A 72,089-nucleotide genomic window follows, 5' to 3' on the forward strand; every position below is an offset into this window, starting at 1 on the left:
AGCATTATGGGGAGGTTTCTCTTGTTGGTTGTTGGTTCTAATGCTTCCTTGGTTCATTGGAGTGAGTTATGTATTCAGTATTTGTTCCTATGTACTAGGCAAATGCAGTGGCTAGTTACCTATACATTTCGGTGAGATGGACCATTTATCATATGGACACTCTTTCATTCCTATTTTTGGAGGCAAACCTTCCATATTTGATTGATCAACTCTTCAGACTTTGGTGTTTTTGCCATTTGTATCTTTGAGTTCAGTTATTTGCCTTTGTTTGCCATCCGATTCGAGTAGTGTTATTTGAGGGCACTCATGCATATTACAATCTTCTCTACTTGATCATCTTCTAATTCAATGGAGGTTCTTCAGATCAACAATTATTCTTGACAGTGTTTGCAACTTCATGCTTCTTGGTGTCCTTCACTAGCCTTCATCTCTTTTTGGAGTTAGTTTTTTCCCATGAGGTTTTCTCTATTTCTCCGCTTTATAGAGATCTTTTGTACTTGGGTACCTCATCAGGCCTAGTTGTCAGGACCCATTGTTACTTTCATGCATTTTTTAGTCCTTAGTTGTTTTTAGCTACTCCCTAAGTTCATCTTAAGGGGGGGGGGGGTGTTAAAGTTATCATGTATTAGCTAATAATTATTTATTTAGTTATTGCTCTATTATCCTCTACACTTGGCTAAACTTAGGCATTTAATAATATTGTAGGCATTTAATAATTATTTTAATTATTTAATAATTATTCAAACACATTATCTTTTTAGGGTTACACACCTTTAGGGTTGCTAATCTCCTTTTATAAGGATTGTATTGTACTTTTTTATTGATTCTCTCTCTGAATGATAATCCTTTTCTTCAGAGCCATTATTGTTTTTTTGCCTCCATTCTTCTCTTGTGACAGGTATTTTGCTTGTAGGTGTTCTTGGGATCTCCGAAATTGTATTTCTCAACTTCTTCAGATATGATAATATAACAATAATACTATAGTAAATAGTTTTTTTGCTTTCATGAAGAGTTTATTAGAAATATAAAAATATACTAATAATTTGGTACTAAAAGTTTTTTTTGCTTTTGTAAAGAATTTAATGGAAATATAAAAATATAATAACAAGAATATATTAAAACATAATAATATAATCATATCTTAATAATAATTTAATTATGTTGATAGACCTAAATCTACAACTACAGCACACCACGTTGTCATTGGTGAAAGAAAGACAAAAAGATAAGGCTATCGTTTTCTTCTTTATCCAATAAATAATCACTATAGACTACAATTTAAATGAGAAAAGCAAAAAGGATAAGACTATAATAGATTGTTGTTAGCTCTTGCCACAGGCAATTGGCAATGACTATTCTTCAACTAGCTCTTAATAAAAAATAAATTAACAAATGAGATTTTTCTCTACTAAAAAAAATATTAATCTTTATTAAAGTATAGATGATTTTTTTTTATTAAGAATATTGAGAAAATTAATTATCCTCAATTTAATTGGCTCTTTGAATATTTTTTAAAGATTGCATAATCGTTTTATGCTTTCTTCCCTTAAATTGAATAATTTCCCATTTTAATCAAGAAAATTGATTTTTTCAAAAGAATGCTAAAATAATGAGTTTTAATTGTTTGAAAAATATTAATGATTTTTTTACACTTTTTTTTATCGATAATATTGGAATTTATTAATATATAAAGGAAATAACATCTACAGAAAAGAAACAACTATTGTCCAAAACCACCAAACCACCACCCCTCCATACCACTACCTCAGACAAAACCACCCACCCAGGTATGAATTATCAGACCAAACCAAAACATATAATCGATACAGAGCTTGAAATAAACAAGACATAGTCTGATAAACAGAAACGAGAATCATCTTCCCAGCAAAGACAAACAACCATAAACATATTACATAGAACTACCCAAAAAGATTTCCAGGGTAGCATTCTTGCTCGCCATTTCCGCCTTCATGCATCTAGTCCTCAGGCGTAGCCTTTGGCTGCTCACATCCTCGTCCCTTACATCCTCTCGAGCTTGCCTAATCACCTCTTTCAATTCCATAATCTAAGCAAATATTTTTAAGGCCTCCCATCCTCTCCTTGCCATCTCTCTGAACCTGATCTTCACCGCTTCCTACCGCCTGAGAAAAGGAATGTACCTGCCCCTTAGTTCTTGATGGAATTCTAAAATTCCTTCAGAGACTTCGAACCCTCGACCTGGTATAGCCCACTCTGGCAATGATTCCAAATTGTCGAGGTATTATGCTGGTACAATTGCCTACATCTCCCTTTGAACTTCTACACATGAGGAGTCCAACTCAAGCGCCAACGCCATGATAAGAAAGCATATATCCACCCTTGTACGATATCGATGTCCAATCACCTCCAATTCTTCACCCTGAACCAACTGCACACTCCTCAACAAGGGGTCCATGGAACGAAACATGTTCTTCACTCTTCTCTCTGAAGTCCGCCCCAAAAATAAGGTCAGTAGTTTGGTTGTTTTCAACGTAAAATTGGCCTCCATTGCACTACCAGACTACCAACCTTTCTTTTTCGACGGAAACCCCGCTCGCGGACCAAAAAACTTCCAACATACGCAAAAAATGTAACACACTTTCCCATTACCTCCATTAATGCATTCTCCTCAGGCTCCACTGCCACTGTAGAAAATATCAGCATTAATTGCCAATATCGTCCAAGCTAGCCTAAGCGCTTGGGTAGAGAACTAAGCATCCTCCTCACACACTTCGCATTTACTAACAAGTACCGACCCGTACAGGCCGATTAAGCATGCCACTGAACTATGGCATCATCTCCTCCCCACCACCTCGTCACACATTTATCCAATGCACATGCCATAGTGGATAACACATCCACCACCGCATTCCCCCCTTCTAATGTGAGTAATTCAAAAATCTTGGAAAATATTTAGTTTTGAGCAAATAATTGATATAAATTTATTTAATCTCCAACTCGGGGATACTCCTTTCACAATTGCATCCACCACCACTTTAGAGTCTCCTTCTAAATGCACTCTTGGAATATTCATGTTATTGGCCAATTTCACTGCTAATAAAGCGGCCTGTACCTTCGCTTCATTATTAGTCCCATCTTGCAGCCTCTGCTCTCATTTGAAAAGGACCTTCCCCTCCTCATCACAAGCAACACAGCCCGCACCTGAGATGCCCAGGTTACCTCTTGACGCTCCATCAAAGTTGATCTTGATCCAACCTTGCTCTAGCCTGGCCCACACCTCCTCAATTCGCCTAACCACCGTACTCAAAGGATGAACCCTTGAGAACCCATGAACGGGTCAAATTTTTTACACATTTTTTAATATTTAAATACTTTTTAAAAATAAATATTTCATAGTAAATTATATTTGATGATTTTTAAGATATCATTTTTTATTAGGTAAAATATATTTTTAGATATCATTAATATTTTGAACAATTTAATTTTTAACTTTTTATGGAGAAAATAATTTTTTGGATTATTTTATGCGTAAAATATGATTTAACCGATCATGAATTATACAAAAAAGAAAATGTTATTGATTATTTATTTTAAGAGCTATTTTACCTATGAATTTTTATTTATTATTAATTGGTGTGACTAGTAAGACAAAAAGGTTTTGGAATAAATGTGTTTTAAAGCAGTTCAACTTAAATATCTTAATGTATTTTAAATGTTAAAAACATACAAATGTTGGAATTAATTTAAGTTTTATTAATATGAAAATTCAAAAGTACTTTTATTTAAATATTAAGTAAATCAATTATATCACAATGATAAACAAATATGACCTAGGTCACACAATACTTCCTTCTTTCTTTTCTTCAATAGAGTTACCACTAACCTTAATATTCTTATATTGGATACATGTAGTTTGTTCTACAACAATATTCAATTTTTTTTTTCAAATGCTCTTTAGTATCACCATAACCATAACCATAACATAACAATTTTTTATGTTTCTCTTGGCTCTTGCATTTTAAAAACCAAGAAATAGAGACACTAACAACGCATGCAAACTTTGGGACATTTATGTTGTAAACTTTGTCCACATCTTTACGAATATATAGCATGTGTAATTATTTAGTATCCTATACTATTATAACAGAATAGTCACTTACATTTAGCAAGAACTTCGCTGCACTGCAACCTTGTTTAAATGAGCAAATGACAGCGCTAGATAAAGATTACTTTCTTTGCTTTAGTTTTATATTTAAAATTTGATATCTATTAACGTATTTTACATAGAGTTTAAAATAGTTATGTTAGTATTGATTGCAATATAATAATATTTTTTTAAAAGTAGAATAATGAACAAATATGGATATTGTAAATTAAATTAATATATCTTCTTTGCACATATAAAATTATACACTCTACTACATTAACTTTTATATAATTAAACTTTTTGCTGGTTCTTCAATAGATTGCTCCTTCTGGATTTGATGCAAAAAAATACACTCAATCTAATCTAGCTCTTTTTGAATTTGATACAAAAAATACATTCAATCTAATTGAGAAGCAACAATAGGATTCATTTCACGAACAAGAAATCTACTCCACAAGCAACAACAAGATTCATTTTACGAACAAAAAATCTACTAACATTAATTATATATAATTTTCTATCGACATAACCCTTACACCTCACCTTGTTGGAATACACGTGCTAGTTCTTATAAAAAAGAAATGTTAAAAAAAGTTGTTAAGAGCATGATAAGTGGTTTAGGTACATGGGACTGCACCACAATGTGGATTCCCTCTTAAGAAAAATAGCAAACAATTGTAATTACAATAAAATACAATACATCATTATAAAAAGAATACAGACCCACTTAGTTTCCAAAACCACAGAAAAATATATGATTTTCCCCCTGGATTTGCTTCTATATTTTTAGCAGTGGTCCAGATTTAGCTACATTTTTAAAAAGATAAAAGAAAACGGCAATCCATTTACTGCGCTTCTTACTTTCATACCGTGTCCCGACAACACGTGGTACTACACGGAAACAAATGGATCATAATAATCTCATCCGTTAAAATTGCCACGTTAAAATTGGACATTCAATCTCAGCCGTCGAATTTTACATGCAACATCCAGGAGTGCTCAACAATAAATAAGTCAATAAAGTCCGCGCAAGTCAGACGCCCATCGGCGGTGCCAAATGCTCGACTAAATTATCCAGCAGATTGGATGGAAATTTAAAAAAAATAAAAAAATAATTTAAAATAATTACAGAGACCTGGTCTACGCCGTCAGTAGACTGAAATTATTGTCTGAAAATGTAAATAGGAGGAGATTGACTGAGGCGAGATTTTATAGGTTGGTAGCGTGTAGATCCCCCATTCAGAGTTCGAGTCTCGGCCATGGCGGCCGTCTATTCGACCCCGGGAAACCCTCCCACTGTGTCTACTGTTGTTTGCCAAAATTAGTTTGGGGTTAAAACTGTGGCATGTTTTGGCACGAGTACTGTAAGATCACGAATTGTACGTGCAAATAAGGGCAAGTGCCCTCTGGAAGGGAAGTGTAGGGTCTGTGCAGGGTTGTTTGTGCTCGGCGCTGCTGGATTTGTAGATCTGAGGGTTTTAAAGAGAAGAGGAGTTTGGAAGTTTAGTTTTTATCTTTTCTGTTATCTTTTCTTTTTTGGGGTTTGTTACGATGAGAGATAAGCGCCCGTTGGATAACGACGGAAATGATGAAGCCCGACCAGAGGAGAAGCGCCAGAAAGTACCTCAGCTTGCAAGGTAGGTTTTTGCGTGTCTGTTTTTGAAAAACGAATTATTTAACCTGTGCTAGGTTATTGTCGTACTGAATCACGTTGAAACGTTTCTAGTTTTAGTTTTCTAATTAATGTTTGTATTCGCTTGCCCTTTATAACGGCTTCGCTAAATTAATTGCCTTTTCTGATTTAAGTGGAGTTTTTTAGATGTTATTTGTTTGTCTGATGCATTAATGGTTGGTTAAAGTCTTTCCTGCATCACTGTGAGATAGCAGGCCAATGTTTATATAACTTGCGCTAGGTCTTTGTTGTGCTTGATCAGCTTTGCGACGTTCCTTGTTTTATATTTTTAATCATTGTTTTATTCACTAGCCCTAGGTAATTACCTTTTCTGCTTAATAAAGCTTTTTAGCTCTTATATTGATGCATTATGGCTGCTTCTTTCTTTTTTGAGCCATTGTTAGGTGGGTTGCTAATGGTTTTTCTAAGATGTAAACCATAGTTTTATTACTCCTGGCTGGCAATAACAAGTCCTTCGCTCTCATTTTTTTGAGGGAGATTTAAATTGAGCTTCGGTAGAGATTGTATCTCCCATTTAGAACTGAGAGTAATTTTAGACTATGGAAAACCACCCCGGGATTGTACCCAGTTCCAACCTTTTAGACTGGATGACTCTAGTTAGCGACCGGCTTACTTGAATCTGAGGTAGTTAGCCTTTCCATGTACCGGGTTGGGTAGGGACCAAGAGCACCACATTACTATGGTCGGCATGCTGGGGTGCTCTACCATTAGAGCTACTGGTTCCTTGGTGGGTTAGGGTGTGGCTTTTTTATGTCCAAAATGTGATTGCATTGTAGGCATCATTGGCCTTGTGAACCATGGTATGCTGCATGTAGCTGCTGCGTTAGCTTTTTTATTTTATGGATTATTATTCTGCGTTTGTCTTTCTGTCTTTGTAAAAGTTACAACTATGTTTCTATACATACACTTACTTTATGAACTAGTTATACTAATATCAGGACATTTTCTTAGATGTGTTTCTAGGCATTTTCGCAACTGTTCCCATGGGTTGAGCTATTTTGTTGTTGCAAGTTAAGAAATGCATAAAGTTTATTCTGGTTGGGCTTATAAACTTTATCTCTGCTTCATCAGCATTACTATTTTCTTGTTTTGCCACAGAATTTTTTATGTTTCTGTCTCATTGCTCTAACATGCCACATTTTGTTTCTGACGTGGACACTGTTTTTACAGTGTTATAGTGGAAGCTCTAAAGGTGGACAGTTTGCAAAAACTCTGCTCATCCTTGGAACCGATCCTTCGGAGGGTGGTAAGTAGTCTTCTGTTTGCATGTATGAGAAAAGCATGCAAAATTAGTTTTGTTACAAATTGTTCATTCATCAAGGGTTACTGTTAAATTTGTGAAGACTGAAATGTTCGGTGGTTTGTCTTTGATATGATGATATGTCATAACCCGTTCCTTTGATCGTATTATTCAATAATGATAATAAATTTCTAAAATTTATCTCTCTTAAATTTATTCTTCAGAATGTGGCCATTATGAATGTATTCATCTAATATTAATTAATTGATTAAAGTTCCAAGGAAGCAATAATCGTTTGGGGAATTAATCGACAAAACAAAAGTATAAGATTTTTTTCAAAAAATCGGGAAAAAATCGGATTTACAAAAAAACATAAAAAATTGCAGAAAAACAATCAAAAACTACTTTTTTTTTAATATTTTAGGGCATTTCCATAACATAGAGATATTGTAGGCAAATAAAATAGACACTTGAACACATGAATTGCAGGAAATAGATTTTCGTTGTTTATATTAAAATCACTGATAACTTTGCACAAAATATACTACATTGTAAATATTATCTAAATGGTGATAGATGTCAAAATGTCAATTACAATATAGTTTGTGACTTTGAACAAAGTCAACTTGTAAACTAAGTACAAAATATCAAATGTAGGCAATGACATGCTAGAGGGCAGGAGGCCCTGATGATGAAGCTCCCGAGTGAGAGCTTGTCCTATTTCGTTCAATCCATTGAGGACCAAAGTTGGCTTGCCACATGATATCAAATTCTTTAGTCTCAAGTGGACGATAAACAACAACATCATCATCATCATAAACATCAACATCATCATCATCATCATCATCATTAGCAGCAATCAACTCACACTCTGGATATATCTCATTGAGGTCAATTGGCAAGCCATCCTCAATAGTTCCTGATTTTGCCCATGTAGAAATTAGTGTCTCCCTTACAAGTGAAAAACACAATGAATAGTGAATGCAATTTCAAAAACTGCAACTATATATTAATATTCTCACCTTGAGCTTTCCTTATCTTCAAGTGGAGGTTGTGATGAACAAATACCAAGTCATTCATCTGTTGTTGTGATAGGTGGTTGCATTTCTTGGAATGTACGTGTTCAAAAACACTCCAATTACACTCACAAGCTGATGAGCTACATGGTTGGCTCAAAATGCGCACTGCCATCCACCTTAAATTTGGTATTTCGTCTCCAAAAGAAGTCCACAATGCAGCTGAAAAACACATTATATGGAGATGATATTGTAAGACTAAGAATATCTTATAATCTTGTGAGCCTTTTTGAGCATGTTGGCAAAATAAAGAGATTGTCAAAAGTTTATAGAGTCTACCTGGTTGAATGGTTTTTCTGCTTTGTATAGCAGCCCTAGAAGAGAGAAAACCCTTAGAATGCTTGTACGCTTCCAACTCCATCGTAGCCGCATCAAATTTTTCTAAGTCATGAAACATTTTTTCCATGCACTTGAAGAAGCCTTGTTTGATCTCAACATCAATTTCCATGAAGTCAGTCTTATAGAATAACAAGGGATTGAACAAGTATCCCGCAACGTGGAGAGGAGTGTGCATCAGTCTAGCCCATCTCCTATCAATTATGTCCCACAATGGTGTATACCTATCCCTGTTATTTTCTAGCTTACTCCTTATCACCTCCTTGGCTCTATCCATGGCCTCATACACATATCCCATGGGGTTTTTTTCCCCATCCACTAGTCTCAAGACTTTTACTAAAGGCTCTGAAAATTCTACAATCTGTTCAATAGATTCCCAAAAGGTGGTAGAATACATATACTTTGCCACTGCTATGCCATTTGTTTGAGTTGTGAAGCTAGACTCCATCCACTCAGTTGAAACAAACATTCGCCTCAAATTACCTTTTTGTTCACATAATGTTTGTAATGCAAGGAAATATGTTGCAAATCTTGTTACCCCTGGTCGAACTAGCTCCTTGCCTCCTGTGAAAGAGCACATAATAGCTAAAATCCTCGTGTTATTATTAACAAATTTGGTGACCTTGTGAGCTTTCTGAAATGCCGCCTTAACCCATTCAATTTTTGCAATGTCCTCTAGGGTTAGATCAAGGCAATGTGCTGCACATGGTGTAAAAAACATGGAAGGGTATTTATCTGTCAGAAGTCTCCCTGCAGATACACAAGCAACAACATTGTCTGTGATAAAAATAACCACATTTTGTGGCCCTACATCCGCAACCACCACGTCATACATCTCAAACAATGCATTTGTGGATTTCATCATATTAGATGCATCCACATATTTTAGAAAAATAGTGCCAATCTCACAAGAGACAAGGAAGTTAATAATGAGAGTTCGGTTCCTTCTATTTGTCCAACTATCTGACATGATATTGCAACCAGTTTTAGCCCAGTGTAACCGATGTTGTTTAACAACATCTTGAACATCCTCTACTGCATCTTTCAACATACCAACCCTCAATGACTCATAAGATGGGGCTTGAAACCTAGGTCCTACAGCTGCAATAGCATCTACCATGGGTTGCCAATACGAGTTTCTGGAATAGCATCTACCATGTCATACATCTCAAACAATGCATTTGTGGATTTCATCATATTAGATGCATCCACAGATTTCAGAAAAACAGTGCCAATCTCACAAGAGACAAGGAAGTTAATGAGAGTTCGGTTCGTTCTATCTGTCCAACCATCTGACATGATACTGCAACCAATTCTAGCCCACTATAACCGATGTTGTTTAACAACATTTTGAACATCCTCTACTGCATCTTTCAGCATACCAACCCTCAATGACTCATAAGATGGGGCTTGAAACCCAGGTCCTACAATTGCAATAGCATCTACCATGGGTTGCCAATATGGGTTTCTGGAAGCATGGAATGCCATGTGAGAGGAGTACCAAAAATTACCCATTGCCTTCTTTGCTTGTTCAGTGACAGTTTTCCTCCATCTCGTACTCTCCAAAGTGGTTTGTGATCTTGGTGTAGTATGAGGTTGGAAGAAAGTATTAATGTTTCCTCCACTTGTGTTTGGTCCACGTGCTATAGAATTAGGTGTTGACCCACATTCCTTGAAACTCCCATCTTCGCCATCTTCCTCATGCCAACAGTTGCTCTTGGGATCTGCAGAACTAAAACCTATTTCAGCCCCAATTCTTGCCTTTTTGGCCTTACTCTCACAAATCCCGTCAAGAGATTGCTTTGCCTGATACGAGACATTTGCAGGGCATTTTTTGCATATCTCGGTGTTATTTCCTCGTTCTTTTGACAAATGCCATTTGAAATGATAAATCCCACCATTGATGTCCTCTAGACACCAATTGCACTTGACCTTCGTGCTACCTGGAACTGCTGTGCAGTGTGTCCACGCAAAGTCTTTTTGACGTGGCATTGTGATTGATAATCAAATCTGCAAAAAATTACTTTCAGTCTTTAACTTTTGAGGGATCTAGGGTTGGTTTTGTGTACAATAATTGCATTTGAATTTCATTGACATGGGAAATTGGAAGTGTTAATCTAATTGAATATCAAGTTTACAACAACTGAAGATATGGTAGAAACCTAGCAAAATAGAAATTTCAAAAGTATTTGTAGAACTGTTAAATGTATTATGAATCCTGATTGTTCCTATCAAATGTAACTGTCAAATGTATTATGAATCCTAAACTGATTTAAGACATAATAATGCATACACAAATTACAGTAAATATCAAATAAATCAGATAATAAACAAAATAATTATACACGAAATAAATCTGTAATAAATCAGATAATAAACGAAATAATTATACACAAAATAAATCTCTAATAAATCTGATAATAAACAAAAATGATTTATTTCTGGACAATACTGATAAACACAGAAAATTATTACTGTATTATTATCTGTGCAATTGATTATCTGTGATTTTGTATATCTGTGTATAATACATAATAATATACACAAAATAAATCAGATAATAAACAGAAATAATAAAATGCAAAATAAAGTATCACAGAATTATTTCTGATTATCTGATTTAATTTCAAAATAGTAATAAGCAACATACAAAATACAAATTACACAGAAAATTACAAGATAGTATCATAAAAATAACAATTGTCTTATTATTATTTTTATTTTGTATTATACACAGAAAATAATAATCTGATAATACAACCTACAAAATTATCTGTGCATAAAAATAATAATCTGTGTATTATAGTTTCATAAAACAGATTATACAAATAATATAATACACAGATTATATAAAACAGATTATACACAGAAAATACGGAAATAAATTAAAGAAATAAAGAAAATAGCACAGAAATAACACCGAACATTACACAAAGAAAATACACAGAAAAAAACCTGGCTTCTTTGCTGGCAATGGCAATGACAATGGCTTTTTCCTTCTTCTGCAACCCGTCGAGCTCTACTTCTTGTCGTCCACTCTTGCTTTTCCTCCTGTCGTCCAGACACTCTGCCTCTGATCCAAGCTCACGCCGCAAACTTATAAGCAAAAATTCACCTTTTTTCAGTTTTCACACTGTTTAGGGTTTTCGCGGGGGTTTTTTTGGCTGCGCTGGCGATTTTTTTCGGGATTAATCACACCCGGCTATTCCGTTTTTTTCCCGATTAAACCCAAAAAAATCGGTGATCCGTTGACCAAAAAAATCGTGATTTTTTGGGGGTTTTGATCGGCAAGGCGGGTTCCGATCAACGATTAACCGGAATAACCGCATTTTTTTGCAGATCATTGCTTCTATGGATTAAATAACACAATGTTAAGTAAATGATAAAGCAATAGAAATAATTAAGTAAGCAATATAATATTAATTGATTAATTAATCAATATAATATCAATATGTTTATCTTCCATCTTGTATTTATCCAATATTAATTAATTAAGCAATGTATTTATCTAAAATTAATTGAATTAATCATTAATAATATTTTATAAGACAATGTATTATTAATAGCTAACAAGGCTATTACTTAAAGAACATGATAATGACTTAAGGCTGTGATCCTTAGTCAAAAAGGCACCGTTTGAAAATTAGTAGTCAGATCCTTCCCACTCAAGCATCGCACATATTAAAGGGTCTAGCAAATCATTATGACCCAGTACGGAGAATATAAAAAGAATTCGGGGCACAGAATAGTGTCTAAATTACGATTGAGAATTGGGGTCTGCCTGTCAAGGTTTATAACTGGGTCAAAGGGAACAGTCTGGTACGTTGGCTGATCCATGCAATAATGTTGTCTAGTTTAAGCAATATAAACAGCAATATATGTCAGAAATATCTGAATGTAATGCTAACTAATTTATAAATAGTCTTCTAAATCAGAAAAAAATAATTATGATAATCAGAAACAATTAAGTTTCACAGTTTAAATCAATATAATTATAATATAATATTGTTGAATATTATAATGCTGTTAACATCACGTTATCAATATAATACGTTATTCTACTAATAATGTAATATAACATGATGACAGTGTAATAATGCCTTACTATAACTAACTGTTCTTATGACTATTAAGTAAATTATATGATGGAGTCTGTAATACCTTTCAATCTCACCATCCAATTATGGAGAGAGAGTACAAGGAAGCAAGAGCACTAGGCTTCAGCAGGTATGCCAACCCCAAGTGTGGGCCATGAAGCCAAGTTGACGAGGTCCTTGGTGCTCTTGGGCTTGTTGGAGAGGGATAGACTCGAGGCACCTTATGTGATTCCCCTTGAGCTCCAAAGGAGGATAGGTGTAGAGAAAGGAAGGTTATTGAATCCTTCATATACACTTTGCAATATATTAAGAATGACGAATATATGTTCTATGATGACACGATGGAAATTTTGTCTAACTTGTTGTGCAGGTTCTAGACCAAGCTTTAGTTGACATTAGTGTCCTTTTATTGTTCTCATTATGTACTAAAATTGTGATTCTAGGACAGAATATAAGAGGGTCACATTAGGGGACATTACATGATACTGGAGTGTTCACAGAGGAGTAGCTGTGACCTGAATTAGGCCAATGTGGAAAAGTGCATTCCTTAATTCAGTTTTCAAAGGTTAGATGGATATTGATACTATTATATCACCAAAAACCAGCATAGTAGTGTTGCACTTTAAGAAAAATGCCAGATCTAGTATAAATTGATGTAATTGGAGTGCAAAACTACCTTTGAAAGAGATGAAAATACTCATGCTTGGGCTATTATAACTTTTTTGATCTATCCTTTCCAACAATTAATATATAACTCAAATAACTCAAATAGTGTCATATTGGTCAGGAAAACACACAGTTAGGAAATACCTGAACAGCTTAGCCTGTTCTCTCTGCAATGACATCCATTAGTTGCAAATAGTTAGCCTTGATAACATCATCATAGCTGCAAAGAACCATACCAAAAGTCATTGGCAGTTAACAGGTGTTCTTAATTCATCAATTCCAAACTCGGACATTGCTTCTATCATGTGTACAGAAAATATCATTATCTTCATATTATTCACAAGACTTAGTATCATACTGTACTTCAATATATTTAGCTGAAATATACATTTGTTAAATTCCATAAATTAGATCCCTCCAACTCGGTTAGTCCAGGATGTTGCTTGAGAAGGTGGACTTTTGGCTATTGGGACTGATGTTGTAGTTGATTCTGGAAAAGTGGCTGTTTGTATTGAAATTGAATTTAATCATTTGGCTGAAAGAGACCGTGTTTCAGCCCATAAAGATGTGATTTCTTTGTTACCATACTCTTTAGTATTTCACAGTGCTTGAAAATGATTTTCCAGGTAATTTTAACTCAAATTCAGCCATTTTGGACAAGAATGATGCTATAGCTGAGCTTATACTGGAACTAATGGGACGATAGTACTGCTGAAGGCATGTCAGCTTAGGATAGTGCCGGTAGTTGCCCCTAGAAAATATTTGGCTAACAGGTATTAGAGTGGGGTATGTCTTGTTTAATGTGTCATCCAAGAGTATGTGGGAGATCTCTTTGAGGTCAAGAGCAGTGTCTATGCTTTGCTTGGATATGATGGACCTTGATTGATATCTGCACTTTGTTAGGGAATAATTTTAACCCTTAATGATTCTTTAAATTCTACAATATCTAGCTAATTATTGATCTATGCAAATTCTGAAGGTCAGAGGAGCTGGAATTACTATTTTTTAATTGCTTGCCATTATTCTTGCCAATTTACCTTTTTATAGCTGAATCTGGTTGCAGTCATTGTTAAAGTGTAGGCTCTCCTATGTAAATCTCTGGCTGTTAGCATATTATTGCTACAAGTTTAAGCAGAGTGAACTGTTGCAGAGAATCAGCATACTTGTTTCTGCAAGAATTAATGTTGTCTGAAATCTTTTTAATGCCAGTTCCAGACCTCCATTTTTTGGCTGCAGGGTTTCTTCTCTAATATTTCTAGATTTCTAATTTGGTCTCCTAAATTCTGTGTTCTTAATTCTGACTTACTTGATTGTGTAAGCTATCTTGTTCATACCCATTTTCAAATCTCATGCGTAGTATTTAGATGTTATTTATCCACTCTATTAATGTTCTTGCTTAGGCTCAAGAAGCATTATATTGGCATAATGGAGTTCCCACCTAAGTTCAAAAAGTATGCAGCTACAATTTCCTCTTTCAAGTTTTTTAAATAGAAGACATGCCAAAATTGTATAATGCCATTTTGTTGTTTCCTTAATTGATAATACTTAATCAAATTATCGTTTCTATGCAAATTATTGTTTCTTGGTTACTTTTTTCTACATCATTAGTAATGCACATTTGATTTTCCTTTATCAGCATCTGGATTCTGTACAGATCATAAAAATATCCAACAAGACTTAGAAGAGCACAATCTTGAATAAAATTGAGAAATCTCAACCACCAAAGGGAACCCAAAGAAACGAATGCTGAGAGGGAGGGTGAGTCAGCATATATTAAAACTTAACCAAATTAACCACTCAATTATCGTTCATTCCATTTACCGCATGTGCAGAAATAAAGAACTGAAAACACAAAAACAATCACTCATGAACACCAAGATTTTATGTGGAAAATCCAATGAGGGAAAAACCATGGTAAGAACTATTTGACTATATGAAAAATAGGTTACAATGTTTAGGCTTAAGGCCAAGGAGCTCACTGCCCCTGAGGAGGACTTGCAAGACTGAGGTGCACAACCTTAGGGCAAGATACAAAGACTTGCGACACTGAAGATCACTTCTTCAGGGCAAGATGCAATACATATGAAAGAGAAACATCAATAGGATTGAACTGTAGGGGACCGCATCCACTGATATGCTGATTACAGTTCTCTGTTAAAACAAATCTGAAACTGCCTTCATTACTGCACTATCGTACTTGTGAACCTTTTCATCACTTTACAAACACATTGCACAATACACACACCTCATACATACATCTAAAAAATGTTTTTATTTCTTTTATGCCATTCGCAACATCAATTAGGTCTGCCTAATTGGATGTAACGTGTAGAATCAAAATAATTGGCCCAAAAATAATCTTCAATGCATTGCAAAAGGCAAAATTAAATGTGAGGCATCACACCATGTTGGCACACCTTCTTTTCCATCCCAAATCAATGCCTATAGGCCTGCATGCTATTGCACGGACCAAAACATTATAAGTCGTCTCCAAATGATAAAGCAGTTAAGGCATACCAACACAACTTACTCAAAATACAATGTAAATGTGATGTCCCCATCCAAATGATAAGTCTATAGCACTGAACAACTAAAATAAGCTCCTTGTATTAACTTTAAAGATAACTTACAATTCATTAAGCAGAAATGAATACTTGTAGACATCAAGATATCTACCGATATAAAGACCATTCAAACATATAGTGGCATTTCTTAATTATATAACAGTCGTATCGATTATATACAAAGGCAGAACATATAGATTATTATCGACATTAAAGAATGACGACTTGAACAAAACAAATGGAAGGACACCTAAAAGTGGGTGGAGTATTCATAGGAGTAAATTATGTAGTGCGAAGTTTAGAGGAGATCCGTATTATCGAAGAGACCCAGTTTGATATTTTATAAGATATCAATATTTAGCAAGTCGATCGGCTATAGGTGAAAGCCATATTTCTGAAGACAAGTATTGTATTATTTGATGCAAATATAAGTATTGGGAATAGACATTGACAAATCGATATTAACTACTTGAGGAGCCGAACATATTGAGTGTTTGATATAATTAATCGGATGATGAGATAAATGTGTCACTTTGGTGAGACCGATACACATAGTAAGAATGGGAAATACGATTTCTTCACGCCACCATGAATATTAGAATTAATTCCGCTAATTAACGACCCCTTGAAGAAAGATGTATGTGGCGGCAATGCCAGAATCACGGATATTGCAACTATTAATACATTCACCTTAATATCAGCGATTACTTTAAATATCTTAATGATAAACAACGATTAGAGACTATTAGGCAACGGATATGAAAAGGAGACTAATCGGCACCTTTGGAATAATAAATCAATTGGTAAGAAATGATACGTTGGGAAGGAAACGTGTTTTATCGACATGAAAGGATGTAACTTCTCCCTCTTGAAAGGTATATTAGGGGGATATATAGAGGAATATGGAGGGAGTCGGAAAAAGGGGGATCTTCAGAAAATGGCAGTATTAATCATCTTCAATTATCGATCATGGAGGGGGATTAGTAGTCCGCAAGACATCCAGATCAGATCAGACTGTTATTAAGTTCCAGACAGTAATATCTTGGGACTTGGTGGTATGTACGGGAATGTGCTTAATATATACAGCCTGATAATATTTGTTATACAGGATTTAATAGTAATATTTAAAAGTAATACTAATATAGGTTATATCTCATACTTTACTTCACATACAGGGAGAGACCAGATCTGATGCATGTCAGATCTGTCTACCACTACAGGTACTTGGTAGAATAATGATTAGTGTTTTAGTAAATGGCAGTGCTAGTATTTTATATGTGTTAGGAAATATAATTTGATATATATATATATATGTATATATATATATATACATATGTCTAGATATATACATGCAAAGGTTGATCAGTCAAATGATATTTTATAAATAATTACTCTGCAGCAAAACATATAGTGTGATATAATCTGAATATATATAATATATATATATATATATAGTAATTTGAATGAACAAAATAAATATGAAACTACGAGTCAGATTGAATTATCAATTCAAAATCAGGAAAAGATTATGTTATCACTGATTTGATTCATGTTAAGAATGATTTGACTCTGACTCAAGTTAGTTTTAAAGTCAAAATATATAGAAATAGATAAATCATGGTAAAAACAGGCCTAAACCTAGTGGGGACATTACTGTAAACCATCAAAAACACTTGTGGATGCTCAACATAGCATCACCTAAAATCAACAAATATGAATCAACAAACCGAATCACCAAATACCTAAATGAACAGGAATGCAACACATTCCTGTTCATTGTCATTTTGTCACTGTACAGACTTGAACTCAGATCGACATAATTCCAACTGTAGACCAAATGGGAATTTGACAACTGGAGTATATCATGCATACACATCCCCACCACCATCATATTCCAGCTACATGAACTGATGAAACATATGCAACATAATGCAGACCGAAAGCTGAACGAACTCTAACAGACTGTTCACCGGAACAGTCATACATCACTAAAACCAACCGTGGACCACTAGGATCATCTCCAAAGCTTTGGTAAAGCTACATTACAACTTAATATATAATTTGAAGTGATTGCAATCAGCCACCAACCATCCGCATGACCACTAAACAATTTCCTTTTTACTGCACTACTTCAAATCACATCCGGACTAGGTATATCAACAAGTTACATATCTGGATCAAGAAGTTTGACATCAATGACAGCAAGAACTTATATTTGCAACAAACATATTGAACTAGAAACTAAAAGAATAATCTGAAAACAATCACCCTATTCATCCCAACCAACATTAAAGAAAATTCAACACAACTTCAAAGTAGAGGAAAAATTTAAGCATGGGCTGAAACTAGTCTCCTCTTCTGCGAGAGGAGCCTCAGTTGTTCATTTAGAGCCATCATCACTAGAACCTGAGCTTCCAACGTCAACCTTGTAATCTTCCTCCCTCCGCCCTTTGCTGTGGACCCATAATTGACTTTGGTCTTCTTACTTTATGATTGAGAAATATTAAGAATTTGAAAGGAGGCAAGCTGAACTTCCCCATTATGGCTTCTGCAAAACCTTACAATCGTGCATGTCATCTTGCATGCCACATCCTATACTGAAGAAGTAAGAGCTCCGTAGGGAGCCAAACTCTTTGAAAAGGATTGACTCTTGTCAATCCACTGACCATTACCCTCGTGATCCACCAGAGAAGAAGAGAGACACTTCAAATTTTTTCCCATAATTTCTCCACACAAAGTTGTCACTTGGTCTGCCAAATTTCTGCCTCGATTTCTGAAGCTGGGAACAACCATGGCTCATTGCATACTTTGAAGGGCACCCTGTCACCTTTTTCCCCAACAGGTTGCAATGAAAGTGAAAAGGTAGTCTTTCAAAATTAAGAAATTGAGTCCAAAAGCCTTGAGAGAAAAAGGTTTTTGGATTGAAGGTTGACTTGCATAAGCTCACCATTACAGAATCCCTCCCTAATCTGCTCACAGAAACATTGGAATCCTCATCAATTTTGATACAGGTGCCCACCTTTTTGACTTGTCACCGAATAAGAGCACAGTTCATCATCCACAATGGAAGATTATCTAGTCTGTTCGATATTGTCACTCCAGAAATAAGAAATCTGAATGGTAAAAATGGGGTATAGGGGCCCAAGAATACTCCATACCTTTTGATAAACCAGGGGCTCAATTTGATTTCGATAGTTTTAATTTTTTCCATTAAAGTATGGCCAAGAACACCCTCCAACACCAAAATAATCGTTAACTAAAAAACCTATTTTCCCTTTATATCAATTATTTGCCTTGTGTACCCCTTTTGGCCCCCAACAATGATATTGTAAATGGCACACAATAAGCTTCAAAAGCAATGGCTGCCACAAAAATGAACCCTTCATTATATGCATGCACAAGTGCTTTTATTTGTTGGCCTTGTTGAGTGAAGGTACAGGTGCTTGTTCAAGAGATTAAGGCTGTAGGGTTTCACCTTGACAACACTTTGAGTTTTATCTGGAAAACTGCAGCAGTGTTCCATACTAGAAGGGTGGGATTGCTATCCTCGTGAGTCTGAAATGGCGGAAACATATTTCTTCTTGTGGCTGCTCCCCATGTAATAGGTGTATGTGGATCATTTTTGAAGAATAATAAGAAGTTTGGAATCTGCTTCATATATGCCCCTAATGATTATAGGGAGATAATTGAGGTTTGGAAGTGGATTGTGTCTGATCTTTCCAGAGTTCCCTGGATTTTTGGAGGTGACTTCAACATGATTGAGAATAAGGTAGATAAGACTGGAGGTTCTCCATGGTCCTGGAAAGGAAATGAACATTTCTATTGGTACAGAATGAATAAGATGTTAAAATTGTTTGATCCACTTGAAGGGAAAAAGAAAGAAAGTAAAATTATGTGGTTTACTTGGTGCAACAATTAGAGCATGGGTAAGAGAGCATATTGCAGATTGGATAGGTTTTATGCCCAAGAAGATACTTTTAATTTTGATAGCAAAATAGAGGCCAACTGTGTTGTTGTGGATCCTAGAACACTGTATGATCATTATCCTATTGAGGCTAGGATTATTGTGAACTTCAATGGTTCTCATGGGGGTATTAGGAGGGATGGACTATACAAGCTTAACAGTGAAGTCTTGAAGTACCCTGATTGCCTGGAAGGAATTGCTACTATTAGACTCGTTAACAATTTTTTTTTCCTTAGGAATTCTGCTAGAGAATATTGGGATGAAGTAGTTTCCAAAATCCGTACCTTTTGAAAAACTGGGGACCATTGTTCAGCAACTCAATTTGATTTCAATAGTTTTATTTTTTTCCAATACAATATAGCCAAGAACACCCTCGAACACCAAAATGATCTTTAACTAAAAAAACTATATTCCACCATAATAATAAAGTAGTTGTCTTGTGTACCCCTTTTGGCCTCAACAATGATGTTGTAAATCACACACAATAAGCTTCAAAAGAAATGGTTGCCACAAAAATGAACCCTTTATTATTATGCATGCACAAGTGCTTTATTTGCTGCCCTTGTTGAGTGAAGGTACAGGTGGGATGAGCCTGGAAAAGGTAAAAGGTAAAGTTAGATTTTAGGTCACATCCATCCTTCTGATCTTCTGATGGAAGCCCACAAGAGGATTTATTTTTCTATTTTGCTTATATATTGTTCGAAATGCAAATCCGTAAGTTTTGGTCTTATGAGGTTTAGTAAATGCAACCTTGGAATCCACCTATGCCTGCAGTAACCATTGTATCAAAGAGAAATCAAAATATATATATAATATATTCCATTATTTCACATTGTGGCCAGCAACAAACAAATTTGCAGAATAACCTGCAAAATTCTTTCAAGCACCAAACGTTGCCCAATGGTATCAGATAATGGGTTTTGTGTATCAATAGAAATGGTTGCCAAATCCTGTACTTTCTGGAATCCTAAAAACTTCTTGCTCTAATGGTTTTAATAGGTACTCCTCAGTCATCTCTTATTTGTTTTCTTTTCTAGTTTTTGCACAATGCCCTGCTCCTTGTACTTGCCAATTTTTTTAACTGGAATTGTTTATTACTTGCTTCTTTATTGGTTTGGTCTGTTTGCATCTTGCAATGGTCTTTTGTTTTGTTTTCATTATGTCTTTCCCAAAAGACCTGGTAGTGCTTGTGCCAAATGATGTTTAAGGTTGCATGGGTCGTTTGTCGGCTTACATCTCTATTCATTTGTTTGTATGGGAATGGAGGAAGCAATACCCGATCCTGCATTTTCAACTCAAATCTAAACCTATGACAATGAAGATGTGTTTCAGAATATTGCCTAATGAAGGATAACAATATATCATATTATAAGGAAAGTAGTACTGAGGAACTCTTATTGGGGGTATAAGTTATGTTTGGAAACTAAAAGAATCCTCTTTTGGGCTTTTAACATGGGGCACACTGCCTCTGTTGTAAACTCTTGGAGATATTTGATTATGATTAATGACATCATTATGTTACTGAAACATGAGTGGATCAAAAATAATTGGTAAAAGATGATTTGCATATAAGCTTGCTTCTTGTTTGTGAATAAATATATAGTCCAGGTTGGAAAGTTATATGATTGGTAGTAACACAACAAGAAAGCTAATTGTTAGAATACTTGTTCCTTGAACAAGCTTAAATGATGCTCACAACTATGTTTGATAAAGACACGGAAATAAAGAATACTCGGTGCTTTCCTCTCCCTTAAAATGCCAATATAACTGTAGAACTCAAGCTTGTGATCACTATTTAGGATCAAGAATTTATTATGGATTGACCAGCTATGTCAAAATGCTCAAGAATACCAACCACCTTTCTTTGGAGTTTGTATTGGATGATTATTGTCATCTTACCCTGTGTTTTGAATTGTTTGTCTCTATGATCAGATCAAGTGCTGTTTATTTAGATGAATTAAAATGCATAAGAAATACTTAACAGTTCAATAACTGATTAAATTTGCCAAGATTTTTACACTAGATTATGGTTCACCACAGCAACATTTATTTGATAGTTGTGATGATTGGCATCCATTTTCTTACATTTTTTTACAGGTGCTTGAATGTTTATGTACTTGTGAACAATGATTAGCAAGAAATAGTTCAAGGAACATATATTTGGCTATACCTAAAATTTATCTTATTTTTGACCAAATACATAAGAAATCTTGTGTGATTGAATGTATAAGAAAATTTTCATGATTGCAGCAGACATGCCTCAAGCTTTCTCTTTCTCTGCAATTTTTTTTTCCCAGTGTTTCTTATTTTGATTCTCACTTGTACTGAACAGGTTAGTGAAGAGGTTGAACGTGCCTTAGCAAAGTTAGCACCAGCTAAAATTGCTAACAGGTGTGTAGATTTTGAATAAGAATTCATTCATTTTCTTTTCATGAAATTTTATTGCAGATTTCTTATTCCTTTCTGATGAAGGATTATAATAAGCATATTGGAATCTATCAGTGTTAATTTTTTTGTACGTAGGCATAATTCCACACCTTTTACATGCTTTGTTGTTGAAATGTCATATTCATTGTATACATAGCAATCTTAATATTAGCTCTCAGATGATATTACGTATACCTTATACTTGGCTCATATAAGATTCTAAGGCAAGGCTTCATGCTTGGTTTCTAAGCCTTAAATCATTGGGACAAGTTTGTATAGTTTTGTTTGTAGCAGTTTGAGTTTATTTCCCGTGGGGGTATAACTGAAAGCCATTGTTTAATATGTGATATACTTACTATTTTGTTGATTATGAAGTGCTTAGCTCATCTATATCCCAATATTGTTTGTAGAAACTCTTGCCAGTTATTTTCACCAGCAATTTATGCATAACACGTCACCTTGTTTGATTTATTCCAACATTCTCCAAGGCACACAGCCATTATGTCCACTAAAAAGTACAAAGCTTTGTTTCAATATAGAATTCTTGAGCACCAAGTAGACGAAGTAGATTATGCTGCCAAACATTTTTAAGGTAGATTATTGGTCTCAAAAGAACTTTATATTTACGAGTACTAATCTCTAGTTACTAAATCATCAAACTATATCAATCTATTGTGGTTATTTGTAGTCATAGCTGTTTGATCATTGCTTTTATGCTATTTAATTCTGTTATAAATTATACCTTATTTCTCACTAATGAAACTGATGTAGCTGTATAAAGAAAGTTCTCAACTGTTAAGGAAGTGGCAATACATTATAAGTAATAGGTGGAAAACCATGCAACTATTAGAATATTTAATTATATTTTAGTCAACTATATTTAGTTCCTTGTTTAATGGTCATTTAGCTTTTTAGTTAATTAGCTTTTAAGCTTTATTTAGCATTTAGCTTTTTCTTTTTAGTTAATTAGCTTTTAAGCTTTATTTAGCATTTAGCTTTTTCTTTTTAGTTAATTAGCTTTTAAGCTTTATTTAGCGTTTATCTTTTTAGTAGTTCACTTTAAATGACTTGTTAGCGTTTAGCTTTTTAGTAGTTCACTTTAAATGACTTGTTCTTTATTTAGAATGTTGTGCTTGTAATCTCTTTATATACACTTGTATATTGTTGAATAGATTATCCGATTATTGAATCATTCATTCAATTTATTTTTCATGGTATCAGAGTGGGTCGATGGGATTCTTTAAAGTTTGGCAAAATTTTTAATGAAAATTCATGGCCTTCTTTATGGAATATTTTCCAGATTTTTTTTATTGTTTTTTAATAAAAAAATGATTTTGCTTTTTTGAAGGCTTTTTGAGGGTTTCGAGGGTTTTTGGTTTGTGGGCAAATTTCTTTGTGCTGGTCAATAGTTCATGTTGTTTTAGGGTTCTAGAGATTTTCGGGCTTGCAACCTAGAGGTTTTTTTTTGTAGGGTGAAAATTTTCCTAGGTGTTGATGTCTGTTTTATCATCTACCAAACATTAGAATAGGATACCCAAAGGTATTCTATCCTCTCCTGAAAAATCACTACTGATTCCAAGGTCTATATGTGTGAACAAGCAACTTTAGTGAAATAGCTTCTTGGGTAGTGTATGCTGAAAATCTCAAGGGGGACTTACGTTAACAAATGTCTTTGAATTGTTGGACTTAGACGGATTTAGCAATTTTTTAGGCTCTTTTTTTTTTGGATTTTCGGGGATTTAGACTTTCAAAAAAGAGAAAAGAGATAGGGTTTAGGAAAGCTAATCTAATCCTACAAACTCCGGAGACAGTATCAATTGGGTGCTCTCGAGAAACCAAACTTTGCTTCGCCACACTAGGGACAACTACACAAAGCCGGTGCAATCTTCAATGGATTGTGCTTATGATTAAGATATTGGGATGCACAGAGGATGGGCTCAGACTAACTTTGCACGGTGAAATGGAAATCATCCATTCACCAAAAGTATGAGCGGAGATACACTATCGATTGACACTTATCAAATCCTTCATTCAAATTAACAACAATGAAAGCAAATCTAAATTAATTTTAACTAAGTGTTGAGGAAATTGAAACCATGCAAATCATTTAAACAATAGGGATTACAAAGCCTTAAGAGAAAGCGCACATGCAATATATTATCTAGAAATGACCTTACGCAACAATACATCAAAAACCTCACACTCTCCAAACGAGAGGAGGTAACCTTATATATTTTCTCAAAAATAAATGAACGGCCGAGATCAAAACAGTGATCAAGGGCCAAGATTGAAAGCTATAAACCCTAATTAGGGTTTCCCAAAACACTATCAGCTTAAATGAATAAGAAAGTGACATGTGGCACAACTGCTAATTTCACTGAGGTGAGCGTCCACTTTCCTCTTTAGCAGATTTGATGTACTTGGACACAATAAGCCTGACCTCCTCCATAGAGACACTTGACAAGCTACTAATTTGGAAGTCGATGATGTCCACATCATCGGTACATGTGGCAAGGATGCTTTCCCACTCAACCGCTTGGGCAAGAAAGTTTTCATCGATGAAGAGAAAGTTTGCAATCTTCGAAAGATCGCCCTTGTCAATCATCCCTGAGTCTTTGAAGAAGCTTGACTGAATCCTGGTTCTTAGGTTCTTTGCCTGCAGATGCTTCTCCCTTATACTCTCTTTCTTCCAAATCTTAGATGCTACATGAAACACCTTGCTCAAGATCTCCCTGACACTCTCCTCTGTCTTAAAGCACTTAGTCTCGGATTTCTTCAAAACTTCAATCCGGGTGACCAAGGCATAATACCAGGTGTTGAAGTCATACCTATCTTTGACCTGTATGACACCTGCATCCACTAGACTTCTTTTCGAGAAGCCTTAGATAACCTTCAGATGCGGAAGTATTTCATCTTGGATTTCCTCCATGTCCTCCCAATTGGTAGCTAGGTCCTGGATACGGCTGACCAGCGAAGAGGCCGACTCATGTGCTGACACTAAATTTTCTACTAGTATATCAGCATGTGCTGAAGCATCTGAAATCTACTCCTTGGCTTGTGTGAACGTGCCCTTCAAATCCTCATAATCCTTCATCGACTCCTGCTGAAGAGGCTGTGGAGGGGTAATCGGGATCTCATGGTTAAGTGGCCTAGTAAGATGCTGGTTTTATTCTTCAACCTTCTTTCTCTTCTCTCTCCTGAGCTAAACTTGCCTCCAGGGCGTTACAAGAGTCATCAAAGTACTGGACCTCTTGGTCTTGGGTGGGCTTACCCAACTCTATAGTGGTGATCTTGTAGTCCTCTGGGGCAACACTGTTCCGAGTTTTCCCTTCCTTCGGCACGACTATTTGAACTGTTCTGAATTTTGCACTATCTCTCTGAATCAATGAGAACTTTCTGGCTGGCTTGGGCGGTTTGGCTATGACTGGCTCATTCACCTTCTCTAGAAATGTTGCTGTGATCTCTTCAGAACAGGCTTCCTTGGGGACCTTAGCCTTTATCCTCTCCCTTAGCCAATCAGGGATAGTTGATTGCTCTACGGTATTCTGATCAAACCCATCATCTGTCCCTCCTAGGTTCGTAGCTATACCATCCAAGAAGATTACTGGAGATGCAGGCGTTTCAATTTGCTCTCTGTCGGGACTTTGGACGACTGCTTTCATTATTTCCTCGATCGAAGGAGAAGGCACTCTCACTTCATTATTAATCATACATATGTCCATCTCCTGCTCCTCGACTGCATTTTGATCAGGTATGACAGAGGTGGCACTTAGGATGGAATGACCTTCGCTGGATTCCCGCCTTTCCCCTACAATCTTCTTTCCTGTGACCTTTACGGAGCTTCCAACTAATTCCTTCCTCTTCAGAGACCCAACACTCTCTGGATTTCGGGCATTACCTGCAGAGATACAAGGGTTGGAGGACAAAGGGTCATCTACTCCCATCAATTCATAGGTCAAGGCCACACCTTTAGACTTTAATTGCTTTGTCCTTTCAGATGTCCACCACCTAGAATACTCAACCACCGACCTCATGAGGTCTGCTAGATCTGATTTCTCTCCCTCCGCCCAATCTATCAAGGCTAGTGGTTCATTCTTCATCTTTTCGAAGCCTGGCTGCTGAAGCTCAAGGCTGTCCTCTACTTGGTCAGCAACTCTAAACACCTCCGTCGCTCTTACCAGGCTCAAGGGAATCATCGACCAAAATCTCTTCCTGATTTCGAAACTATTGGCTGCATTAGCCCAATAATCTTCTAGATCAGCTCTGTGCTCAAACTTCATCCCTTCAACCCTTTTTATTTTGTGGAACGGATCAAAATTCTTCCTCGCCTTGTACTGATAAAAGGGATACCAAGCCAACTCCTTCTCAGCAGTCGCAACAACTTGTGACGATGGGCATGTTTCCAACCCATTACCAATGGTGAGAGAGGAAGTTCTTGCCTTCTTTTGTTTATCTCTTTGAATTGCCATGTACCCCTCTAGTTGCCTCACAACCTCGAGTAACACAACTCGGTTGGTAGGGTAAGCTGGAAGCTTATAGGGAGACCCAGTAAACCCCTGAATTTTGAGGTAGGTGAACTTCGGGTATTAGATATACCAATATCCAAATCTACTGATGAAGTCCATAGACTCTTGAGTGAGTCTCTGGTGCAGTTCACCTTGCAACGTCTGTGTGATGTACATGAGGAAGGTATCATTCACTCTTTTAAAATGGAATTTTTCTTCCATGTGGACTTGGGGATAACAATCATAGACTGGAAACTGGTTTTCTTTGTTTCCCGCTTCCCCTCTGCAAGTGAGACCTCTGTATCTGTAGGTTCTTGTAAAACAGGTACGAGCTCATGAAGAAGGTCCTATTTGCTTCTAGGTTCCTCAGCTGGCTGTCCAAGTTGTCACTTATCAGCCGAGCCCAGTCTATCATTTTCACTCCATTCATTATTTCATTAATGAAATAATACATCCAGGGCTCGAATGGATCACCTTGAGGATTTCCTATTATCCTGTTCAGCAGAACGATCATGTCTCCAATGTCTTCCTTGAAGTATGCTCTCACCAAACTCTTCCTTTGAAGTTTGGAGGTGCCTTTCCTTGGCTTATCAAGCTAGGAATGATTAACGATGGCGTCATACTCCTCCAAGTGGTCTTGATACATGCTATCAACTTCGTCCTTGGTCACGTACACAATGTTATGATACTCTGGGATCCTGAAGGCTTCTCTGATGGCCTCATCGCTGATGTTCGCTAGCACTCTTCCGTCAGGTGCAACGATGTCCTTACTGGTGGGGTTGTAATTGCTTAGCACATTCAACTACTAATTCGGTGCATTGCATGGTGGGGAGAAAACCAACAACATGCATGATGCCACTCTTCATCATCTTTCGTGCGGTTGTGGTAGGCACAAGGTTGTCCAAACCAAACATCCGTTTCTTAAATTCCCTCAAATTGATGTGCCCGAGGTTGGTGTCACTAACATTCTTCCACTTCTAAGTCATCCTTGACTCCGGAGGAGCGTCTTTATCCACTTGAAATTTCTTAGTGCCTAGGATCTGCAACCAGATAATGAAACTTAAGTTAGAAATTAATTCGTAGATCGAAGAAAATAGGGGTTGCGAATGGCTAAGTGTTTGAAGATTTCATTCTTTTTTCCTCATACTTAGCCAAAAAAAATGGATTCTTGTATATAAATTCTTCAATCTCAAGGATGGTTGTGATCACAATACCACACTACGTGCTATAACTCAAAAACTCTCTTATACTAATTAAAAAATGATTTTCCTTCACTAGAAATTCAAATAAATCCATTAAAAATCATTTTCCATAACTCTGAAAATACTCAGAAAATACACAAATCTGCATCATAAATTCAATTTCACCTTCGAATAGATTGAAGTAAGGCTGGAAATTTCTCAAAAACTCAGAAAGAATTAACAATTCTTCTTTATACCACCAGCTGGCTTCACTCAAAAATCTGCGAATCCTTTGTCAAGAAGCTTGCCAAACTGCAAGCAATATCAAAATTCTTCAGATGGACTCCAATCTGCAAACACTTTGCTATGCTCTCCTCAAGAACTTCGAACTTCTTAGTGTAAAAATGAAGTTACAAATGAAGTATTTGTAAATGAAGTTGAATTCCCAATTAGAAACATGCAAACTCCTCCAACTCATGTTTCTAAATCTAACTCGAACCTTTGGGAAAGTGTTGTCATCTTCTCTAGTTCGAAAATCTTTTGTTTGTGCAAGTTTCTAAATTGTTTTTAGTTGATTAATTCGAACTAGGCTCATAAAATAGTATCTTCTATAAAGTTTCTAATTTGGAACTCAGTCTGAAAATCCTTTTGATTTGCAAATATCTTCTTTCCAATTTAAATCTTGAGTTTCCCATTCTAACTTTCCAACTTGATGATCTTTGAAAATCTCTTTTTCCAACTTTCTAATTTGATTAGGATTTCGATTTTCTTTGGAAGATTTGATGACATCACTCACATTTTATTGACTTTGTTTGACTTCCAAGAGTAGGGCGGAGTTTTTAGTGTTCATCTTAATGTTTGGGCAGACTTTTGGAGACTCTCTAACATGTTTACTTGTCTTTAATCTCTTGCTTGGGCGGACTTTTATGACTCCACCATCTCCTTTGACATCACACTTGGGCGGACTTTTGGTCTACCTCCTCAAGGCATAGGGCGGACTTTTTGAATACCTCCAACATTACATCTTGGGCGGAGTTTAGGAAGGACACCAAGGAGGGCAGAGTTTTGAGCTCCCTCTTCTTGTCTTCTCTAACACATGGCGGACTTTAATGGTCTTCAACTTCATGGGGCGGAGTTTGGGAAGACCTCTACCAAGCATGGCGGAGTCTTGAAGGCATCTCCTTCAACATGTATGGCGGACTTTTGAAGTGACCCCAAGGCATGGCGGAGTTTATAGTATTCCCCTAGGGCGGACTTTAGACTCCCTTCATCATCTATGGCGGACTTTAGAAGGCCTCATGGAGGGCGGACTTTGGTCTATCACCAAGGGGGCGGACTTTTGAAGGCATCTCCCTCATCTTCTATGGTGGACTTTGGAAGGCCTTCATCCTTCCTTCTTCAAGGCGGACTCTTGAAGCTACCCCAATCAAGGTGGACTTTTTGAAGTGACCCCACCCAAGGCATAGGGCAGAGTTTTGAAACCACTCCCAAGGTGGACTTTGGAGGTCCCTCAAGGCATGGCGGAGTTTAGAGTGTTCCCCTAGGGCGGACTTTTGACCCCCTTCACCATGGTGGACTTTGATACTCCCTCTTCAAGGCGAACCTCTCCATTGCTAGCATCTTAGGCTTACTTTAATTTTACATCATCATGGCGGACTTTGAGCATCTCTTTGCTTGGGTGGAGTTTCTGAACACTTGTCATGACACTCAAACCTTATCCATCAGCCAGACTCAGAAATTTTTTGGAAAATTTCAAAATTTCACATTTTAACCAAATTTAACTAGATTAACTTGAAATTTGAAATCCATACTCAAGCAAATCATCTGAAGCATTATGACCCCTAAAATGTAGGGAACTGGCTTTTTAAGTCAAAACTTGGAAATTTTGGATCTCGATCGAAGCAGGTGAGTGTTACCAGTGCAAACCCTAGATTCCCATTCTGAAAAAGCAAAAAGTAGACATCCCTAAAAAATAGGAAAAACTTTCTAAAAATAGCCATATCAGGGATCGGGCTAAAAATGCAAAAAATGAAACTTCCTAAAAAATAGGTAAAAGCAAAAAAGCAAACTTTCTAATAATAGAAAGTTGTCCAAATTCGTCCAAATCAATTGCGATTTTCGTCCTTTGGCCTTCAGGCACTTTGGCAGTGTCCTAACTCTAGAATCACATGGTTTGCAAAAACTAATTTTCAATTCTTAGGACTCAAACCGTTCAAAACTGACCAAGGCTTGACAAAACTGAAGCAGAAGGCCACAAGATACTAACAAAAACCCTAGAAAGCAGGAAAAGAGAGGGTCCCCATTTGCAATGGGGCGATGTGTGAAAAAGGTCACAACACTAGGGTTTTGACCCTTCGGTTCAAGTCGAAATTTTATTCTGGTTGTAGATTCTTGGTGGGTTTTTTGAAACCACAATTAGGTCATCATTAGATTTTTTTGGGTACATCGTTTTCTGTGCCTCAATTTTTGAGCCGTCGGATTTGCATTTTGTTTTCAGATTCTTGGTGGGTTTTTCGAGAACTTTTTTGGGTTGGTCTCAGATTTTTCTGGGTGCCTCATTTTCCGTGCCTCGAATGCTGCACCAAGCTTTCTACAACAAGATAGATGGAAGTAGCAGTTTGGTAGTAATAGTGTCAGTGCGGAACAAGCTTTTACTGCCAAGGAAAAGGGCAAAGGTGAGTACACACAACAGAAAGGGCAGCACAACTCTAAGGAGGGGTTCACACAGAGATTCACATGTCACTATTGTGGTAGATCTGGGCATATCCAAAAGTTCTGCAGAAAGAGGTTGGCTGATCAAAAGTCCAACCAGGGAGGGTCTTAGGAGCAGGTACATGCTCATGTTGCAGAGCATTCTGAAGAGAAGGAGTCAGCCTTGTATGCTTTTTGATTTTGTCATTGGTTGGGTTTTCTGATTTTTCACCATAAAAAATCATGGGAGGGTTTTGCTTGATTTTTTTTCTCAAAAATCAGGGTTTTACCATGTGATGTTTGGTATTTTACCACGTGATGTTGTTTGGTGTTTTCCCGCATGATGTTTGATGTTTACCGCGTGATGTTTGGTGTCTTACCACGTGGTGTTTTGGGTTTTGCGATGCGAAGTTTCAGGGATTTGTTCGATTTTTTTCCACAAAAATCGTTTCAAGGGTTTTTACAATTTTTTTCCACAAAAATGATGATTTGTATCTTCAGTTTTGGAGGGTTTGCCGATTTTTCCTCAAAATCATGGTTTCAGGTTTCAGTTTGGTTACCCAACGTCAGGTTGGATGGATTCTGGTATTCTTGGTCATTAACACTTTTCAAATCCAGGGAGGGTCTCCACCGCAACAAAGTGTTCTTTTAATTTGTGATCAAAAGATCTGCAGTGTCTTCTGTAGGTTAGTTAGTAGATAGAATGACCATTAAGGGAGGGTATTAGAATATTTAATTATATTTTAGTCACCTATATTTAGTTCCTTGTTTAATGGTCATTTAGCTTTTTTGTTAATAAGCTTAAAAGCTTTATTTAGCATTTAGCTTTTTCTTTTTAGTTAATTAGCTTTTAAGCTTTATTTAGCGTTTAGCTTTTTAGTAGTTCACTTTAAACAACTTGTTCTTAATTTAGAACGTCGTCCTTGTAATCTCTTTATATACGTTTGTATATTGTTGAATAGATTATCTGATTATTGAATTATTCATTCAATTTATTTTTCATTTACAAACTAGTTTAAGAATTGGCACAGTGATGCCAAAATACTGAACAAACTAAGTATGAAACAAAGGACTAGTCTATAAAGACCATAATAAATGAATGTTGAACTTGGGGCAGATGCTAGGTAATTTAAGAGTAGATGAATTGAAACGGCAATACTTTGATACTTTGTAAATGGATTATTGGAAACATCTGGAGAAAAGAAGCAAATTGTATCAACCTCCAAATATCAAGATAGTCACCCAAGGAAACAGAACTAGTATTTATATAAACAAAGTGTGGATGGTGACATGTTTGAATATTTCATTAGTGGAAATAATAGACATATATTAAGAAAGATAAGAAAAAGATGAAATAACAAAATCTGCTATTTGGTATTTAAAATGCACAGCAGAAGGGAAGAGGAAGAACGTCCTTATAAATTCTATGAGATCTGCAATGTGAGAAACATAATTGATTGCTTGTTTAAGCTGAAAAGCTAAGTTGGCAGTTCTGGTTTGGATTATGTTTAGGTCCAGGGGAACTTTTTTTGGGATTGGGATTGTTCGCACAATATATATATATATATATATATATATATATATTATTGCCAATTAAATACATTATAAACATATGATATTAAATTAATATATTAAAAATAAATAATGTATAATAACTGTGTATGTGGTAGCATTGTTGCCAATTCTTTTAGAAATTAATGTGTTATCGAAAACACTTTAATATATCTGTACAGGATTGCTAAATATGTTGTTGAAAACACTTTAATATATCAGCATAGAACTAACAACAATGGTACTGCATATTTATTATTTCTAAATATTTCGAAATAAATAAGCCTCGTGTGCTGTCCAACAGAAGCCTCTGAAATTTTATGTTACCAGTTTGCCATATTATATTAACAGATTACTTCTTTGCTGCAATAGCAGACTAAATTGTTGTGGAATAGAACACCAGGTACAGACAACCCTCACAAAATACTTTAAAGAAAACAAAGGGTGAAACTACTGGTTTCACTGCAGAGTCCATCGAATGGCATCAGATTTGATGTTGGCTTAAAAAGCAAACTGGTCTGGAATCTGAATCTGGTCTGAACCAGACTCAGATCCGGTGGAAAAACCTGATGAACTGGTAACATAGCTGAAAAGTCTAAATAGAAAAATGATACTGTTATCGCAAAAGCTTGCACCCTTGCTGAGCTATCAACTCAACAACCTCGTGGAAAATGGAAACAACCCTGAAGTGTGGAACCTTGCGCAAGGGGGTTGAATCTCTGGAGAAGGCCGGCTTCCTTCTCAATCCAGGTCCAACTCAACACTTCAAAACTTACTCCCAAACCTATCCTAACAACTTGCAAAAGAAAAGGGAAGAGGGAAATGCTTAAAACAAATGGAGGTGATGCACCAAGAAGAGATTGTTTCTCTCCCTACCCGAAATGACACAAAGAATCAACTGAAATACCCAGGAGATGCACAAACTTCAGTTGTATGAGTGACCCCAACGCATGTATGGAGGTTAGAATTTGCTGAATGTCAAAGGGGAGAAGATTTCCCACAAGTCACACTCAGAAAGCAAGTAAACACAACATATATGAGAGAAGAGTCACAAAACATACACTTATGATGAAGGTAAGGAAACATACACAGCATACATAAGTTGAAGGAATGCAAGAATGGTGATTTCAATTCATTATAAGGCCAATGGCCAAACTTACAATTGCAAAAATGGAAGGTAAATACAAGAGAAGTGAAAGAGCATAGAATAGCTCAAGCCAACAGGGAGAGAACCCTTTACAATGAGGCTTAACAACCTTTATATAGAAAATTGGTTACAAGAGTGATCATGACCCTTGTGTGTGTAGGGAAATGTCAGTCTGGGAGTGCAGGGAAGTGCATGCACTTGACTTTTGTACATGCAAGCAACCTAGCCATACCTTGAAAAGGCAACTGAGAAGGGTGGATTGATTGACCTTCCAAAGTCAGAGCATGCAGACATGACATACGTCACCACAACAAGCATGGCCCTGTACCTCTCTTGATGGAAATCCTGCCAAAAACATTAAATGCACCCTGGTGGCTCTACAAAAAAAGGTGCACAAGTCTCAAAAGTCGTCAGAGCATTTAAAGCTTTGAGTGTCGATCACGCCATCCGGAAGTGTTGCCAACTGGAAAGAAGTCCGAGGACTTCGAAAACTCGGGTTCCCGAAGTGGGGAAGACAAGGAAAGAACCTCGGGGTTTCGGGAAGGAGAAAGGAGAGCAGTAGGAAACTTAGGAGCCTCGGGGTTCTGGAGTTCCGGGGAACTGAAAAAGGGGCTAAGGAAGGAACTTCAGAACCTCGGGGTTCCGGGAAAGAAGAAGGGAAGCAAAGGAAGAGAACCTCGGGGTTCTAGAGAAAGAAAGGAAGAAAGGCTAGGAGGGAACTTCGGAAGCTCGCGGTTCCGGAGAAAGAAAGGAAGAAAGGCTAGGAGGGAACTTTAGAACCTCGGTGTTTTGGAGTTCCGAGGAAGGGAGGAAGAAGAGAAAGGAACTTCGGAACCTTGGGGTTTTGGAGTTCCGGGGAACACAAGAGGAGGGGAAAGAAAGGGAGGAACTTCGAAACCTCGGGGGTTTCGGAGTTTCGGGAAAAGAAAGGAAAGGTGGCAAAGGGAAGGAACCGGAGTTCCGAGGAAGGGAAAAAGGGAAGGAACCGGAGTTCCGAGGAAGGGAAAAAGGGAAGAGGGAACTTTAAACCTCGGGAAGGAACCGGAGTTCCGGAGAAAAAGAACAAGAGAAGGCAAAGAGAAGGAACTTCGGAACCTCGGGGTTCTGGAGTTCTAGGGAAGGAAGAAAAGGCCAAGGGAGGAACTTCCTCCGAGCAAGGCAATACCTCACACTTCATAATTCTTTTGCTTGTCTCCTCGATCAACTGGGGCAATGCTGGTCCATGGATCGTATCTCTGATCGGTTCTTACTGATGGACCAAGGGTGTCATAAAATGACAACATATACATCTAGGGAAGGGCATAAAATTCAGTAAAAGCAAAGTACTAGTACTGCAATAAATAGCAGCAGCGGTGGTAGAGGACCAACAATGTTACAATTACATGTCAAAATGCACAAATTTGTTGTGAAGTGATGAATATACAACAAAATGGGTAGCTATTCCAACGAATGCCCAAAAAGTACAGCATGAATCTGGAATGCTAAATGTGGTCCAAAAGATCATGATGACAGGGACTTACCTAAATTGATATAAGCAGAAATAGTTGAAATAGAGAGGAATAAGATAAGTACCCTTTGGCAGTTTCTAGATCTGCAAAATAGGAGTAATTGAAAATACTGCTGAACAACAGAGAATAAAAGATGGTATAAATAACATAAATAAACAAAATATTGAAATGGGATGGGTGCAAGAAATGGTGCCATCACAAGAAGCTAGAGGAAGACCAAAACAGAAAACAATAGAAGCAAAGAAGACAGGATTCCAAATTCTGTACAACAATTGGTATCCACATTTCTCATTAATGTGTTGTTTACTAAAAGTTGAAATGGAATGAGCCTGTACTGATCAAGTCAAAACAATACATGATTGGGAGCACACAACTCTATCAGTAAAAAAAGTATTAGTCAGTGTTTGATGGATGCTTTGAATACTCTGAGAGACAGTGATTGGAGAAGAGAAATCTTATCCAAGTGGTGAAGCAGATTTGAAAATGAATATAAACCAGTTGATGAGGAAGTTTTGCATCTTTATGAGTGACCCGAGGACAACTTTTACATTGCTAGAAAAATGCTGAAACCTGTACACTTTAGTCAACTTCAGTGAAATTGAGACGGTATTTGAAACTGAAAAAAGCTAATTGTAAAACAGAGTGGTCAACCATCAATTGCCACTGATAAAGAAATAGAGCAATAGAAGCACTAGCTCATGCATCTTGCATGCTTCGTGCTGGTGATTTGAGTTGTAGGCCCCAAATCCCTAAGATCTGATAATCTACCAAGTGCAAGGGATGTCAAACTTAGAAGGATTGCCACAAACCTATATTTAGGTCGGGCAAGTTAGGACCAATTGTTGAGGTGGGCAAGACCTCCTTCGCCTTTGGCTCGGCAAGACCAAGGGGGTTTTTCTAAGGTGCTGGAATATATTATTGTTGGTTTTTTTGTGTAACTAGGATAGGAAGATAAATAGGATTCGGATTGCCTTAAGGCATCATCCGAATCCTTATAGGGCAGGGCCCTCTCTATTGTATTTATATGTAATGTGTAAAACCATTAAGGGCTGGACCTAACATGTAAAGGGGCGCATCTCTAGGTCCAACGCGTGGACCTATCTCCAACACACACATTTTGTGGCGTATAGTCTTATGTATTGATCATTTATGATGGGCTGGGCCCAAATGATTGTATTATTAAAAGGACGCATCCCTTCTTCAAACGTGTGGTCCTATATCTTATTTTAGCACATTTCTACGTAGTGTGGGCTCTTGTAACGTGGAAACTATATTGTTTAGGTCCCATGCTTATGGTGGCGTGTGGAACTAATATTATAGTGTTGGCCCCAAGGATGGATTGGGCCGACCCAAGATAGGGCTCACCTCTTGTATATATGCACAAGCATATCACTAGTCGTAAATGCAATCAAGCAATCCGAATATTAGACAATCAATGTGAAGACCTTGTGCCTAGCAATAAAAGGTCAATGCGAATTCTGATCAAGGAATCAGCGAATTACTTCTGCCATCAGCATTTGCCATACATGCAATCTTGGACAGTGAATACATTGAAGAGGATAGCGAGTTCCTCTTGAAGGTCTACAAACACCATTAGGTCTGCAATCTTCAGTGAAGAACTATGAAGAGCTGGAAGCTGTATGCTGATGATATTCTTATATAAGAAAGAGATAAGTCTGCTATCTTCTGCTGTTACATTGTGCCCTAGCTGGGTTACGATTGTAACTCTAATTCTGCCCTAGGTTGACAGTTATATCAGATAAGTAATCTGATCTTTATTGCCATTGCATTCTACAATTAATAAAAGGATCTAGATCTGATTTGTTGCTGGGTTTTTCCTCCAAGAGGGAGGTTTTCCCAGGGTATGTGTTGTGTCTTGTCTCTTTTGTATTCTTGCATTCACATTGTTCTCTGCAATCTGATCACTAAAGTTAACATGGTATCAGAGCCTAGGTTTGCATGTGCAATGATCAGATTTACAGCCTGGACTTCTGTGTGACGGCTAGGGTTTTCAGATGATTACATGCACAGTCAAGGTCCTTCGTCTGCATCAATGGATTCCTCATCCTCTTAGCATCTTAGAATTTTCAAAGGTGATGAATCTCAATTTATTTCAAGGGAGATAGGTAAGTGAAGTTGTAGGTGAATTGAAGCTACCTTATTTTGATACTTGCTGTCATCCTTATATATTTCTGCTATCATATACCTGCTATCACTTATATACTCGATGTATTCATGGCTGAATAGTGATAGTGTATATATATGGATGTGTATTAACTATTAGGATCCGAGTATAGGTAAATGTCTTCTATCTATATGTCTGAATCTGTGTGTTGACAGTTTGTAAGGGTTGGTGTTTTGTTTTACTATATCATGTCTCTAAGGTAACCTAATGTCTACTCTTGAAGATAATGTTTTCAGGTTATGTCTCTTTGATTCCTGCATGACCTGAGAAGCCCTACCTCAATCAGATCCTGTCATTGCACTAATTATGAAAGTCTACCTTTCATCTCTCTCTTTTAAGATGCTATGGGTCCACTTTGTAAGTAAGAATGAATCATCAGGTCTGTGAATTCCTTATTTAGATAGGGTTTTAGAGGGAGTCTTGATATCTTTTAATATATCATTTCATTCTTGGGTTCTAATCATTATGGTTTAATAGAGGAATTGATAATATATATCTAATGTATATTCCTTGTCTATGGCAAAATGTTTATTTATCATGATACTAACCTTGATACACTGGGTGTATCATCCACTGGGTCTATCATCCACCCTCTGCGGAGTGCAAGGTGGTAGTGCTCGCTCACCCTCTGCGGAGGGCAAGGTGGCATTTCTTTCCACCCTCTGCGGAGTGCAAGGTGGCGGTTATTTCTCACCCTCTGCGGTGTGCAAGGTGAGTTCACCCTTTGCGGTGTGCAAGGTGACAGGTTGTTCTTCTCAGTGAAGAAGCTTACGTATCCTCTGCGATTGTGCATGATTTATGTTGTATATATGTCTGAGTGATTATCCTGCAAGTGTGCATATGGAAAGGTCTCTTTCATCCTCTGTGGATGTGCATGATGAAAGATAATGGTGTTATATGCAGGTCCCCAGGAAAGTGTGAAGTTATAAAGTGTTGGCTTCTTCCTCTGCAGGCATTGCAAGGAGAACGTCATGGAAAGATTCATATTGTAACGTAATTGTGTGATCAGATCACGATGTGTATATTGTTTGTACTCTTAGGGCTGGGCCCTAAACCTTGTAAATGTTTTGCCATGGGTTTGTCCATGTAAATTTGGTTATGTATTTACTTTCCTCCCTAGTTAAGAGGGAGTGTTGGTTTTTTTGTGTAACTAGGATAGGAAAATAAATAGGATTCGGATTGCCTTAAGGCATCATCTGAATCCTTATAGGGCAGGGGCCTATCTATTGTATTTATATGTAATGTGTAAAACCATTAAGGGCTGGACCTAACATGTAAAGGGGCGCATCTCTAGGTCCAACGTGTGGACCTATCTCCAGCAGACACATTTTGTGGCGTATAGTCTTATGTATTGATCATTTATGATGGGTTGGGCCCAAATGATTGTATTATTAAAAGGACGCATCCCTTCTCCAAACGTGTGGTCCTATATCTTATTTTAGCACATCTCTATGTAGCGTGGGCTCTTGTAACGTGGAAACTATATTGTTTAGGTCCCATGCTTATGGTGGCGTGTGGAACTAATATTATAGTGTTGGCCCCAAGGATGGATTGGGCTGACCCAAGATAGGGCTCACCTCTTGTATATATGCACAAGCATATCACTAGTCGTAAATGCAATCAAGCTATCCGAATATTAGACAATCAATGTGAAGACCCTGTGCTCTGCAATAAAAGGTCAATGCGAATTCTGATCAAGGAATCAGCGAATTACTTCTGCCATCAGCATTTGCCATACGTGTGATCTTGGACAGTGAATACATTGAAGAGGATAGCGAGTTCCTCTTGAAGGTCTACAAACACCATTAGGTCTGCAATCTTCAGTGAAGAACTACGAAGAGCTGGAAGCTGTATGCTGATGATATTCTTATATAAGAAAGAGATAAGTCTGCTATCTTCTGCTGTTACATTGTGCCCTAGCTGGGTTACGACTGTAACTCTAATTCTGCCCTAGGTTGACAGTAATATCAGATAAGTAACCTGATCTTTATTGCCATTGTATTCTAAAATTAATAAAAGGAGCTAGATCTGATTTGTTGCTGGGTTTTTCCTCCAAGAGGGAGGTTTTCCCAGGGTATGTGTTGTGTCTTGTCTCTTTTGTATTCTTGCATTCACATTGTTCTCTGCAATCTGATCACTAAAGTTAACAATTATTACAAAAACAAAACACTTTCTTTGACACAAACCACACCCATTGTATAGTGCACCCCTCTTTCTGGTTGTTACTTCATGCCAATATATATTATTACTTCATGCTGTAATATATATTATTACAAAAACAAAACACACACTTCGACACAAACCACACCCATTGCATAGTGCACCCTATTTCTGGTTGTTACTTTATGCCTATATGCTGGTTTAGAAGAGACAAAGTTAATTACCTTTTATTAAATAGGTAATCTGCCACATAAGTATTTGTGAATGTGTTTTATAATGCCCCTGAAAATGTTTCATACATTTAGACATGGCAGCTGAAACACAAACAAAAAAAACTGAAAAGATGTTAAGATTGATGTATTTTGAGTGTGTTGAGGATGATGAGAGAGAAAGATAGTCACAGATAGTGTCTTTATCCATTTGAGCAACAAAGCTTCTGAATTTAGTCAAACATGTAATAACAAAAACCTAGGTGATATCTTAATCAAGATACCACAAAAGACTATGCCTTTTAGGATGCACAAGCAAGTTGGGCTCAACATATACATTCAGAAAAACAATAAATGGTTGTAAAATATTAAGCAAGTCTACGTAGTAATCCTTGAGCATAACCATTCATTTCCTTTATTATGTTGAAAAGATACCTTACAAAGGCTTTGCAAGGATTTTATATACTTATTGTTCACCAACTGAACAACATATATCCAAAAATAATAAATATATATTGCAGACAAGGAAACACTCAACTAAGGTTGATTTTGCATTTGATCATTCAATCTTTATAGTTTAAAGTGTTTATTGGAAGTTTGGGATGAACCCAAATCGTTACAATTCCAAAATACCTTTACCCAGAACTAGAAATTGAAACCCTAGTGCTTCTTGTGAAACAGTGAATATTACTTCTATGCTGGTTTTGCAACTGCTTCTCCTTAGTCCATTTAGAATTTCTCAGATTGGTTATCAATAATGGGTCACATTCTAGTAAGACACAGAAGGGGAAGGGACTCAAGCAAAATTTGACATGACAAAATTGAGTCCCAACACAATCACTACGAATAAGCATGAAACGATGTTTGAGAAAAATAGTTGGCAGAATAACTAATTGATTGAACGAGAATTTCTAATGGATAAGCATGTGAAAGCACAGTAATACAAGATAAATGAAGAAATGTGTAACTGTCAAATGAAAAGGTGCCACATGGCAGCAGGATTAATACAAATCAATGTAAGAGAAATAGGAAGAGTTAAAACATAGTATATTATAGTATTATCAATATTGTAATAACAAAGGACATTATTGAGGATTTTGGCACAGGATAAGCTATGTTAATGGTTGCTAGTGGTTGTATCTCAAGCAAACATGAAAAGGGTTGAGCATTGTAAACCTGTAAAAGTTCTGTTGTAGCTATTCCAAATGAAAGGCAGGCTTTCATCTCATGTGCATTGCTTCTTGGAGTTGCACCTATATCCAATGAAGGTCTACAATCATCCTGTTTACTACTCGTATATGTCCATCAGTACTCAATGATTGTAAGTAGACTTGTCCAACTTTGTGTTCTTTAGTGACCAAAGTGCTTTCGAGAAATGGCTCAAGTATCTGATGTTTTAATCAAAGATGTTGGATGGTAATCCAAAGTGAACATCTACATTTTGAAAGTACAATTGAGCTATTTTTAGAGCTGAAATGGAGTTATTGCAAGGTATAAGAATTGTTATCATGGAGAATCTACTTAGACTATGTAAAATGGTCATCACCCTTTTCAGTGGTGGGATGACCAAACAAAAGGTCCATGGAAACGGATTCCCAAGGCTTTGTCAGAACTAGCAAAGGTGTGTGCTTCCCTTGTTTATTGTTAACTGATTTGGCTATGGCACACGTGGTGCAGGATTGTATATACTTGGTGACATACACAAAAACGAAGTATCATTTTATTTCCTCCTCATTTAGGGCGAGTTGGGGTGTGGGGTCTGTTGGCACGTGAACTCAGTTTTCTTTTTCTAGCATTGATCAAACAGCTGATGACAAGTACCAGTTCATGCAGCAAAATCTATTGCTTTAAGAATTTATCAAATGAAAGAATTTTCAGCAAGCTGTGAAAGTCTAAAATATTATAGTAAATATTTAGTCTTTGATGCTTCTTTTTAAATTCAGATATAATTCCAGGGTTCTATTATGGTGCCCCAGCCCAGCAGCTTCAAGCAAGTAAATACATGCTAAAACATAAACTAAATACCTGCATAAACTGCTCCCAAAGGAGCGCAGCAGGCACCAACATAAACAAATGCATTAACAACTACATACAGCCATTACTAAAAAGAAAATAAAAATTAAAAATTAATATTAGGTAATCATAACTGCAGGGCCAATTCCATGATCAACTAGCTCTTCTGATAAAGATCCCATCCAATCCATTATACCCATCAACACTATTTAAATTTTTTTATTTAAAAAAAAGCCAAAACAGCTACTGTTGGGTGTTACTTGATTAAGTACTGTTATTGGCAGTGAGTAATAGGACAAGCACAAGGTTGGTCAGGTCACGTCAATCTCAGTACTAACCAGGATCTAGTTACCTACAGCTATGCTGCTCTCTCTGAACACAGACCAATTTAAAATATTACAGCAAAGGTCAAGGAATTGACTTTTTATCTTAAGAATAAATTTAAACTATTTATTGGTGGGGGTCAAGGCCATCACCTGCTTAGCTGATTGCATGCAGACACATTTTTTTATGGGGAAGGTCAGCTGTCCCCTTTTGTTTTCTGGGACATCCCCAAATTTTCACGATGTTGCCTAAGTCACCCCGTCCTTGGAATGTTCTGGAAAAGGGGGCACCCCAAAAAATGCTGGGGTTGCGTCCTTGATCTTAATCAAGCATGAATTAACATTGAAATGTAAGAAAATTAGAGAGTACAACACCAAAAGAAGAGACTTATATACTGTATGGAAACCCACATCGGGTGAAAATTCCAGCAAGTTGATTGTGAGCTCAATTTCATTAAAAGTACTCCAAGTAGAAAATTACTATTGGTATAAGCCTTGTAGGTTTGATATGGGGGCTTGATCTACTGTGGTATGAGCCCAATTAGCCAATAAAATTTGTCATAACACCTCCCTTTTTTCTGCTCTTTACTACAGTCATTAGGAACTGGAAAACCAGAGTTGAAACCCCCTTATACAACCCTCTGCCATTCATAAAATGCATCTAAGAAGCCTCACCCGGGTTCACATTGACCATATATAAAACATTATAGAGGATGTGAAGACAAACCAAACAAGAATTCAAAGAGAAAATTGGAAACTGGAACATCATGGGATGTGATACACCATGATATTTTCTTTAACTGCCTGTTGCAACCAGCGAGTTTACCAGAGTTTAAAGAACCCTATATTTAACTGTTTTGTCATTCACCAAAGCTTGTCTAAGGGCTAATGACCAAAACAGTTCTAGGTTTAATTGTCTATTTCAGTTGATCCGAGAAAAATAGAGTTCTAAAGTACAACAATAATTCTTGTCGTGTTTTGTTTTACCGATTTTGCAATTATTTGTGGGCTTTCTGTTTTGCTGTATAATTATGGTACCTATATTTTCAATTTAGTGTTTTTTCTTTGGGTTGGCATTTACCACATCTACTATTTAAATGCAGGGCTTCTCCAAAACGCATAGAAGGGCCTGATGGAAGAAACCTGCAACTGCATTTCAGGTCAAGATTATCACTCCCTCTATTCACAGGTGCAAAGGTAGAGGGAGAGCAGGGTGCTGCCATTCATGTTGTTCTGCTGGATGCAGACACAGGTCGGGTTGTTACATCAGGGCCTGAGGCATCTGCAAAGTTAGATATTACAGTCTTGGAAGGAGACTTCAACAATGAAAATGAAGAGAATTGGACACAAGAGGATTTTGAGAGTCATGAAGTTAAGGAGCGGGAAGGGAAGAGGCCTTTACTGACTGGAGAATTGCAAGTTACATTGAAGGAAGGTGTTGGTACTATTGGGGAATTAATCTTTACTGATAATTCAAGTTGGATAAGGAGCAGGAAATTCAGACTTGGATTAAAAGTTGCATCAGGTAACTGTGAAGGCATCCGTATTCGTGAGGCTAAGACAGAAGCCTTCACTGTTAAAGATCACAGGGGTGAATGTGAGTACTGTGCCTTACAATTTTTTTTACTATTCCTTAGATTATATAGAGTAAATTAACTCTAAATGCTTGTCATCTTTTGATGATTAACATTTTAGAAGTAGCGAGTTAGATAAAAGCTGGTAGGCATAAGTGAATTGGATTTTTTTTTTCATGAATTGATTAAATTTTGGTTTGTTCTAGTGTATAAGAAACACTATCCACCAGCATTAACTGATGACGTGTGGAGATTAAATAAAATTGGAAAAGATGGAGCATTTCACAAGAAACTAAATAAAGCAGGGATTTACACAGTTGAAGACTTTCTGAGGCTTGTGGTCAGAGATCCTCAAAAGTTACGAAATGTAAGCACTTGATTTGTTAAGTTTGTGGTGAATGTCATTTGATGATTTGCTCTTGCCTTCGCTGATATTTTTTTGTATTTGATGCAGATCCTTGGAAGTGGTATGTCAAACAAAATGTGGGAGAGTACAATAGAGCATGCAAAAACTTGTGTCCTTAGTGGCAAACTGTATGTTTACTACACTGATGAGACACAAAATGTTGGGGTCATCTTCAATAATGTCTATGAACTGAGTGGTCTTATTGCAAATCAGCAATATTATCCGGCTGAATCACTATCTGATGCTGAGAAGGTATCTTGATATGCGCATTAAAGTATGTTTTATGCATGGACATCAAATAAAATGTGCTTATGATGGTGTCATCTGTTGTGACAGGTGACTGTTGATGCATTGGTGAAGAAGGCATATGATAACTGGATGTCTGTTGTAGAATATGATGGAAAGGCATTGCTTAATCTAAAGTCAAACAAGAAAGGTAGTTCTTCTTGCCAAGAAGCTTCCATACCCACCGTGCAATATGCTAATGCTTATAACCAGCAAGCTTCAGTAAGTTCTGAACCAGTTGGGATGCAAGCTGCTCAAGCTTCAGCTAATGCTGGGTTGACTGGAGGTGGTGGGTCAACAGAACCAATGACATGGATGAATTGATATTATTTTTTGTTTACATTGGAACTTAGTAGCTACACAAATTCTTGTTCACAAGTTTTCCAAAATTTCTGTTCTACTAAAATGCTTGAGATTTTGCAGGTGTATCAACAAATTCAGTTGCAAAATATGCAGGTCAACCTTTACAAATGACAACCACCAATCAACTTCCCTATGGAAATCTTTCTTACAATCCACCAAACCAGGTAGCATTACCAGGACTACCACGTCAGAATGCCCCTTCAGGTACAGATTCCTTGGTGGGTCTTGCACTGGGGCCTCCACAGTCAACAGTCTCAACTGTTGTTCCTTATCATTCCATGGGGACAGTAATGCAGCTAGGAAGTACAAATGGAGTAGAAGACTGGTCGCATAACAGAGATAATAGAGGCCAGGTGGATGACTATTTCTCTGAAGAAGATATACGTACAAGAAGTTTGGAAATGTTAGAAAATGAAGACATGCAACATTTGCTACGCATGTTCAGTATTGGTGGTGGAGGTGTCGGTGTTGCAGATGATGGTTTTCAGTATGCTGCTGCTTTTACCCCAGCTGTAAATTATGGCTTAAATGAAGATCGAACTCGTGGATCTGGGAAAGCTGTTGTTGGATGGCTAAAACTCAAAGCAGCCCTACGTTGGGGTATATTTATCAGGAAGATTGCTGCAGAAAAGAGAGCACATCTTGAAGAACTGGATTAATAACTTGGATATTGTGTTTCAGACTTGTGTTTTTTGTTAATTTTAGCTAGATCCACTCAGTGTACAGGTGTATCCCAAACCACACAGGGAAATCATTGTTCTGGATGGATGGCAGTTGTACAAAGACCTTGCCCTTTTTTTTGGAGGGTGCAGTCCAATTTACTAGCTGCATCTTCCATGATGGATGGAAATGATTAGGATTGGCTAGAAATGTCTTTGTTCATGATGTTGTACACTTCTTATCAACCACGCTGGCTATAATGTTCATGATGTTGTACACTTCTTATCAACCACTCTTAAAATCTTAACTGCAAGATGACTGTAATCCCATGTGCACTATAAAGTGAATGTATTATGCTTGTCATGTAAAAATAAAGTCAATCTATCAGACATAATTGTCCCAGCAGAAGCCTTTCTCTGCTGGTTCTACTCTGTTTTTTTCAAAATTAATTTTGCATTAATAGGTGTAGTTTTCAAGACAAGTTGATTGCCCAATGATTGCTGAATCATAACTAGGTCTTTTTAAAGATTGTATTTTGATTTTAAGGACTATTGTTAGAGAATATTGACTGCACAGGACACACTAGCATACATCTTTGTATCCTACTCTTGTTTCGAATGATAACTATTTGTTTACTCTTTTTTTTTATTGATAGATTTGCTTTATCATGTTTGTACTCGTTTACATAGCAAAGATTAATCTGAGGTGCTTCTGAGTATTAAACTTTGAACTATGTCACTGTAGATACAAAGAATATCTGCTTTTAATGTTATATTTTATATCAAATTGGACGTTAGTTAAACTTTCCCAATTTTCGGGCATTGATATTTGGATATTGTCTATAATATACAATCTACTAAACCTTTCAATGTCTCTTATATTACGTGGAAACACAGAATATATTTTGAAAGAAAATTCTGATATCAGAACATAGTTTTTAAATTTGGTCTGTTTCGAAAGCCTTGGTTTTTACCCCTTTTTAATTTTTTCTTTAATAACAGAAGAAAGAGCATGCATCTTGTTTTGAAAAAAGAATGTTTCTTAATTCCTTCTTCGGCAAGGTAAAATTTGAAATTTACCTCGAAATAAAAGAGTAGATATTTTCATTGAGATGAAAAAGATAGATATTTTGATTGAAATTAAAAAAGGTAAGTGAAAGCAATAAAATTGAATAAAATTGCAGCAGCAACCTATACTTGTCACTAATGGCATGCATTTATTACTTGATAGCAAGCTTTATTATACAAGAGATCAACGAGATTCTCATGGATGGCAGGCATTCATTGGTCGAGAGTTTGACGCTTTTCATCTAATTTAATCTAGAAAAAAATCATGCATTTTATGAATCAATAGACAGGACCTTAGAAAAGATTGCGCAAGTTTGTGATACTGCACCTTGATGTGGACTGCATGTTTATGTGCAATTGACGTGTCTCCTCTCTGTTCCCATTGATCTCCATGAATGCTCAAATTCACTAATGGAACTTAGTACAAATAACACCATATTCACACACACCAGTGAATGCTCAAACTAGACTTAGTACAAATAACACTATATTTCAGGCACATCAATGAATGCTCAAACTAGACTTTGGTACAAATAACACCATATTTCACATACATAGTGAACGCTCAAATTAGCTAATGGGTTTTGATGGTGCAAATAACACCAATTATTTTATACACGTTGGGGGAGGATCAATAGTTTCTATTAGTTGTAGGTGTCAATAATGCAATTGAGGTCAATATTAATAAATGGATCAATTTAGAAGTATTGGTTTACTCTTGCAGATCGCATTATATTCTTGAAGAAAAATACCCAATTCGCTGACTTTTTAAGCTAGGGCTTTAGCAGTTAATATGCTGAATGTTATGAAGAAACCAATCATTATATATTGAACATGATACGTAATAATGCAACCTAGTTATAATGTGCTAAGGAAGGATATAACTCTTGCCAATCAAGGTGTCTCGATGATCTAGGAATTCCCCATAAACTCTTCTGGAGTAGTAATGTTATTTCTAAAGCTGACATCTTTGTATGGTTAGTAATCAAAAAGAAAACTCTCACAGCGGAGAAATTAAAAAAGATGGGATATGAGGGCCCATCTAGATGTGTACTGTGTAAATCCTAGGAGGAATCAGTGGACCATCTTCTTCTACATTGCCCTTTTTCAGCAAAGTGTTGGAGATGGTTGTGAGCTAAACTTGGTTGGATTATGGCTCTACCCAAAGACATAGTCTCACTTTTTCAAAGGTGGCCAATTAGACCCAAAGATGGTATTCTAAGTTTTCTATGGGAAATCACTCCCTCTTGCTTTGTTTGGGAAATTTGGAAAGAGTGAAATAGGAGACTCTTTGATAATAGAGTGAGGAAGTTAGAATTAGTCCTTTCCTCATTTAAAGCTTCAATTGTTGAGAATATTAATTGCAAACTAGCCCTCAATCCAAATTTGAAGAAAGAATTCACTGATTGAGATGGTAGAGCTAGGTTTAGATGGAATGACATAAAAATTCCTCCATTTATAGGGAAAAAGAACCTTGATAGAGAAAGTGCAGTTTGGATCCCTCCTAAAGTTGGTTGGCTAAAACTAAATTTTGACGGGGCTTCCAAAGGAAACCTAGGTGCTTTTGGAATTGGTTGTGTTGTCAGAGACCATAGAGGAATAGTTAAAGGTAATTTGGCCGCACCTATCTCTCCAGATACTAATAATGTTGCAGAATTTAAAGTTCTCCCGCTAGGTCTTATGGAATGTTCTAAAAGAGGAATCAAGAACTCAGAAATTGAAGGGGATTCTGCAATTACCATCTGTAGTCACATAAATCTATCCACTTAATTAAATGAATACTTAGTATTTATTTGATTATTTAACCATCAATTAATAATTAATTAAATTAATATTTAATTAATTCATCTTAACCCTCTTCTCCTATTAATTAAATAAATTATTCAATTTATTTGATTTAATTCACTTAACCAAATTCAGACCATTAATTAAATAAATAAATCATATTTGTTTAATTAAATCTTCTCTCACATTTAAATAAATTAATATTTATTTAAATCCCCCAAAATCCCACCTCTCACATTTAAATAAATTAACATTTATTTAAATCACCTTTATCCTCTACCCACTTGTATTTTCCTACAAATGCAAGTTGCACAATTATTTTAAATAAATAATTTATTTAAATCACCTTTATCCTCCACCCACTTGCATTTTCCTACAAAAGCAAGTTGCACAATTATTTTAAATAAATAATTTATTTAAAATCACCTTTATCCTCCACCCACTTGTATTTTCCTACAAAAGCAAGTTGCACAACTATTTTAAATAAATTATTTATTTAAAATCTTATTTATCCTCACCCACTTGAAACCTTTAATGGTTTCCCTTAAAGTATTCAAACTTGATGGCTTTAAAGTCTTCAAACTTGATGGCTTCCTTCTGTAGTCTTCTTAAGACTTTAATGGTTTTCCTTAAAGTCTTGAAGCCTTTAATGGTTTCCCTCAAAGTCTTCAAGCATTTTAATGCTTTATCTTCATTTTTCTCATTTAAATAAATTAATATTTATTTGAATATTTATCCAAATGCAAATTACACCATTTAATTGAAATAAATGATTTTATTTTAATTGAAAATACCAAAATTTCTCCCACTTGCATTTTCCTACAAAATCCACTTGCATGCCTAAACCCCTTCTAGAATTTTCTAATCACTTCTAAATAACCTAACCCCTTCTCTAAACTTTGTCACATTCCTAAGCAAAAGGGAAGTCACTTCTCAAACCCTCAAAGTCTTTGATAACCATTGAAGGCTTTCAACCTTCAACCACTAAATGGCTCAAAGTCTTTGATAACCATTGAAGGCTTTCAACCTTCAACCACTTAATCCCCAAAGTCTCCAATAACCATTAATGGTTACCTCAAACCCTCCCACATGGTTAAAACATTTGTTTTGACTCAACCTCTACCCAACCCAAAGGTCTCATCAGGCCATTAATGCTTTGACCATGATTATCTCTTAAACATTTGCACAAAGGTTTATCCTTGGATTAACTCTTAATCCAGTGGGTAATCTTAATTTGGACTTGACCCTTAGCCTCTAGATAACCATGAGGTCTTCTCAGGCCTTTAATGCCTCCAACCTCTTCTCTCAACCCAATCCTATGTTGACACTTGTCACCATTTTATTGGTGCCAATTGTGCACATGGATCCCCAACTTTCAAACTTGACTCTTGATTAAACCATTCAATCTTAACCCTTCATTTCCCCATTTCTTCTATAAATAGAACCCTTCTCCTCAAGCAAAGAAGGAAGCATTTTAGAGTATTGTTGTTATACTGGCATTAGCATAGAGCTTTCTCATAGCATCACTATCTACACTTGCATAGCATTTGCTTATCATATTCAACTATCTTGAATCTCCATATGGCATCCATGGCTAGTGTTAAAAGCTGAGAGCTACACTCATTTGGGACTTGGAGAGGAGAGGAACAAGGGAAGAGCAACTATGAGCATCTTGATTAGCATTTGGAGGAGTATAGTTTATCTATTTTATGTTTGTATGCTTTCTATTTCATGCTTAATATCTCTCTTGATATGCTTGTTTAGGATAATCTTTTGTTGCTAACACTAACGTTTGTTTCTTGTGCTCTTGTGTGTGTTGCCATCAAACAGATTTTTTAATCTTTTTTGCAGGGCATCACCATCAACGCAATAAGATCAACAAATTCTCCAAACTAGAGGCTGCAAACATTGCTTGAAAAAATCTTATCAACTTTGTCCAAGTTAGATAATTTTTCTTGTAACCATATCTATAGGGAAGCTAATATAGATGTAGATGCTCTCTCTAAGGTAGCGTTAGAAGGGATTGTTCTCAGCTGGTGGCCTGAAGATTTGTACGCTTAATGGATCCATTGATTCAAACAGAGAGTGTTTCTAGTGGCAGTAGTTCCCTTTCTCCTCGATGCCCTTTTGCAGTATGAATTACTTGGAACGAGCATTTTCCTTGAACTCAAAGTTCATGTCTGGATATGATTAGACATGCATTTATGTCAGCCATCAGTCCTCCTTTTGGTTTCACGTGTCTTTCTTATGAAAGGATATTTAAATTTTAAATTTGAATGAAGAGATCCGTTGAAGGCTCACAATGGTAGCCAACTTTTATAAATATGCCACCTACCCATCAATACAAGGGATTAGCTGGAGCGGTTGAGCTGGATGCTGATGTCACTTCTTCGCCAACTCACAACTTCTTTGATTGATAGTCCTTGCTAATTTTGATGAGACATCCACTAAATTCTTTGGAGGAATTTTAACAAAAATGGGTAGTTATTATTGTCAGATATCATTAAATGGATTGGAAGTGGGACGATTCGAGGAGGTTTGATGAGGTCATCACAATCTAACAAATATTCTTGAAATCTGGAAATGACACTATTTTTATAGTTTGGAGAGCTGGGGCTGGCTTTGTGGCACGGTACTAAGGATTTTTCTTAACCAAATTTTTGGAAAAAGAATGAGCGCCGCCCTTTCTCCCGTGCTTAGTTATTCACAACAATTCTCATAAAAGATGGCAGGTTGGAGAGAGATTGTTAGGGCAGTTATTTATGAGAAGTGTCCTTGTAATGGCTTTATTCTTGAGCCTGGGTTTCATTATGCTATTTACTCTGATCTTAACCCGCGTTTTCTCAATCATGACCATTGTTAATTTGTGAGAGAGCGAATTTTCCCTTTTTTCAGTGTAAATGGCTGACCCATTTGGCTTTATAGTAAGGGCTTTTACAGACCTTGTATCTTGCTTTGGAGCGGATACTCCTGTCTCTCTTGCTTGCTCGAGCCGCCAAGTTTCCTTCAAAGAAATTTCCGATCGAAGGCTTTAAAGGCTTCTCCACAATACTAAATCGATGGGTTATCTTGGCGGTCAAATTAATTCTGGGCTAGGGTTTTGTGGATAGGAATGAATACCCTAGGGATAACTCTCACATCTCTTCAAGATTCGTGGCATCGCTGCTTGACAATCATGTTCCCAAGGCAGAGGTGAAGGCACTGGCTTCTCATTTGTTTGATGAAGAAGTGTTGGTTGGTTTGGATTTAGTCCTTAAATATGCTCTTCACGGAATTGGACTACCACAACTTCGAGAGAAACTATAAATTTCTATCCTTTTCTGCTTGATCTTAAAGGCCCTGCTCTCATGCGGCATAGGGCCTATATGCATCAATAGCATTCAGGTACCTTAAAGGAAAGTTTTTGTCAGATGACCTTGAAAACCAAGACAAAGAGGACGAATTTAGAGATTTTGCTAGATTAAATGGCTTCCTTAAACCAAAATTAGAGCAGGATGGTTTGCCTGCAAGTGGAGATGAACGAGACACACCACAAGGGAGTAATGGTCGTGGTCGGATTGGTGTTCGAGGCAGAGGAAGAGGTCGGCTGTGAGGGAGTGGCTCCAATCTGGGCTCTCTTGCCTTGGGTTGGAGTTTTAGAAATGAAATTAATATCTCAAGCTTTCTAGGCTATTTTGATACACTTGTTTTAGTCCTTAAGCTGTATGTATATGTTAATGTCGGACAAAAGACCTATTAGTTTTTTGATTTATCGTCTTTAAGGACTGCTTCAAGTTTGAATTTTTGCTGAATTTTCTAATTTTCAGTAAGATTGTTAAAGACTGTTAATGGCAGATTCGAATCCTGCTATTATTTTTTTGTAATCTTATTTATTATCTGCATGATATGAAATCTCTGGCTATGCCATTTACTGACAAAAATAAAATAAAATAATGCAACCTAGTGGCGTAGCTGTGCGTTTGGGATGTCGGGCTGAAGGCTCTCCTGGACACAATTGCTTGGCAACTCTCATGAATAATTTACCCAAAGAAAGAGACAGAAAATTAAATTACAGTAGTGCTATAACACCATTGTTCCTCTATGTAATGTTCCCTTACCTTATTTTTGGTATATATGGTTTTTTTTGTATTTTCATTAAATGTTTACAAACTGAAAATATAAATAGCTACAGCAATAACAATTGGTCTCTCAGATCATAATACTCAGATTTGCAAATCAGAAGCAAACTGAAAATTGATAAATTAATGCAATGCTGATGAATTAATATTCTGATACGGCCTGCACAGTAGTAAAATCTTTATTCTTATTCAGCAGTTCTGAGAGTACATGACATGCTTTACAAATACCTCTTCGTACCAGCATATCATGTATGCAAACAACAGCTGATAAAAGATCAGATTGAAGGCTGCGATGATAACTATTTCAGGGTGCAGCACACACAAAATTAGGGTTAGTGCACTAAAATCCCTGTGGCAGCTGGAGTATTAGGTCTGTATTAGATCCTGCATTGGGCGATGCCTTCCTCAGTGTTCTGCAGTCAAGAAAAAGTGGTGCGTACCAATCGTCCAACAGCCCTTCAATAATAAGTAATGAATTCTAAGGTTGTGACTAGGGCTGTTGTTCCGAAGTCGCCTCTTAACAGTTTTGCTCACTTATATAAGCCAGTCGCCCCCCTCCATATGTAGTTGTGCTACGATCTCCATACGAAAAAAGTAGGATGTGCTGTGGATTTCCAAGGGTTTGGGCAAATCACTAGAACAAAAAAGAACAATGATGCTTCTTAAGTTATTTGATTGCCAAACCTTGATCACTCAACCTTCAAAGTGGAAATTCAAGAGGGTTTTTATCAAATCACTGGAACAGACAAGAATAATGATGTTTCGTAAGTTATTTGATTGCCAAACCTTGATCACTCAACCTTCAAAGTGGAAATCTCTTTGCATCCTATATTTCTGAAAACATTCAAAGGGTTTTCTTCCTCGGATACAAATTTGTACAACAAAGCTTCAAAGAAAAGAAATTTTGATGATGAAATGAAGTTAGGTGCCTCTCTGTTGTATCTTTACTCCGACTTAAATTTTTGTAAGTATTTAAAAATGTTTATTTTTATTTTGAATATTAAAACGTAGTTTTAATTTTAATTATATGAGTTGTCCTCAAAATTTGAAATTACTGTGTTCAATTTAGAAAAAAACTATTACTAATTCCCATGAAATAGTGATAGACTAGAGGTCAGTTCTACGACTCCAATGCATATGTTTAATAATTAGATAACAATATTAGAATATAATGATACATTATCAAAGGCAAATATTCATTAACAAAGTAGAAAAATCTATATGATCACATCAAAATCTTCCTTGAAAGTCAATTAGTATATAAACAAAGTTGCTTGAAAGTCAATTAGTATATAAACAAAGTTGGAGAAGTTATAAGTAGAAGATAAATAAATATATAAATAATTATATTAATTTCACTAGATATAAGAAATCATTAATAATAAATACAATCAATCTTGAATTTATTGATCAACTGCATTTTTAGTAGCAAAAGTAATATCAAAGCATCATTTAAATCTACTTAATACATGATTTCTTTTGATTGCATTGGATGATTGGACAGTGCAGTAATCTTAAACATTGTTGCTGGTAAAAGTAATTTGAATTATTAATCTAACCTTGTGTGCAAAGTGTTAGTGTGGTTTTTATATATCTAGTCTAGTGCCTACATCTAGTAGTCTTATTCACACTAATTTAAGTACACTCAATGATTTAGTTGTCTTAGTTGTCTCACCTCATAGGCTCATGACACATACTGGCTCATGACACATGCTCTCACATTTGTCCCAAGTATTCTACACGTGTCACATCTCTTGGAGGGTTAGTCAAGTTTTTTTGTTTCACCTTACTACCTCCTCCCTATTCTATATATACAAAGATAGTTCATTGTACATATACACCTTTTATGATAGTTTCTTGGTTAATCTATTGTGCTTGATTCTTTTGTGGAAGTTCTACATTTTGCATTCATTATTTGCTGTTCCAACTCAAAGGTCTACCTAATGCATCTATTCAGAATGCACTTGATCTGTGTGTTAAAGATCTTTATTGAAGATGTGCTTGTAATGAATGGACTGCTAGTTGGCTCAAATACACTTTATAATATGAACGGATATGGGAAGGTAATACAAATTATAGATAAGCTTAGATTATGTTGGAAAATCTTAAGCGTACATAACTACTTCAATTGTACTTAATAATGTGATATGTAATTACTAATTAATTCAAATTATGTTTAAAAAAATCTTCAACAATCTATTGTTTTCTATATTATCGTTTTAATGTTAAACCATTGAAATACTATATATATATGCTGGAATTTGATATTTATCAATGCTACAAGTAAAGCTAGAGGTATTGTCTTAGTCATAGTTGAGTGATACATCAATTTGATAAAAGAGTTCAGATAAAAACTCTTTGTAAAATTTCAAAGAAAAAATTGCTTTCCCATCTACCTTTTATATTATTCAATCAGATGTACAACCATTCCTATCACAAAAATTAAACTAAATTAATTCAAATCTGTGTGGAAAGGTCCTACTATACATCTTACACCATTAAATAGCTCTAATAATGCTGTAAATCCTACAGTACTTTGGGCATGCTAATAATCGGTGAGTTACTGGACCCTTCTATTGTGCTGAATAACACTAACTGACTATAACACATTTTGTATACATAAACGAGTGTTAATCTCCATCGTGGTAGAATTAATTACTTCAATTGTGCTTGGTAATGCTAACCCCATGTCCCCATGTGGCTGCTTAAGTGCAATTTATGCTTAAAATTAAGCGGCCAGAGTGTTCCCATACAAATTTTTAATTAAGAGGAAAGGATAAATTGGAATCTTTTCCTATTTAAGTGGAGCAGCAGCTGCTTAAGACTTAAAAATAAGCTTCGAAAAAAAGGGGGGGGCTGGAAATAAGCAACAATTGCTTATTGAGAAGATTGACATGTGGCTCTCCAAAACAATTTCCCTCTTTCAATTTGTTTCCAATTTTTTCTCCACAATTTATGTGACCAATTAGAATTAAATATTTCTTTTAATAATGCAATTTAAGATGACTGCTTATTTTATAAGCAGCAAAATTTTACATTCATGGGGTCACCGGCTCCACAAATTAATGCTAAAAAAATTGAGCAGTGGCTGCTAGCCAAAATAAGCTAAGCAGCCGCATGAAGACCTGCCCTAAATGACTTGTAACAACGTGTTTGATGATAATTTCTGCATGTATGATAAAAAGCTGGACAATATCAATTTCCTAAGTAGTAGGTCCAAAAAGAAAAACTGCTAAATCCTAACATATGTTAGCTGAAATTTCATTATGCAAGAACCACAAGCTACCATCTATATATGTTATGTTGCTTTTAGAAAGTTCACAGCTCAAAACACAAAGTCTATACCAGAGAAAATCAGATGTATATTTATTCTTAGGTTGATGCACATATCAGAAATAAATTTTGCCATAGTTCAAATATATGCACTTTTGCTCAATCAATTTCCCTAGCAATATATAGCACATACAACCATTTTCATCCTCTTCCAATATGATATTGACAATCACTCCTACCATCAAATGTACTATAAAAAATGTGGATGAATGTAATGGACAAAACAATAAAAACAATCACATGCAAGAGCGTAATGGTTTACCCTTCAAAAACCTGTAAAAGTTGGGGTTTTATTTGCCATTGGAGATACTCAACAACATAATGATTTACCTGAAAAGAAAACAAGCAAAAGCTATGTTTTATTCACTAATGAAAACACCAGAAGCTCTTGGATACCTCTGTCATTGTTGATGTTTTGCATCTTCCTCTCCAGTTTGGAAATGGTGAAATTGAATTATGCTGTATCTTTGACCTCCGCCCTCCCTTGTTTTCCTGAAGGGCATCCTTAATACATTGAAGATGATTTTTGGGCTCCTACAAATTTCAAATTCTAAGCTTAAACTTCTGGGATTATGGCAAGTGGTTCTTGAATCCACTTTGACAGATTATGCTGTAAAAGATAAAACATCTCTTTACCTGAATATTACTTTCAAGGGAGAAAATGTATGAATGTGGGCCTGTTTTGGTGAAGTCTAGTATGTTTCAGCTTGATTTGACATGATATGATAAAAAGCTACAAATGGGTTTCCCATCTTTGGGACATCAAAGTTCCTGGATTTCCCCTTTCAGTACAACTACATTACATATATATACAGTTATCCAGAGGTATCCCTCGTTTCAATCCAACGATTTCCACCAGATCTTATTTTGGTCTTTTTATGCTAAGCTTGGAGATCATAAATAATTAAGTTGAAGCGAGACTAATCTCTTGAGGGCTGCAGCGGCTCAGACTACAGAAAATATTCAATTGTAACTTAATTACATTCTCTCAGCCTTGCCTGGTTATTTTTTCACATGTTTGGAGGTGATCCAAAACTTGATGAGGACAGCATGGAGATTTAATTGCTAGCAATTTCAAAATCTGATCCGCTGTTTATGATTTTCCATTGGTGGCTCTGTATTACAGTTGAAGGATTCTCCTTTGCTTCCTTCTGGTTCCTTAATTGACTCTTTTTTTCTAGGAATATATTTGTTTTGGCAACATATCCCAAGCCCAGATTCCGGAGATTGTTTCTTTCTTATTTCTCCTTTCCTTAATGCAAAGAAAAAATTATCTGAGAGTACAAGATATCTGGTGGGTTTCCTCTCTTCTTCCATAAATTGTGAATAGAAACGCTTGCAAAAATGACTAGGATGATAAAATCTACTCAAGTAACACAAAAATAAGGCATACCTGCTTTTTCCTTCTCAAGGAAACATACCAACTGATAATGCATGATATTCGCAATGCAGGTGACCCAATCATCAGAACAAAGGTCCAGAAATCAACTACTCCTGGAGAGCAGTAACAGAAAAGAAAAATTGAAGCATTCGAACACTAAAATACAGTCTCTGGTACAAACATAAATTACCAACAAGGGGTGGGTATTAAGATTTAATAGTTGGGCACCCTATTTTTAATGGCTTTCTTGTTTTGTTTTGTTTTGTTTAGGATTGGGAATCTAATGGATTGAAAGGTCATTTGTAAAGTATTATAAAGGTGAAAAATATCTTTTTTATATTTTTTTCTAATAATTTTGTGTCATGTGTATACACTTAAAAATGTCTCATTATCATGTACTAATTATTCTTCTAATTGATTAAATAATTCTTTAATTCTTTAATTAAGTTAATTAATCTCATTCTTCTAATTTCATATTTCCTCATCATCTTACTAATTATTCCATTTTCGATTCTATCATCATTTAATCATTTTAACCATTTTCTAAATATTAATTAAATATTAATTATTTAATAAATAATGGTTAATTCCCCAATTTAAATAATCTTTATTATTTAAATAAATTGATTCTCAATTTCTATGTCAATCCTATTATCATTTAATCATTCAACTCTTTTTTAAACATTAATTAAATATTTATTATTTAATTAATTGTGATTTAATCCATTAAATTAAATAATATTTATTATTTAATTAAAATCCATTTTTAAAATAATTAAATAGTTTCTTTAAATTATTTAGTTAACTAATTAATCATCTAAATTCTTCCAAATTCCCAAATTCTAATTTCATTTAATTTCATATTCTTCTAATTTCTTCCAAATTCAATTACATGTGCATGATTTCAAAAATCAAATTGAAAATCAAAGTCAAGTTCTAAATATATTCAAATACTAAATTGAATTAAATAAATTCAATATTTGAATTAAAATCTCATGCAAAGATTAAATTGAAAATCTAAGTTAAAGTGCAAGCACATGCTAAATTAATTAATTAAATCATTCATCTCCCCAGTCTCTATTTTCATCTTCTAGTTCTCTTTGTAATCTTCTTTATTTCCTCCAATCATTCTTTTTCTTCTTTCAGTTAGCTTTTTCTCAATCAGTTGACTCCTTTAATCTATTCAATCTATTATGTTTCACCTCCAAGTCAACAGTTCAACTATCAATCAACATGTGAGCTCACCTGAGTTCCACCTCTTGATCATTCTATTCCACCTTTCAATCAATCTTTTCCAAAAATCTATAAATTGAGCATTCAATCTCCTAGATCTTGGACAATTTCTCTGAATCACAAACTTTGAATCTTTGTGTCACTTGCAGGTTGCCAGCGCAATATCTGAGAGCCATCATACCACAGAGAAGAGAAGAGCAATGGAAGTTATACGCAGTCACGGAATAGGGAGTCTTTAATTGTTTTCATTTATAGTTCCTATTTTGCTTGATTGTGTTATTTCATTGTCTGTTTGTTAGAATTCTTTGATTAGACAGGGATTCGTGATTTCCCTTTGATTCTAATTGATATTTTATAAGATGAATTTTACATGCACACAATATGTAATGATTAGTGTATAAGTGGCATGTTTTTGTATAAAAATTGACAATTAATTAGAATGTTAATTAAATTTGAATTCATCGACTATAGACATTTAGATCTTATATGCATATCTTCCATCTTCTAATCTATGTCCGTTTTGCATGTGTGGATCTAAGCTTGATTCATAGCTAGAGTTATGGATTCAACCCTTGCACTTTCAAGCTGCAATTTAAAATGGGCCTAAGCCAACCTCGTTCCTTCTTAATTTTATTGACTTGAATGTAAAATGTTTGATACACATGCTAGGGTATTGTTTAAAAGGATAAATATTATTTCACTTTAGGGATTCAATCCATTCATTTTGATTCAAAAATATGTTTGTACATTCATCACATTAGAGAGCACTGTCATTGTGTCATCAATTTACATCAACCTATGTATACTTAAGACAAACAAGACATATTGCATGATTGTTTGGCACCACCTTGATCCATTTTCAAAACCTTTAAATTAGCTCTATGGTAACTATAGACTACACAATTTTTATTTAGCATTGATATGCATGTTTTTGTAGGCCATTTCTACTAAAGTGTACTTTTTGTAGTTGTTGAATGAATCCACACTTGTGAGGATCGCTTTTGTAGCTATGGAATTGGACCACAATATGAAAAATCTACATAGTTCCAAATTGAATCATAGATCAATGGATCACATTTCTAAGAATCATCTTCAACTAAGTGCTCCATTATTTATTTTGAAGCCAAGTCCTTGTTCCCTTCTTTCTCATTTTGAAAAGTATGTTTTGTTTTGTTATGATCTTAACTCATTGCATTAAAGTAATTTGATTGACTTTTCTTACTACATTTATTTACCTTAACAAATTTTTATAAAAATGAATTTTATTTCTATTCATTTTGGTGTATTCGTTCAATCTTACACCTCCTTAAATCTTGACCTTTAGCTTTTATTTTTGATTTCATCATTTTAGGTTTGAACATTTTATTATTTTAAGATTGTAAATTATCTATTTTGGGTTGGATTTGTGGCAATTTTATTTGAAAAGTATAATAATAAAGGTGATCCCACAACACATTTGAGGTATTTTACTACATTTTTTCATTTTGTATGTGAGGATATACTATTAGCCAAGATAATTCTAGAAGAATGATGCGAGACAACGTGATTGAGATGTTCTTTTCTCTTCCACATGGGTCTATTCATATATTTTTAGATTTGGCTTACATTTGTATAAATACGAGGTTAAAAACTATTTATATATTTTTTTGACTTGTGAACAATGATGTAATGAGTGTATTCATGATTTATGTTTTAGTTTGAGTCCTTGTGTGCTAAGATGCAACATGAAATACTTGAAAATGAGTAAAAATATTTTGTTAAGGGTTCTTATCGTATATCCCAAAAAAGTGTGCATCTTAACAATTTTGCTTCATTTATGGATTTGTATGAGTATGTGAAAAAGTTAAAGCAAAATTATCAGTAGAAAATGTACCTATGCTTCTTCTCATGCCCATACCATTTCTTCCGACCCTTTTAAGTTTCAAAAGAGAAGTGGCTTTCAAAAGAACAATGAAAGATAAGAGAAAATGCCTAATACTCATGATCTTTCTAATGATTCAAGTGATCTTACCTTCAACCTTCAAAATTTCAGAAGATTTACAAGGTTTCGGAAGATTTACAAGGTTTCATGAGCCTTTGGATAATGTGCTAAAAGCTTAACACAAATATGATTTCACAATACTGTATAGCTTTGAAATATTATATCTAGGACAAGATTGATAATAGTGGAGGGTGATAGTAATTTAGGTTATCATTTAGTAGCGCTTAATCAAAATTTGAAGATTTAGATTAATTGTTTTCCTTCTTATTATTTAAAGATAAAAAAGCTTTTCTATAAGTTTATATGTAATTAAAGATCAAATGAAGAAAATATAAACATGTACTCGAACATTATATTTTGACCTAATTCAAACAAATTTAGATCTCAAACTTACAAATGGACAAGACTAGGTAGGAACCATAAATAAAGATTTAAAAACATGCGACTATAAAAAATAGCACAAAAATGGGTTAAGATCAACCTAGATAGAGTGTTGGCCATATTTGAGAATGCTTATAATGACGTTAAAAAGCTACTTGCAAGTTTCTACAAAAAAATGAGTATAAGGGCTTTTGTATTTGAAATCATACGCCCAAGTGTATGGTGTTGCCTTGACCTTACACCCAAGTGGATAGCCTTGTATTGAAATTACACTTGACACGAAGAATAGTTTAGGGGTGGTGACCTTGTCTTGGAAGTTGGTACAACCCTTAAAAAATTATAGTTGGGCTAATATAATGCGTAGAGGATTATTAGAAGCGAACACCTATGAGATAGTCAAAATGAGTATGAAAAATATAACAAACAACCTACAGGGTACATTAGTCAATATGGTGAAAAATATGGACAAGAAACAATTTCACTTGATTCTAGAAAGGTAGAATTTTGAAACTTTACAAAGATGATGATGATTGTGTATAAAATATTTCTTACAAAGGATAAATGGTAACCTATAAAAGTGAAGGTGAAATAGAAAAAAATGATCCACTTTGACTTTATACACATAAAAATGGCTATGAGCAATTAAATAAATATTTTATATTTATTCTTCTATTAAATAGTTAATTTGAAAAGATTAATTTATTTAATTCATTTCATATCTTTCTATTAATTAATTTAATTGAAACATTTTATTAATTAATTAATTTATCTTATTTTTCTAATCAATCATTAAATATCTAATATTTAATGGTTATTCTTCTATCCTATAGTCTCAAATATTAAATAATTGCTAACTTATTTAATCCCTTTTCCATCTCATCCTTCCATCTCCACTTCATCTTTTCTTTGCCAACTCATCAATCATGTGGCTAAAGATATTAATATTTATTAAATATTAATTCATCACTTATCTCCAACTTCCAAATTTAATGAAATATTGGGTACGTACACATATTGCTTGACCTTCTTCTATATTCTTTCCAACATCCCTACATCTTAGGAAGGACTTGAGTCCACTTGTCCTCTCATGCCTAAATCTTCTCCAACCATCCCTAAATTTCCTCAGTCAGCAACCCAGTCAAGGTGAGATGAGTGACACTTGTCTTCTCATTCCCCCTTTCTCTCAACCTTCACCTTTGCTCACAACCATCCAAATCTGTAGATCTGATCATGACCGTTGATGTAGGCTACATCATCTTATCCTCTCAAAGTCTATAAATGTGGGAGTTTGAGTTGAGAAAGATTTAGTCTTCAAGTGAGTTTTCAAGTTAACAATTTATGAAAACTTATGCATCCGTGAGTTTTTATCTTGAAGCAATTAACAATTTAGCATTTTCTCATTTAGCATAATCATTTAGCATTGCATATCATAGTATCAGTTAACTATCAGTTATCAGTCCATTCTTCATATGCCATCTTGGAAGCTATCATTGCTTGTTTGAGAGCACATCATCTGCAACCAAGAACAATGGAGTTAGGACACAATGAGACTTAAATCATGAAGGTAAAAATAATATTTTTATTTTAATATTCATTTCATGTAGTTTCATTGGCTGAGTTTGGATTTCCTATACCATTTCCTTTGTATTTTGTGAAACCAACATGTTGCAGGTAGTATTCTGATGAAGAAATTCAAGTCGACACTTTTTGGTGCCCATCGTGGGGCTGGAGCCTCGCATATATCTTTCTAATATCCTGTCTAGTTCTCGCAAAAGCAAATTTAATGCATTTGTAATCCAGATTCACACCTGTGTGAGTTCTAACAACACTTTTATTTAATAGGTTAGCGCTTTTGTCCTGCAGGTTAGCACATTTGGCATTTAGGTTAGCGCTTCTGTTTGCAAATCAACGCATTTAATCCTCAGAGCAGCACTTTTGTCTTGCAGGTTAACACGTGTCATTTTGGTTAGCGCTTTTGCCAGTAAATTCTCACTTTCTAGTCCTTAGAGCAGCGCTTTTGTATCATAGGTTCATGCTTTTGTCCTCTAGGTTAGTGCTTTTGAGGTGAAAGACACCGCATTTGTTAGGATAGCGCTTTTATTTGCAACTGACAAAATTTTCCTGCAGGTCCGAATGTCCAAGAACTTAATTTTTGAAACTACTGACATATCTATGTGCAGGGTTATTTTAAAGCAAATTTCATGCATTTCCTCACGTAGTTAATTAAAAATTCTATTTTGGAAAGTAACACATCATATCTTGCTCATTTAGCTTAACTAAGGGGATAAATTGACGACATGCAACTTGCATTTTGAGTGACTTCTTTAAAGTAGTTGCACATAGATTTTAAAGAGCTAAAATAAAATTGTGTCTTCTATGCTTGATGAAGTAGTAGGTAAGTATGCTCTCACCCTCATACAGTGATAAAAAAATCAGACATACTTTCTTTTATGTGTAACCTTTAGAGGGCTTTCCTTCCCGAGCTGCCTTGAGGGGGCCAGTGAGAGGGGAATGACCCAAAGTGGAAATGGGCTAATACTGAGTCCTTCCAATCCACTCTAAATAAATCATATTTGTGACGAAAGTCACAAGAAACAAGTGCTTATAAGTTCATATCGATACTATGTTTCCCCATAAACCCTATGGAGAGTAACCTCTATAGGCTGGGAACCTTCTGTATTTACAGAGCTGAAAGTGTCGCATGTATGGCCACATGACCGAAAGCCTTTACTAAAAACCACTTGTACTAGTTGCCAAAATCCTTCTAATTTTTGGTGTAGGAGGTCAGACCTCTGAATCAGCTCACACACATACGGTTCTTAGTAGAGATATAAAGTTCTCCATGGGGAGTTTTCATGGAAAGTAGTGCTTGGCTGCCCCAGAGAAGTGAGTGCCGAGGGTGGAGATAGTGGGGTCAAGCATCTAAATATCCACTTTGAATAGCGTAGCCTCGGGGGAAACCCCATGTAAGATTCAATAATTATTGTCTCAGTCTGCCATAAGATTTGTACTTGCTTGTGCATTTTGTTTTTCAAACATTGTGTCTTCTATGTCTATAACATGCTTAGAATGGTAAAAAATTGAAGAAAGTCATCATCTAAAAATGAGCAAACATCCAACAACTTGCTGGAAAATTTGAAGAGAATCCTTGAAATGTAGTCAGAATAGCGCTTTCAAGCAACAAAATAGCGCTTTTATCCAATAAGTTAGCACTTTTGACCACAAAAGTTAGCACACATGCTTTCTCACATTTGAAACAAAACATATCAAATCAAAATTTCAAAATCAATGTCAAAACATTTCTTGAGTAGAATTGTCTTTAAACTATCACACATTTTCAAACTAGCTCGATAACTAGGTCACCAATCCAACAGGTTATTTCCAAAAGGTTTCCATAAGCATAAAACATTCAACAAGCTATTGATTCAAACATCTTAAGTGCAAAAATCAACATCATTGTCAGTTTCTCATCAGGATATATCAAATCCTCTACCACGAAACTTGATCAATCCACCTTGTGTTCATTATCTTGGATTTATCTTTCCTATTTTGAACCTAGGTTATATCAAAATCAGAATTGCACTCACATTGGAATCAAGAAAAATTGTAAACTATCATATGCTTATATGACTTTTAAGTATTGCCTTAAGAAAAGAAAACCCAGTTATAAAGCTACTCAGAAAAGGATAAGATTCTTGTATATCAATTGTAAGATCTTATTAAAACATAGGACATTCTTACACCGTTTTCGTCACTATTTACGTGGCTGTGAGACAGAATTTGATGGAGAGATTTTGCAAGGACGTTCTTTTCAACAAAGAGACGCTTTATCACAATGAACAAACAATAGTGGTAAAATCAACAAGGCATACCTTCCTAAACCAATAATCACCTATTGAGTTGTCTTTTGAAAACTTCAAAAAATTTGCAACAATCACATGCCAGTTTGGACTAGAGCTCAATACGAACAACTCAGAAAACAACAAAAACAAATGGAAGAAGAAGAAGATAATTCAACGTTCCACACTTTTGGGTATACGACTGTTGATGAAGAAGCAGTCAATAACACCATTAGAGACCTTGCAAGATTTCAAATTTGATAGACTAATGGAAAAATTATTAGCAAAGCAAAAAGAAAAATATCTTTTGATGTTGGCAAAATCAGGAGCTAAATTGCCACAAGACTTTAACATAGAAGGCTTGAAACAAGATGCAGAGACAAGTAATACTCAAAACACAGATGATCCAAATAACGAAGATGTAAACAAAGAAAGTTGTGAAGAAACAAGAAAAGAACACGATGACATAAGAAGAGAGCGTAGTGATAGAAGAACTTACGAAAAGACAAGGAGAAACCATTTGGATAATCCATTGTTAAATCTCACTCAACAAATGCAAACTCTACAACAACAAATACAAGATATGCAGAATGGAACAAGCTCCAAGAAGTATTCGTTGTGAGATATCTTCCCACATCCTTTTGATAAAAGTTTGAATATGATACCATTTCCACAACATTGCGAGATCTCTAAATATGACAAATACGATGGTAAATCTGATCCTCAAGATCACATTAGGGAGTTTTGTACTATGAGTATGAAATTTACACACGACGAAACTTACCTGATGCGTCTATTCCCTAGGAGTTTAAATGGACAATCAATGTAATGGTTCTCCATATTACCATTTGGAATCAAATCTTTTGAAGAACTCATGAATAGGTTTATTTCACAGTACTCCTACAATGTAAGGAATGAGATAACAATGCTAGATTTATGCAATGTTAAACAAAAGAATGGTGAATCTTTTATGATTTTCTTGCAGTGATGGAAACGAATGTTTAATAGGTATCCAAGAGATGTACCTGATCAAGAAAAGATGGACATATTCATTGATAATCTTATCAGTGAAATGAGTTATCGTTTAAAAATGCAATGTCCTCCTTCTTTCGCTAAGATGATTAAGAATGGTCTAAAAATAGAAGACGCAATGATAAAGAAAGGAGAGCTAAAATTTTACAATAATTCTTACAACAACAACAACAACAATCACAACAACAACAACAACAACAACAACAACAACAACAACAACAACAACAACAACAACAAGAACAATGACAAACCAAAGTTCTGGTCAAAGAATAGGAATGTCATCAATGGAGAAAATGACGATATTACTGCTACAAAACAACAACCAATCTTTAATCTATCAAGTCAAATCCCAAGCAATAACAATCAAGAAAACAATAAATCCAAGTCTTTCTTCTCCAATCCTCACAGGAAATTCTCAAACATTGGAGAACCCTTGGAATCAGCTTTGAAAACTCTTCTTGCGAACAAACTGATTATTTTACCAGAAGTAAGAAGTTATGAACCACAAATCAAACCAAATTGGTGGAATGACAATCATTTTTGCAATTACCATTGGAATAAAGGACACCAAACTAATGACTGTCAGAGATTGAAACACCTTATCCAAGATTTAATCGATAATGGAACTATCACAGTGGATAGCCATAAGACAAATGAATCCCACCTAGCCTTCAAAACTTTGCTTCCAAACTATGAAAAAGGTGAACAATCCAAATCAAAAGATGACAAAGGCAAAGCCAAAGTGAACTATACTTATACATATGATGATGTGGTAATGTCATCATCGTTAAAGATAACATACCTTCAGAACCAATCAATGTTATTACGAGAAGCAAAGTGAAGGTCACATTTCCAGGTATAACAAATGAATCAACCTCCACTTCATGACAATATAAATTAGTGGAGCAATTACAAAGAATACCTGCTCAAATATCAATTTTGGAACTTCTCAAAGTTTCACCTATGCATAAAGAAATTTTAGAAAAAGCTCTAACAGAAACAATAGTTTCAAAAGGCTTGGATGTATATCAATTCCAAAACATGTGGGACACCTTATAGCCCCTCATTGCTTATCATTTTTTGAAAATGATGACGCATCCTTGCAACATCCTCACAATGCTCCTTTACATGTTGAAGTCACCATTAATAAAACTTGTGTCAAACACGTACTCATAGATGGTGGAGCTGGCTTAAACATTTGTGCATTAAGTCTAATAAAGGCTTTGGGATATTCGGAAAATGTAGTAGATTGAAAGAAGAAAATAACCATTAAGGCTTATGATGAAGAGGAGCGTTCTTCTAAAGGAAATGTGGTGTTACCAATCAAAATAGGACCTGTGGAAAGGAATACATTAAGTTAGGTTTTATATTTGAATCTCTCTTATAACATTCTTCTGGGAAGGCCATGGATTCACAACATGCAAGCAGTTCCTTCTACATATCACCAATGTGTGAAGTTTTGTCATGAGAGACAAGAGGTCACTATAATTGCAGACTATAATAATCTAAAGCCAACACAAGATACAAGAGTTCCACATAACAGAGAATCAATATATCCTACCAAAGAAATTCAAGAAAAGTTATGTGAAACCTTAGAGAAAAAGTTCAAATGAAATGATGAAGGAATGGGAAAATATTCTTTGCATAATTTTCCACTTTCACCTAAATCATATGGAAAACCTACAAATATCCAACCACAGATCTAAAAAAAATCAAAAGAAATGTTTAATGGAGCATTTGTTAGAGCTGGAACACTTGCATAAGAAACTGAAGACAAGGACATTCTTGGTTGGTTGTACAAAGATGAAAATGAAACTATAGCAACAACTGCAGAAGTCAATATTCCCATAGAGAAATATGGCAATAGTTATAAGATCATGAAAAAAGTGGGATATGAAGGAAAAGGACCAATTGGTAAGCAACATCAAGGTATTTTAGAGCCTATTTGTCCTCACTTACAATCTAAAGAAAATAAATCAGGACTTGGATATTCAAAACCAAATCAAAAGCACCATAATTATCAATAGCCAAAGTGGAGAAAGAAATCAGTCTCTAAAGAAGAACAATGGAAAGAAAAGCTAAATCAAGCAGTAGAAATAGTAGCCAATAAGCAAAAACAAGAAAAACATGAGAAACAGGAAGAAGAGCTTGCAATCAAAAGAGAAGAAGAATCTTGTAAACAAGTTCAAGGAATATGAGCAAATGCAAAATCTGAACAAGATATTCTAGAAGCAGTAAAAGCAGAGATAACAAAAATCAGAGAACTATTTGCACCATACAATATTCCTGTATGGTATAGTGGTGTAATCCTAGACAATGGTTCAGAGATAGATTCAAATGAATATGAATGGGGTCCAGATATATCATCTAGTATATCAAGTGAAGAAAATAATGAAGAACAAGAAGCTATCACAAATGAAGACTTGTCTCTTATAAAACAAAAGAAAGAGAATGAAAAAGGCCAAGAAGTAACGCCACAAGAAGCACAAACAAATATTGATCAAACATTAGGAAATGTCAGATTTCTATCAAATGAGGAGCAAGATGTACCAAGGTATGGAAGAACCATAGAAAAACTAAGAGTTAGTCAAGTGCGATTGACTATTAGTCCAGAAGAAGCTGAGTTTGAGAGAAGACAAAAGCTAGCAAAATAATCCTCTATATCATGTACACAAGTATGCCAAATTCAAAAAACAAATGAATGTATTGAAATTAATCAAGAAGGAACTTGCAGTACTAAAGATGTGTGTGTTGATATAATCCATTCATTTAAGGGACAAACGTCAGATGAAGAGCCACTTGAGTGTGAACTACAAAATACTAATATTGATTTTGTTAGAACTAATTGGGGAACACTTGGGAGAGACTATCCTCAAGATCATTCTATCGATAACATTACCTACTCTATGCCAAATTATGACTATTATGTCATGAACCTTGAAGCACCTAACAATGATGATGACTATGACTTACCCCTTCTTCATCCAAAACTAATTGATTGGGATGACCTAGAAAACCCCGAATTGGATGTCTTTTCCAATGACCATGACTTAGCTGTGTATCTTAATGCTGTCGAGCCCATAACACCTAAGATATCTTCCATCGCAGAATCAAGTAACATTTCTTATAATTAGGAGAATGCCAAACTTTCCAGTCGCAAAATTGAAATAAAACAAGGAAAAAGACCTAGTGCTGAAAACCATTTCATGGCAACACTAGATCTATCAAAAGGAAAAATAAAGGATGTATTTGATGGTGAAAACCTCTTTGAGGCACCAAAAGATGGAAAGTTTGACATCCTCATGGCATACTTTCAGGAGATATATGCTATTCTAATAGAACAAACGGAAGCAATAAACATTGGCACACCAAAGGATCCCAAGATACTTCATTCTATTGCCTCATTATCAGATATAGAGAGGAAAGAATACATAGAATTCTTCAGACAAAGACAAATAAGTTTTGCTTGGTCATATGCAGACATGCCAAGGCTTAATCTAGATCTTATCATGCATCAACTCAATGTGGATCTAAAAGCAAAACCAGTTAAACAAAAGCGAAGGAAGATGCATCCACACATCGCTCTCCTTGTAAAAGATGAGCTAAAGAAACAATTAGATGTGGGTTTCATAAGACCTGTTGCCTATCTAGAATGGGTTTCAAGCATTGTGCCCGTGTCAAAGCCAGATAAAAGCATAAGAGTTTGTATCGATTTCAGAGATTTGAACAAGGCATGTCCCAAAGATGATTTCCCACTACCCAACATTGATATAATTGTGGACTTATCAACAAGACATGAGATGTTTTCATTAATGGATGGATTCTTAGGATACAATCAAATAAAAATCACCCCTGAAGATCAAGAAAAGACAACATTCACCTGTGCATGGGGTACTTACTGCTGGAATGTTATGCCATTTGGGCTTAAGAATGTAGGAGCGACTTATCAAAGAGCTATGATGATAATTTTTCATGATATGATGCATACATTTATGGAAGATTATGTACATGATATACTTGCAAAATCTCATATAAGAAAAGAACATTTGAACATCTCGAGCAAGATCTTTGATAGGCTTGAAAGATATCAGTTGAGATTAAATCCAAATAAATGTGTATTTGGAGTAACCTCTGGAAAACTTCTTGGGTACATTATATCATCTCGTGGAATTGAAGTAGATCCTGAAAAGGTCAAAGCTATCATGAAAATAGAGTCACCTAGGAACATAAGTCAATTGCATTCTTTACAAGGAAGATTGAAATCAATTAGAAGATTTGTCTCTCAATTGGCAGATAGATGTCATCCATTCACTCATCTTTTACATAAGAACGTTCCCTTCAAATAGGATTAGAAGTGTGAAGAGGCTTTTATGCAAATCAAAGAATATCTCATGAATCCTCTAGTACTTGTATCACCAATCAAAGGGAAACCATTGCTACTTTATATCTCAACAGCAAATGTATCATTAGGAGCTCTCCTAGCACAACATGATGAAGAAGGAAAAGAAAGAGCAGTGTATTACATCAGTAGAACACTTGTTAGCTATGAATTGAATTATACATTAATAGAGAAGACATGCCTAGTAGTTGTATTTGCAACTCAGAAGTTGTGACATTATATGATGACTCATTCTGTGAAACTGATAGCAAAGATAAAACCACTAAAGTATTTGTTGAAGAAGTCAACTTTGACAGGCAGACTAGCAAAGTGGGTTATGGTACTAAGTGAGTTTGATATAGAATATGTTGATCGCAAAGCTATCAAAGGACATGTCATTGCTGATCAATTAGCTGAAGCACCTTTACAAGATGACATACCATTGCACATTGAATTTTCTAATGCAAACATTCCAACAATAAGTACAAAATTTTGGGAGTTGTACTTTGATGGTTCTTATACACAATATGGATCAGGTGCAGGAATTTTGTTCATCACACCTCAAGGACACACAATTCCAAAATCATATAGACCATGGTTTCCATGCACAAACAACACTACAAAATATGAAGCATTGACTATTGAGCTCAAAATGGCTATTGAATGGAATATCAAGGAATTACATGTCTACGGTGATTCACAACTTATCATCAACCAAATAAATGATGATTATCAAACTAAGGATGACAAGATCATGCCCTACAAACATTTGGTAGAAGATTTTAAAGAACACTCTCAGGAAGTATCATTCACTCAGATCCCAAGAAATGAGAATAAAGCATCAGATGTAATGGCTACAATAGAATCTCTCTTGCAGAATTAGGAGAATCAACAATGTTAAGAATTCTTGGTGGAATATATCTTAACCCCTACCATTCAATCCCAACATACCTACATGATTTGCCATATATCGAGAACCAGTCAATCCTTATACGACCAAACCTATCAGTACTTAAAAGAGAATATCCTTCCTCCTGACCTATCCTGCAATCAGAGAAGAAATTTATCTGACAGTCATCCCACTACATTATTATTGCTGATAACTTATATAGGCAAGGTCTAGATAACACTTTATTGAGATGTCTCGAACAAGAAGAATCTGAGAAAGTTCTTAACGAAGTTCACACAGGTATTTGTGGCACACACTCAAGTGGATTAACACTGGCTAAGAAACTTCTTCGTATGGGTTACTATTGGCCTATTATGGAGAGATATTCATTTACATATGCCAAGAAATGCAAACAATGCTAGATCCATGGGAATCTCATTCATGCACCAACACAAGAATTGTATCCTATGGCAGGATCATGGCCATTTTCTCAATGGGGTCTTGATTTGGTAGGTAAGATAAATCCTTCATCCTCTAGTGGACATAAGTTCATTCTAACTACTACTGAATATTTCACTAAATGGATCAAAGCAGTACCTTTGACAAAAGTGATAGGAAAACAAATATCATCATTCATCTTGAATTATATAATCTGTCGCTATGGAGTTCCTATGACCATTATCACTAATAATGGACGACCATTTAAGAATCAAGATTTGAAGGAACTATGTGACCAATTCCATATCCAACATAGATTTTCTACTCCATATTATCCACAAGGAAATGGTCAAGCTGAGGCATCAAACAAGACTATCTTGAAAATCTTGAAGAAAGCAGTCAATGAAGTTGGAAAAGATTGGCACATTCAGCTAAATCCTTCTCTTTGGGCATACCAAACCAGCATCCACACACCAATGGGGGCAAATCCATATTTTTTAGTCTATGGATCAGAAGCCATATTACCAATAGAAGTGGAGATACCTTCTCTACTAGTTTCCTTGAAAGGTCTTATACCAGAAGAAGAACAACGAGTCTCTAGGCTTAAAGAGCTTGAGCTGATCCAGGAACATCGCCAAAATGCAACATATCATTTGAAGGTGTATCAATAGAGAATGGAAAGAAGTTATAATCATAGAGTCAAGCCACACATTTTTCAAATTAGAGATATATTTCTAAGGGAGAATCTAAGAAATCACCAAGACCGAGAAAAGAAGGGTAAATTTGAACCAAATTGGCTAGGTCCTTTTGTCATAGTAGTAGCATATGGCTCAGGAGCATACAAGTTATCTACCCCTGAAGGTGATTGGTTTGATGAACCTATCAATTCTATCCATCTCGAGAAATTCTATGCTTGAGATATAAAAGTCCTGGAAAATAACAATAAAAAGCATATAAACTCCTGAAGAAATAAGTAAAAATCAGAAAAGCAGGAAATCCCTAAAAAGCATAAAACAACAGAAAAGAAGGAAAAAAAATTAAAATATGGAAAAATTGCAATAAATTTAGATAGTGAAAACTTGGTAAACATGCGCTATCTAAAAAGCGAGTTCTTCCATCTATGAGATTGCTTTGCACACCTATTCACTCCATCCTATCGCATCTATCGCTTCCATCTATCCTAGCTCATCCATTTCATCTTTCACATCGATTGCTTTGAACCATTTAGCAAAAAATATACAACTTACCAACAATTATCAATCTTTGATATACTTATCATAGTCA

General features: G+C 35.6%; 1 protein-coding gene across 2 annotated transcripts; it reads left to right on the forward strand.

Moving 5' to 3' along the window:
- The first annotated feature begins 5,170 nt into the window (after nucleotides 1-5,170).
- Nucleotides 5,171-45,431, forward strand: LOC131063756 (calmodulin-binding protein 60 B). Of its 2 annotated transcripts, none has more exons than XM_057997664.2 (8): nucleotides 5,171-5,763; nucleotides 6,990-7,065; nucleotides 22,095-22,153; nucleotides 42,766-43,259; nucleotides 43,443-43,603; nucleotides 43,691-43,894; nucleotides 43,979-44,078; nucleotides 44,351-45,431. In XM_057997664.2, the coding sequence occupies exons 1-8, from the start codon at nucleotides 5,678-5,680 to the stop codon at nucleotides 44,947-44,949; spliced, it is 1,779 nt and encodes a 592-aa protein (XP_057853647.1). In that variant the 5' UTR covers nucleotides 5,171-5,677; the 3' UTR covers nucleotides 44,950-45,431. The 2 variants fall into 2 exon arrangements, with proteins under 2 accessions (XP_057853647.1, XP_057853646.1); XM_057997663.2 differs by having other exon boundaries at nucleotides 5,172-5,763; nucleotides 43,979-44,216.
- Nucleotides 45,432-72,089: the final 26,658 nt, after the last annotated feature.

Source organism: Cryptomeria japonica, chromosome 5 (assembly GCF_030272615.1).
Source record: "Cryptomeria japonica chromosome 5, Sugi_1.0, whole genome shotgun sequence".
Taxonomy (NCBI): Eukaryota; Viridiplantae; Streptophyta; class Pinopsida; order Cupressales; family Cupressaceae; genus Cryptomeria; species Cryptomeria japonica.

Bases quoted from the DNA above. Each gene is read 5' to 3' on its own strand.
- LOC131063756 (XM_057997663.2), top strand. From the start codon at position 5,678: ATGAGAGATAAGCGCCCGTTGGATAACGACGGAAATGATGAAGCCCGA. The intron at 43,260-43,442 runs GTGAGTACTGTG...GGTTTGTTCTAG, and splicing joins TAAAGATCACAGGGGTGAAT to TGTATAAGAAACACTATCCA. The intron at 43,604-43,690 runs GTAAGCACTTGA...TATTTGATGCAG, and splicing joins ATCCTCAAAAGTTACGAAAT to ATCCTTGGAAGTGGTATGTC.